The following is a 72,089-nucleotide window of genomic DNA, read 5'->3' as shown; positions in this document are numbered from 1 at the left end:
AGACGGTTTCTTGTATTCAGCCTTAACCTTAGTGCAGGTCAGGCACTTTCCTACATAGACAATAACGTCGCTTTTGAGTCTTGGCCACCAATAATATTCTTTTAAGTCTTGATACATCTTGTCCGACCCTGGGTGGATCGAGTATCTTGACTTGTGCGCTTCATCAATGATGACTTATCGTAGGCCACCATAGAGCGGAACCCAAATGCGCTTTTTAAAGTATAAGGCTCCCTCTTCATTTGGCTCCATGTACTTCAATGCACCCCAGAGGTATTCAGCTTTGCGATTTTCCACCTTAAGGGCTTCTTGTTGTGCGTCACGAATACGTGAAGTGAGGTTCGTTCGGACAGTCATTTCCAATGCTCGAACCCTTAGGGTCTTAACCCTTTCTTTTCGGCTCAACGCGTCCGCTACAACGTTTGCCTTTCCTGGGTGGTACTTAATCTCACAGTTGTAGTCATTTAACAGCTCGACCCATCGCCGCTGGCGCATGTTCAGTTCCTTTTGATCAAGTATGTGTTGCAGGCTTTTGTGATCTGTGAAGATTGTACATCGAGTACCATATAGATAGTGTCGCCAGATCTCTAAGGCAAATACCACTGCGCCCAGTTCCAGGTCGTGAGTGGTATAGTTTCTTTCGTGCACCTTTAATTGCCTTGAAGCGTAAGCGATGACCTTTTGGCGTTGCATGAGTACGCAACCCAGTCCTTGTCGCGAGGCGTCGCAGTATACCACGAAGTCTTCCGTGCCTTCGGGTAGTGAAAATATTGGTGCATCGCATAGCTTGATCTTGAGTAGCTGAAAAGCTTCTTCTTGCTTAATACCCCAGTCATACTTCTTGTCTTTCTGCGTAAGGGCGGTTAGTGGCTGAGCTATTTTTGAGAAATTCTCGATGAATCGCCTATAGTAGCCCGCTAAGCCCAAAAATTGCCGAACTTCAGTCGGGGTTTTGGGAGCTTCCCAAATCTTTATGGCTTCAATCTTGGACGGGTCTACATGAATTCCCTTCTCATTCACCACGTGACCAAGAAATTGTACTTCGCGAATCCAGAATTCGCACTTTGAGAACTTTGCATACAGTTTCTCTGTCTTCAGTAGTTCTAGGATGGTTCTGAGGTGTTGTTCGTGCTCTTCTTTCGTCCGTGAGTAGATTAGGATATCGTCGATAAATACAATCACGAATTTATCGAGATATGGTTTGCATACGCGGTTCATCAGATCCATAAAGACCGCTGGTGCATTCGTCAGCCCGAATGGCATCACAAGAAACTCGTAATGTCCATAACGTGTTCTGAATGCCGTCTTTGGTACGCTTTCTTCTTGGATCCTTAACTGATGATATCCAGATCGAAGGTCGATCTTGGAATAGTAGCTTGATCCTTGCAACTGATCAAATAAGTCATCAATCCTCGGTAGTGGGTACCGATTTTTGATAGTGACCTTGTTCAGTTCTCTGTAATCGATACATATTCGCAGAGTTCCATCCTTTTTCTTTACGAACAATAATGGAGCTCCCCAGGGCGAGAAGCTTGGCCTTATGAATCCTTTATCCAACAACTCCTGGAGTTGTGTAAATAATTCTTGCATTTCGGATGGTGCAAGTCGATAGGGCGCCTTGGCTACAGGAGCGGCTCCTGGAACCAAGTTGATACGGAATTCGACTTGTCGTTGCGGAGGTAGTCCTGGCAGATCTTCGGGAAAGACATCAGGGAATTCTTTCACTACAGGAATATCTTCAAGTTTCGGCTCCTTAGTCTTCTTATCTATCACGTGTGCTAGGAAGGCAACACATCCTTTCCTTAAGCATTTATGTGCCTTCATGCAACTGATGATTCGAAGAGGTGCGTCTCGTTTTTCTCCATGTACGATGAGAGTTTCATCATTCGCCAAAGGGATGCGAATGATTTTCTCATGACAAATAACTTCAGCTCGGTTTGTGGACAACCAGTCCATGCCGACTACTACATCGAAGCTACCTAATTGGATAGGTAAGAGGTCGATGCTAAATTTTCGTTCACCAAGTTCTAGTGTGCAGCCTCTAACAACTTCGCCCGATTCAACAAGTTTACCATTGGCTAGTTCTATGGAATAAGGAATTTCTAATCTACTAGATTCTATTCCAAGCGTACGTTTAAATTCCACGGACATGTCCAGTGTCGAATAATATGGATGCGAAGTGATTGTTAACGAGAAACGTACCGGTGACCACGTTAGGGTCCTCGCGTGCGTCCCTTGCTCTAATTACAAATGCTCGGGCCTGAGCATTGTTTCCTTCTGGGCAATCCTTCATGAAATGATCTTTGCTTCCACATCTGAAGCATCCTTGGTTTCGCCCATTTCCGTTGCCAACACCATTTCCATTTCCACCATTGTTTCTATTATCAGCCCCATTACGATTTCCATTCCCGTTCCTCTTACTCCAACAGTCTTCAGTGCGGTGACCCAACTTTCCACACTTGTCACACTTTGAGATGCGACAAACTCCCTCGTGATGGCGTTTGCACCGATGGCATTTGGGCAAGGTGCCCAGGTATCCCTTAGCTGGAGCGTTATTCATGGCTGCAAGCGATTTCGCCTCCTGAGGCGGGTTGGGGCCACACTTCTTGTTGGAACCCTTGTTGTTATGAGTTGCTTGATTCAAGTTTGCATGTTTCCTTTTCTTGCCACCGGACGACTCAGCATGCATCTCGGTGTTTTCTATCGGGTTCAGTGATAGCTTCTCCATGCGAACACAGTCTTCAGTAAGGCTGACAGCCAGAGTTACAGCCTCAGTGATTGTCTGGGGTTTGGCTGAAGTCACCATGCCTCGAAATTCTGGGGCCAATCCCCAAATGTAGCGTTCAACGCGCTTGAATTCCGGAGTTACCATGTAGGGAATCACCCTAGACAAATCATGGAACCTTTGAGTATACCCTGTGATGTCAGCACCTACCATAGTCAAGTGCCAGAACTCCGTCTCCAACCTTTGGAGTTCGGCACGAGAGCAATACTTCTCTCGCATTTTCTCTTTCAGTTCATCCCAAGTCATGCCATACGCGGCATCATCGCCTAGGGTTTGGACTTGTAGGTTCCACCAAGTCAAAGCTTCATCGACAAATAACCCAGTAGCAAAGGTGACTTGTTGATCCGCGGTACACTTGCTCATGCGGATAGTGGCCTCAGTCTTCTCCGTCCAACGCACAAATGCTACCGCTCCTCCAGTGCCATCGTAGTTCATTGGTTTGCAGTAGAGGAACTGCTTGAAGGTGCAGCCTGTAATTAACCCAACCAATTCACATATGAGCAATTGGAGAAATAATGAAGCAAGGACCGTTCATAAATTTCTCCATGCCTAGCAAATTGTCTTAAGGTTACCTTGGGCTGCGTTTCCTCCTGACGAATCTCCATGTCCGTTACGCCTAGCATTGCTTGGCCCTCCACTATCTTGGGTACGGTTCGCCTCGTACTGGGCGATAGCAGCAGAGATCCTCTCTTCCAGTAGAGCGTCCAGCTCTTCAGCAGATCTTGGTAGTGGGGGAGGAGGAGGTTGATCACCACCTCGAGCATTCACAGCTCTCCTGGGTGCCATGTTCTGATAGAACATAACACAACAGGGTTAAATATTTATTTGATGTCGTCGTACTAAACAGTAGTAGCATATATATTCACAGGTATATACCACATAATTAACATCATACAATTATTACTCTAGCAGAGTACTTAGTAGGCTTGCACTGAGGGAATCTACACGTGACAAGACCTGCTATGGTTTCTGTGCACTGAATTCCATAATTATGTATGCATCCATAATTACGTAACTCCTTGCACAGTCCGCACAGTTCGTTTCATCCTCGTATTTCTTCCTTCAGTTAAGTCATTGTTTTCAGGCAAAGTCATGTATACTAGGGGTATTCTACATCTAGTACATGTATATGCTAATTATCACACATATTTGCAAGTAATCCTTAATCATAGACAATTGCTACCCCAGTGCACCCTAGGTCACGTAGCGTCTTTTCTAGACTCATGCAAATAGTTTTAGGCAGTGGATGTCGCGCGATGTTTTATGCAATGAAAACTTTTTGAAAAATTGTTTTCGTGATAGGATCCTAGAGATTGTAGACTAGACTCGAGAAGGAATCCTGGTTCACTACAATCGCAGCTCTGATACCAATCTGTCACACCCCTTTCTGCGGCGGAAGCACGAGGTGTGATCATGAAAGGTTCTCATTGCATACGAAAGGTAAACATACTATATGCTCAAAATAACTTGAAACATTACATTACAAAACATAAGTCAAGTGTTTACAACAGGTGATAGCATAATGTCTTAAGAGTTACAACTTTATTTAGCGAAAATAAAACATAGCGACATCCATGAGCATAAGTAAGACCGCGCGCACATCCACCTTTAATTACCTGAAATACATGAGAGTTTTGGAAAAACATCAACATAATGTTGATGTGAATTCATGCAGTTTTTGTATTGAACGTTTGTATACTTTGTATGAAAAACATGGTATGTATTTTGTTTCAAAACGCGTATTCATGAATGAGTCAAGTATCTCTATATGTATCAAGTGTTAATGGGTTGCAAAGCCATTAACATGTGACACGACATAGGAAGTCACCAAACCATAGGCATTTTTCTATAGTCGATTCACAACTGAGACACAAAAACACTACTTGGTTCTAGTTGTCACCAAGAGTGGGGCTGCCCTGAAACCCATTAGATCTAACCTTTTGTTCTGCGGTCTTAGTATGTACACGATTAATGGTGCTTATGGTACCCTATCCGTGACACGATTTCTCGTATCAATTCTTGGCACTAGTTTTCGCCAAGAGTACTTCTCGTTTCAGTACACAACATATCAATTTGTAAATATTGAAGTATTTGTAACATGTATTTCACCCCCGAGTTATAAAGCTAAAAACAGTTAAAAGAAAAGGGGGAGCATGAACTCACAACTTTGCGTTCCTGTGCGTCGTAAACTTCACCGGGTTTGCTTAATTAACGTCGCGACCTATATGTGTTTTCTTAACGTTAGTCACTAGACTTGCGTCGCACAAGTACAATCACTCTCATTTGTATTCGTATTGTTGTGTTAAAAATATTTTATATTTTTAACTAAGCATCTTACTTATATTATTTCCTCACATATTAATTTAAGTATCTCGTGTTTTGCACTTTGCACCCGAATTATGTTTCTTGTATGTTGTATGTGTGTTCTTATGTTTATACTCCTCATGAGTATTTAGTGTATTTTTAAGTTTTAATATGCTAGCACGTATAACACATACTATATACACTTAGCACAAAAGTTGGTGATAAAATAATATATATTTTTCTCTCAAAAATATACATACTTATATCCATTTTTATTCTTGAAGAAATCCTCATTTCTTATTACCAAAAATTAGGGAAACCTTGGTAATACTCTTAAATACCTTTTTAGGGAATAAGTTTCTCAAAAACTTATATTTTTCTAATTGTCAAAATCTATAAAAATGTTGACAGAGTTTCCCCTAAATATGGAGGTTTCCCATGTTTTCAAAACATGTGTTTATTTTCTTTTAAATCATCAACAATAATCACTAATTTCTCCATTTCATGAACTTGAACATTTACAAAAATGTGTAGTAACTTACTAGCACATTTAGTAAGTTTTGTTATCTTTAAAAATAAGTTTAATTTCTTAAAAACTTTATTTTTAAGGAATATGAAGTTTCACAACTTCTAGTCGGTTTTTACGAAAATTATTTATTTGTTAAAACTTTTGTTACACAAGTGTCCACACACTTGTTTGTTCATAAAAACACCTCTAGTTCATGAAAGATCCGGTTTTAAAACATGGTTTCGTCTTACAGTTGGTTTTCCGAAAATACCACTTGTTGATCTTTAGATCTATTAGTTTAGAACTCCATTTTATAAGAAAAATTCCTTTTACGCAAGTTCATGTTATTATGTAGTAGTGTTCATCATCTTGCCCTTTTTATACTTTAACATACACTAGTCCATGCTCTATGAACATAACCTAGCCGGGTTAGATGACGATCCGAACTACTACTAGCATTAAACAACACAAAATAATCATCACAAAACAAGTTTAACAAGTTTTACACCATTACTTTCCTTTTATCTATTAAGTTCATCATTTTACAAGACTTTTAGTTGGTGATCTTTAGTGTTTATGATTTTTAGCCATTAAATCAACTATTAACCATCATAAACGAGAACAAGAAGATGTTTAGAAGCAATTACTACTAGCACAAGGCTAGGGGAGTTCAAGAGGACAAAAGAGGTGGATAAAAGCAAATGAAGAAGGTCCTTCAAGATCCGCTTGCACCGAGCTTCGTTAGTGGCCTTCTTACTCCTCAATATCACCTTGGAATGGATGGATGATGTTGGAAAATGAGGGTGGCGGTGGTGCTTGGTTGGGCCGAGAACAAGGGAGGGAGAGAGGGAAGTGAAGATGGAGTGATGGAATGATGGTATTTATAGACCTTCCATATAGCATATTCCTAGCATATTCCTGGCATATTCCTGGCATATTCCTGGCATATTCCTGACATATTCCTGGCATATTCCTGGCATATTCCTGGTATATTCTTGGTATATTCCTGGCATATTCCTGGCATATTCCTGGCATATTCCTGGCATATTCCTGGTATATTCCTGGCATATTCCTGGCATATTCCTTGCATATTACTGGCATATTCTTGGCATATTCTTGGGTTTGCTGCGTTGTCTGCGTTTTGCAGTGTAAGCACTGTGTCGCGTAGGAACACACGGTACGCGCTTAAACTTGAAAAATAACGTTTTAAGCGTTTTAATTTATTTTTCAACACGAACCTGATTAAAATAAAATTTTAATCATAACAGAATATTTGTGGGATTAAATATTATCCGGGCGGCCACCAACGTTCGTTTCGCAGTTTTGTCGTAATTAGTTCTTTAGTTCAAATAAACATGTTTTCGCCATACCGAATCCTTCGAAACTTATTTCTAAGTTATGTAAGGGATATTTAGGGTATATTTGGCTTACGTCACAGTTCTGGAGTGTACGTCGCGTTAAACTGATTGCGTTTAAGCACTAGTTTGCGTATAACCTTCCAGAAAGTGATTTAAAGCTTGAAATCGGTATCGAATCAAATTGTTCGGTTGTTTGGTTAGATACTGATTCGTTAAAGTGCTTAATAAGCATTTAAAGTGTCGTTAGTGTTATTTTTAGTGACACAAAGAATTCCCGTCACTTAGAGAAATATTCTGGATGATAAAACGACATCTCTGCACAATATTTATGTTGTTAAAAGCTGAATTGTGCTGAATTTTATAAAGTTCTGCACTTAAAGTGTGTTTCGGGTGCCTTTTAGTGCGTGTTTTAGCTTTCGTAACGACCATAAATTAAACCCTTATATGTACTCTTGGGTTTTAATGTACCTTTGTCGTAGGACCTACACCTAGGCCTCAATTCTAATGTCTGACTGCTTTCTGCAGTTCCGTTGACACAGTGTGTCTTACCGGTGAGTTTACTAATATTTCTGACGCAGCGCTCTCGTTTTTGCATAAAGCAATATTTTGTAGTATACAACGTGCATGAATTCACTTGCTTAGCATCTAATTAGTCAATGCTGACATTTGAGCACATAATTGTAGTCATTAAATAATAATTAAAGTGTACGGAAGTTACCGGTTTTGTGCCAGTTGTCACAAAAATGGGATTCATGACTTGAGTTTAAAGAAAACGTTTAATAACAGTTAGTCATGAACCTTGTAAATTGTTTTGTTTTGTAAACCTTGTGAAAAACGATAAGATCAGATGATATGTATAGATAAAATGTAAGGTTAAATGAATAACCTAGTAAAATGAGTTTGTATAAGATAAGTTGTTTGTAAAAAAATAATGTCTTGTGAAGAATATGTTATTTGTGTAAAACGTAATATGTCTAAACTGAAATGATTTAAATAATGCTACGATAGGTAATATTATACGAACATTTATATATAGGAAGTACCAGCGGCGTATCCACCATGTTTGTATCATATTACATACGCCACGTTACTCAAACCATTTACCCAAACCAACCACCATGTAAATTGTTCATGTATAAATCAATTGTCAAGTGTTATTGTGTAAACCATATCAAAATGTTCATGTCTAATGTAAACCACCAAATGTGTATATCAATGTCAAATTGTTATGTTCAATGTAAATCATATAATGTGTATCCAAAATATCATGTATGGCATGTGAAATATATCAACTAGGCCATAGGTAAAAATGCACAAAAAAAGGGTATTGAATTAAACATAGTTTAAGTCAAAGTTATGTTTTGTGGAAAAATTGCATGCTATACTGATACTAACATTTATGCGGTATTGTGAAAATGCATACATTCAAGCCTTTGTAACTGTGGTGATAGACCTTTAAACAAATTAAAGGTCTATATGTGTTATGTTATTCCTTCCAATCCAAACAAACCCGAGATTTCAGGAATGGGAGTTGTCAAGTCCTATGGTACCATTACCTACTAACGGGCAGCATGATCGGTGTTAATGAATGTACATTGTATAATTTGAACAAACCAAATGTCATACCAAAATGTGAGCATGTGATGAATAAATGTACTAAGTACGCACACAATGGGCATACATAGCATAAAAGTCATGTAAATCAATGTACTAAGTATGCTAAGTAAACATACATAGCGAAACAATGTAATGTAAATCATGTACTAATAGTGTACTAATGAGCATAGCAAGTATCAGATGTGAAAACAGAAAAGCACGAAAGTAACAAGTAGGCACATGTGTTTCTCCCCAAAACAGTATGGAAAACAGTAAAAGAGGGGACTATGTACTCACTTGAGATTGCTTAGAAGTCCTTGTGTAATAATCACACAATGCTAGAGATCACGGAATATCAAACGGCACCTAATAGGTAGCTATATTAATATACCGGACCAAAATCGAAAGATTGGATAGAATGAGGGTTCGTAAACCAAACGAGTATAGAGACTCGTGTAATATGGTTTAACAAGGCCTACATTCTAAAATGAAACCTAACCTAAGTGCTTACGACCCATTACGACCCGTTTAGGTAGCTTATGCTACCTTAACGCGTCGTTCGCGTAAAACGCGTTTGGAACGCCTAACATCGTGACCATAAGGTATAACCTCGGAAGGTTATTCCCTATACAGCTATGGTCACCTAATGTGTTTGGTTGGATCCTAATGATCGACCAAATGGGTTGGGTTCGAAAGCATAAGCGATTGTTTAGATCGCTTACCTTACGACCCTATATAAGCACTAAACTAAAAGTGACGAGCTAAGCATGTTAGAACATGCTTAACTAAGTTTAGAAAACAGGTTTGGCATCAAAACAAACGGTTTTGATACCTATGAGTAGTTTGGTTACAAAATACACAAGAATGCGCATTTTGGCCGAAACTACGACTCGTCACTGAGCCTAGATAACGTGGTGATCAGTAGGTGTAGCCAATAGGGACTATAACCATCGTGATCACGCTCACGTTATGAAGTTCAAACGAACTTCGTGATGACCATAGGCTGGTCAACGCAGAAAGTCAAACATAGTTTGACTTTAGCACTCGAAAAGCGATAAAAGAACGAAATAACACTTACGAAGGGTCCCCGAAAGCTAATCTCGATCCAGGAGCTCAGCTATGAAGCAAAGGCCTCAACTTAGAGCTTTAGATCAGATTTTGTGGGTTTTAACACAAATGGGGGGGGTATTTATAGGAAAAGCAAGACCGTTAGGATCGTTTCTTGAATATCATGCCTTGATCTCATTCGTACACTTGTCAAGATGTTGTGGTATCAAAATATGACCCTAACCCCAGAGATTGTGAAGAGGCATTGCCCCTTGGGTGCTTGAAAGGCCAAATTTTGCAAGAAAAATGAGTTTCTGCATCTGCAGGGCTGACGCGGCCCGCGTGAAGATTTAGACAGGGCTTACGCGCCCCGCCTGGGAGTTCAGATCAGAAAGTAAGTTTCAGAAATGACAGTTTAGGTCCCTGTTGTGGTTTAAGGCTATTTCCGACACGTTTAAGGCCCGTTAAGCCATCTTTAAGGCCCTAAAATGATGCCTAAACATTGAGGACATGAAACATGCTCAAAAATATGTCGGATGTTGGTTCGTTTGGCCGTACGATCGCGATGTTCGCTTAATTACGACGGAATGCGCATAAGCGCGAAAAACGTTCCAAATTGCACGACGAATGGATTTTTCTCATGCCAAACACTAAGGCATAATATAAGGATGCTTACATAAATTTTTGGATGTCCGGATGTATTCAGAACGTAAGTTATGCGCGGAAGTGCAAACTTGTGCACTTTTTGACACTTTTAGTCCCTGAATGATCCAAAAGTTTGTTTTAGCATACCTAACCCCTCAAAGCCTATTTCTAAGCTATGTAAAGGATATTCATGGTATGTTTAACTTATGGACATGTTCCGGAATGTCTGTTACAGTTCAAATTGGCATACTTTCGCAGTTTGTCAAGTTTAGTCCCTTTAAGCGAATTAACTTGTTTTTGTCATACCAAAGCCTTCAAAACTTATTTCTAAGTTATGTAAAGGTTATTTAAGGTATATTAAGTATATGTTGATGTTCCGGAGTATTTTTCGCATTAAACCGAGTACGTTTACGCACCAGTTTGCGTATAATTCTCCAGAAAGCGATGTAGAGTTTAAAATTGAACAAAAGTCAAAACATGAAAAATGTAAAACACAACCAAACAAACATTGGGATCAAATAACATTGTTTTATTAATAACTGAACTGTTCACAATGATTTCAAGCACAAATGTTATAGACGTCACTTAACCATCTCTGACATATTATCGGGTCGACCTCCCCGTTGTAGATTGGCGGTTTACACGCCATAAACTCCTTATACGAACATCCCTTACGTTCTCCAGATTTCTCTCTCATAAGGTTGACATTATCTTCCAACTTTTTAACTCGTTCTTCGACTAACGATAACACCGTGTTTTGAATTTTGTCTATGAAACCAGATAGACTACCCTCAATTGCCTTTCCCACTTCTTCGACAATTATTTCTTTTATTTGTTCGGTGCTTGTCGGCACTGGATCATCTTCATTCCTTTCCGTCATCTCGAAACAGAAATGTTTACTTCAGTTATTAAACATTTCATAGCTTTATTTACTTCGGTTTAGCCAAGTTCGTAACTTGCTTTGAGCGTTCTCATTTAGTGCACCTTCCGGGTTTGAGTGTGTTAACACGCTCTTCCCATGCACATTAATTCACATCTCTTTTTCTTACATAAGATAAGATCTACTAAAATAATTAATTAATTCTTACCGGACGATCGATCAAGCTTGAACCGAACACTTGTTGACAACCTTGAGCTCTGATTACCAACTTGTAACAACCGTCTAATTTCTAATCAAATTTAATGAAAAAATTCGCATGATTTTATATAAAATGGTACTTTATTTCAAAAAAAGTACAAAATTTAAGTTTTAAGATGATCACATACTAGTTGACTACTAAACTAGTTCCAACATTCAAAACATGATTCATAAATTGTTTACATTATAGACATTCTCTAAAACAAAGTTAATCTAATGCGGAAGCTTCAAAAGTGCGTGTTCGGTTCTTCAAAACATGCTTGATCGCCATCCGGAAAGTTCCCATCATCACCTAAAGTCAAAACCACTTAAAATGTTAGTTTTGACATTGATATAGTGCATATAAACAAGTTCCAGCATCGAATCATTAAAAATAAAATAAAAATTCAGAATTGGTCCTATCGCGTGTCGCACCAGACACCATTTATTCTGTCGCGTGTCGCGACGGATCTAGGTGATCCTGTCACGTGGCGCGGGGGATACCATTTTCCAGCAGGTGCAGGTTTTTGACCTGCATTTCCTGCCAGCTCTGAAATTTCCAAGTTTCAACTTCAAATGCTCATAACTTTTGATCCGAAGGTCCGTTTTAGGTGATTCTTTTCCTACACGTCTGTAATTTAATTACCGACGTGCCTATTACAATTATTATACCGAAAATTTGGTTTACGAACAAAACGACTAAAATTACTATATCATTATTCAACCCACTATGTTTACACAAATTTTACTACCATTACAATAGTAAGGCTTAAGGCGCTTTTACCTAACATCCGGGGCTTAATATCACCGGCATTTCATTACCAATCATATGGCTTCATGCTCTCGTGATTGTTGACGCCAAAAGCTAACTATCAAACACTAACACTACTAATCTACACAATTATTCGACCCGTTTGGCTCAATTATGGAATCCTCCATTTACATTGACTACCAAACGCCTCATAATCCAATCTTAACCTATTAATTCAAGTAGTGAACTTTGTCACTTCAATCAACGAAATTTATATTCTAAGACGCAACTATACACGTTTAAATATCAATTTTCATAATGTAACGAAACGAGTTATATACCTTCAAAGCAAATTCTTCAAACGTGCGTCGCCACCGGCTTGTCCACTAGACGCTCCGGCTTCCTTCCCTATAGAGTTCATCCATAGCATGATTAGAACTCTTTTCTAATCATATATCGCATAGTTTGCCGAAACATTACAAATATGCGTTTTAACTTGAAATTTCAGTTTTAAGCCTTCTTTGAGGCATTTTCACAAACACTTTAAGGGCAGAAATTTACATGGTTCATTATCAAATTCATAACTTGTCATATAGCCCAAATTTACATCAATCAAACTATCTTACATAAATGTTAACCTCAAAAACTCTGAAATCACTTCACAAATATCAGATTACACTAGAACAACCACCAAAATCCTAGTGTTTATCAATTTCCACAAAACCCACTAATCACCTTCAATGGTGTTCATGGATTTTACTAGAATTAAGCATGATTTCAACATATACTTGTCTAGGGTTTACTCCTTGACACTATATTGTGCCTATATCATCTATATAACAAACATGCAATCATAATTTCGAATTCTCTAAGTTCACTCAGAAATTCAACTAGAGATTTCTCATGAAATTTACATACCTCGTGACTCCTTTTTCAGTGGAGATCACTATTTCGTGCTTGGATTTTGATTTAGAATTGATTTGGACCTTCAATTTGAGAGATTAGACAAGAACTAGGGTTGGGGGATTTCTCCTAGTCGCCCTGTGCTTCAATCGACCAGACACACACTTTTTTTTGGGTAAAGGATTACCCCGGTGATTCTATATATTCACAACCAATAAAAACAAGTAGCGTGGAAGACCCACACTAGTTCAGTCATGGGGCATACCCCATGACTGTAAACCAAAACACAACCAAAAAACAAAACAACCATAACAAAGACGACCACTAGACAAAACATCTAGACCAACAAAACAAACGAAACTACTCAACCACCATCATCAATGATCGACTCTCGATGAATATCCCAAGCATCCAGCAATTTCCTCACTTTGTTAGTGTCTCTAAACTTCATCCCCATCAGCTTGTAACAAACCGCGTTAATGATATTGTTAACAATAACTTCAGGAGGCCTCAATTAATTTTTAAATAACCTATTATTTCTTTCCCGCCAAATATCATAGGAAGCTGCCGCCACCAACAGTCTACTAACAACATTGGTAGCAGACTTCGATCGAACCCGGGCACACAACCAATCCATAATATTATTCCACGAGGCATCAATCGTATCCATACCAGCTTTAATCCGGATCGAACACCAAATCTGGCAAGAAAACTTGCATTCAAAAAACAAATGGTTATGAGAATCCACATCCTCATAACATAATAAACAGCACATCATATTCATGTTCTTCCTCCGAGCAAAGTCCCAACGTAAAATTTTGTTATGAGTCAACAATTTCCTCCGAACAATAAGCCACATAAGGAACGCATGTCACGGAATACATTGAGAAAACCACACAACTCCAAACCAATCAACCTCTGACTCCCTGTCTCGAATAGAATGCCACACACTAGCCGAAGAGAAGTCAACAATATCCGAACCATCCTTCCATCTCAGTCTGTCATCCACATCAGGCACAATCGTGACCTGCATAATCTGATTGAGAACTGGATACAAATCTAACCACTCCACCGGCCATTGACACGAACCATCCACCACCATATCATCCACTGTAGCCGACAAAGAAAAACCCGCTGTGGTAATAACTCTAGGCGTTAAAAACGAGCATAACGGACCCAGGTCACACCAAGAGTCATACCAAACTGAAGTATTCTGACCATTACCTATCCTGGACCAAACATGATCACGAATCATCGGTCTAATCTGAAGAATTTTTCTCCAACTCCAACAACAATTGGAAACCACCCGACAATTCTATAAAGTATGGCCTTTTAGGCGATAGGACTGAATCCAAGCAACCCACAAAGACTCCCGTCTCGTTAATATACTCCAAGCATGAAACGCCATCAGAGACTTATTAACATCCCCAATACGTCTAATACCCAACCCGCCCTCACATTTAGGAACACAAACAGCTTTCCATGATACTTTAGCCTTCCCTTTCTGATGTCACACCCCGATATTTACACGTTTCACCGGTGGGCCCGGTGGGGGATTATTGTGACGTAGTTGGCAACATTACAGTCAACCAACACAATATTTAAATGCACAGCGGAAGCAAAAGATAGATATATTTCAACCGAATATAATTGTAATATCAAGTATCACAAACAGTTGAAAAATAATCCACAGGGAATCAAAATAAATAGGAAACATTGTTCAACAGTTTGACATCCAAGCTTGCGAGGCTTATTAAGGACGCTAGGAGAAAGCCAGCCTAGTTCGCGTAGTACCTACACTTAACCTTTTTGGGAAAATACGTCAGTTTACACTGGTAAATACATTCAACCGACTCATTTTGAAAAGTTTAATAAAATTAATTTGAAGGCACGTGGCATAAACTTTTATAACTTGGGATAATTATTTGAATATAATACTTGTAAACGAATTACATGTTTCTTATGCGTTCATGTGACAACCCGAAACCTAGAACCTTTCGTTGTAACTTGCTTGTACGTTATGTGACTAGTTAAAATGATAACGTGAACCCTTTTATGTGATAAGTGCTTTGTTGTGAGTGCATTTGTATATATATGTGTACGTGTTTTATGTGAACCGAGAACCCGACACGAAACAACGGACCCGACTCGAGACCAAGAGGTCTCGAGTGAATAGTGACCGAATAGGCCTTTGGGCCGAGAACCTTGTGGCCGGTTGGGCCATTGGGCCGTGAACCCCCACTCGAAACCCATAAGGGTGCAACACTTGGAACTTGGCTATAAATACACCACCCCTAGTTACTTGTTACCACTTTGTTGAACATTAGAACACACACACACTTCTATCTTCTCTCCCACTAGAACTCTAGCACACAAACACATCTCCAAGACTCTCGGATCCACTCGGTTGACACAAGAAACTCTCGGATTTGGACTTTGGATCGGCACACACACACACACATCACCAACCGGTTAGTATTTTTATGGTTAATTTTTGTTGTGTTTGTGCTTGAATGGATGTATGCATGAGATGATGTCTATAGTTAGAGATTACATGATGTTCTTGATGTTTATGATGATTCTAATATGCACCATGTTGATAACCGGTTAACATATATTATATGGCAAGATGTGATATGTTGTGTCTAAATGAAGTTTGAACCACTTATGTTGATGAACATGAAATCGGGTTACATATGTCATGAAATCGGACTTGTATGAAAACCGGGTTATGTGTTATGCTTAGTGTTTTGATGCTTGTTCATAGTGTTGATTGAATAAGTGGTTAAAATGTTATGAACTTGATGAAGATGGGTTTGAATATTTGAAGAACACTTTGAATGATAGTTGAAGATTGAAAACCCTTGTGATTTTGATCCACATTTGACTAATAGCCTGATTAGGAAATATGTTAGTGAAATTCTATTGGTCATTTCCGGATTTGGGCCTGATTATATTGTACTATTTGGCTGATTACACCTGCATCAACACGTGAACGTGAAAATGACAGCTTACCGACTCGCAATCACCCGTTGCGACTCGCAACCACAGCGTGATGACTCGAGACCACGCGGTTGCGACTCGCAACCATATCAGGACAAGCCGAAACCACAGGTTACGAGTCCGGTTGCGACTCGAGACCTTAGCATGATGAACCGAGACTACGGTTGCGACACCGGTTGCGACTCGCAACCATCCATGATCAACACACAGCATGACTCGAGACCATGCTTGCGAGTCCGGTTGCGACTCGAGACCACACTTTGGGCCTTAGTTAGTGGGCCGGACTTATGAACTTCTGTGCTACTGTTGATGAGTTATTTGGGCCTGTTATCACGAGCCCAACTGTTTGGACTTTGAACTTGTGATTGACTGTTACCTGTGAACTGTGAACTGTTACTGATTATACGTGATTTCCATGCGTGTTGAACATTTGTACACTACTTGGTTCGAATCTGATTATACGTGATATCCGTGTTAGGACGTTATTGACTACTTGCGACTTGATTGACTTTCTGTGATTAACTGCCGAGCAAACCGAGGTGAGTTCACACCCTTTACAAAGCATGGGATTCCCTGGGTTGGGAACGGGGTTAAGGAACGTGGTTCCTCGTCTACCTTGGGTAGGACGTCAGTGGTTCAGGAATGTGATTCCTCGTCCGGATGGACGGATAAACGTACTAGACTAAAACTCTATCACGAAGTCCCTCCTTTTTGTATCGACTAATCGCCGGGCCAATGGCGAGCGGGTCATTAGTTAGATAGCGCTATTTAGGTTTGACAAGCCTCACACCGTGCCGCAGAGGACGGGCGTGAACTAATGGATCTGGGGCACGTCAATGATGATAGACATTGATGTTTTCAGGGCACATAAACATGACTACAGTCAGCAATCGATACGGTAACGAGTCTAGTATACACATGGGGTAGCCCCCACGGCTGGAGAGCCAGATGATGTACATGGGGTAGCCCCCACGGCCGAAATGCCTGATAACTACATGGGGTAGCCCCCACGGCCGGAGTGCCGGAGTAACTGGGAATGAACTGGTCACGTCTTTTTAAACTATGGGGTAACCCCCACGGCAGGATGCCAGATAAAGTAAACTGTTTTCGAAACAACTAAAACGAACGCCCACCCGTGAACTCACTCAACTAGTTGTTGACTCGTTACTACATGCTTTGCAGGACCATAGGTACTCAGTGGGAGCTTGCATGGAGGAGGATCGTTGTGGGACAGGGATTGCTACAAGACTATGTTAAACTTGAAACTTTTGGAACTTATGTTACAACTTTAAACTTATGCTTCCGCTTACAACTTAAACTTATTTGTTTTGGAACACCAATCGTATTGGTTAAACTTTTATAATTACTTATATGCTTGTTCAGTATGATTGGTGGCTGGATCCTGGTCAGTCACGCCTCCAAGCGGTAGTACTCCGCAGGTGGGATTTTGGGGGGGTGTGACAGATTGGTATCAGAGCCATTGGTTATAGTGAACTTGGTTTTAATAAAGGAGAAACGTTTTTGTTAAAACCAGACTATAACCGGTTTAGTGCTCAACGGTCCACAACGACACTTCGCTCCTCATGCAAGGCTCGACGTTCTAGGTAATATAATGTATGTATATTGCCTACTTGTTAGTTACGTAGTACATTGCTCATGGTATGCTTGATTAGTATAACTACTGTTGTTTGAACACGTGCGTGCTTACTCTGTCCTACTATCGTGCTTTCGCGAACCTCTCTCACACGTATTACTCTTGTTATGAAGAACCATGTCTGGACGCGTTAACATGACACAAGCCCAGTTGACGGCTTTGATCAACGAACGAGTTGCCGCAGCGCTCGCAGCTGCACACGCAGGAGGTATATCCTGCAGTCCGAAATTGTCCTAGGATCATTTGGATCCTACTCTCGTGAACCAACCTTTGTGTTAAACTCTGTCTTTTCTTTCACCTACCTTAGGTCAGTATGCTCAGGCACCGGTGTGCACTTTTAAGACCTTTATGGACTGTCGACCCACTACTTTTAGCGGAACTGAAGGAGCAGTAGGTCTCCTACACTGGTTTGAGAAACTGGAGTCTGTGTTCGAAATGTGTGAATGCCCTGAAGCGCGCAGGGTGAAGTATGCTACTGGTACTCTCGAGGGTTTGGCTCTCACGTGGTGGAATGCTCAAGTGCAGATGTTAGGGTTGGTTGCTGCCAATGCCACCCCATGGGAAACTTTCAAGGAAATGATCAGGGAAGAATACTGCAGTCGTGACGACATTCACAAACTGGAAGATGAGTTCTACAATCTCAAGATGTCGGGGTCGGAGATTGAGGCATACACTAAGAGATCGCATGAGCTTGCCTTGTTGTGTCCTACTATGGTGGATCCTCCCTACAAGCGAATTGAACTCTATCTCAAGGGCTTGGTGCCAGAGATCCAAAGTCATGTGACTTCAGCGAACTTGACTACTATCCAGCAGGTTGTACAGTTGGCTCACCGTCTCACTGACCAAGCGGTGGAGCAGAACAAGTTACCGAAGCGCATAGGTGCTGCAACTACTTCTGGTGCTTCTAGTGGGGATAAACGGAAATGGGATGGAACTTCAAGCAGGGGTTCAACTTCGGTGCAAACTCAGTCTCAGCAGAGAAAGACAGATGATCACAAGAGCCCCAGTCAGCAGTCGTCTGGTGGTCAAAGTCATGGTGGATACAAAGGAAATCACCCCAAGTGCAATCGTTGTAGCCTACACCACAGTGGGCCATGCACCAGGGGCAACTGTCATCGATGCAACAAGCCTGGTCATGTTGCAAAGGATTGCAGAAGCGCATACCCCGTCAATCAGAATCGTCAGCAACCTCAGCAGAACCAGCGACAGCAGCAGGGTAACAACAAAGGATGCTTTCAGTGTGGAGCTGAGGGCCACTTCAAGAAAGATTGTCCCCAACTGAACCAGAACAACAACAACAATGGTGCTAGGGGACGAGTGTTCGTGATTGGTCAAGGTGAAGCAAGGAATGATCCCAACGTGGTGACGGGTAAGTTCCTTCTCGACGACTTTTATGTTACAGTCTTATTTGATTCGGGTGCCGATACTAGCTATGTGTCACTAGAAGTTAGTAAGATGCTTAAGCGTACTCCTACACCCCTGAGCGACAAGCACACTGTAGAGCTAGCTAATGGTAAGAGTTTGGAAGCCTCACACGTAGTCAAGGGTTGCCAGCTTATTCTCGCTAACCAGACCTTCTCTATCGATCTTATTCCTATTGTCTTGGGTAGTTTCGACGTTGTCATTGGGATGGATTGGTTATCCCAACACCGAGCAGAGATTCTTTGCAACGAGAAGATCGTTCGTATTCCTGGTTTAGGTAGTGAACCTCTCATGATTCGTGGCGACAAGAGAAGTGCTGTTGAGAACATCATCTCTCTTCTTAAGGCTCAGAAATGCTTACGAAAGGGCCACACTGCGATTTTGGCTCTAGTTACTGATACCACAGAGAAGGAGAAGAAGCTAGAGGATTTTCCGGTTGTACGCGACTATCCTGAGGTATTCCCTGAGGAATTACCTGGTCTTCCGCCCCATCGCCAAGTCGAGTTTCAGATTGATCTAGCTCCTGGAGCCGCGCCTGTAGCCCGTGCACCTTATCGTTTAGCGCCATCAGAGTTGGAAGAACTCTCCACACAACTACAAGAACTCTTGGATAAGGGTTTTATTCGTCCTAGCTCATCGCCTTGGGGAGCTCCAGTGTTATTTGTGAAGAAGAAGGATGGTACCTTCAGAATGTGTATCGACTATCGAGAACTCAACAAGGTGACTGTGAAGAATCGTTATCCTCTACCGCGTATTGACGACTTGTTCGACCAGTTGCAGGGGTCGAGCTACTATTCAAAGATCGATCTGAGGTCGGGATATCACCAGCTGAGAGTCCGAGAAGAGGATGTCTCTAAGACGGCCTTTAGGACTCGATATGGGCACTATGAGTTTCTGGTCATGCCGTTTGGGCTGACGAACGCACCGGCAGTTTTTATGGATTTGATGAATCGAGTGTGCAAACCGTATCTGGACAAGTTTGTTATAGTCTTCATCGACGACATCCTGATCTATTCTAAGAGCAAAGAAGAGCACGAACAACATCTACGACTTATTTTGGAACTCCTTCGGAAGGAACAGCTTTACGCAAAATTCTCGAAATGCGACTTCTGGCTTCGTGAAGTCCATTTCCTAGGGCATGTGGTGAACAAGGATGGGATTCACGTTGATCCATCCAAAGTGGAATCTATTAAGAACTGGCCTGCGCCTCGCACACCAAAGGAAATTCGCCAATTTTTGGGATTGGCAGGTTATTACAGGAGATTCATTAAGGATTTTTCTAAGATCGCGCAGCCCCTCACGTTGTTAACACAGAAAGGCGTTGTTTATCATTGGGGAAATGCACAAGAGTTAGCTTTTCAGCATCTAAAGGATAGACTTTGTAGTGCACCTATCCTTTCACTGCCAGAGGGCACAGAAGATTTTGTGGTTTACTGTGATGCATCAATTCAAGGTCTTGGTTGTGTATTGATGCAACGAGATAAAGTCATAGCTTACGCCTCACGACAACTTAAAGTTCACGAGAAGAACTACACTACGCATGATTTAGAGCTGGGAGCGGTTGTTTTCGCACTTAAGTTATGGCGGCATTACCTTTACGGAACAAAGTGCGCCATCTACACCGACCACAGAAGTTTAGAACACATATTCAAACAGAAGGAACTGAATATGCGGCAGCGACGATGGGTCGAGCTGCTGAATGATTACGAGTGCTCTATCAGGTATCACCCGGGCAAGGCCAATGTAGTGGCGGACGCCCTGAGTCGAAAGGACACTACGCCTAAGCGTGTAAGAGCTTTACAACTCACGATACATTCTAGTCTACCTTCGCAAATACGAGCTGCTCAGATAGAAGCACTGAAACCAGAAAACGTTAGAGCAGAAGCTCTACGCGGGTCAAGGCAACGCTTAGAACGGAAGGAAGACGGTGCTTATTATGTAACAGGACGCATTTGGGTCCCACTCTATGGCGATTTACGAGAACTTGTGATGGATGAAGCGCACAAATCTCGCTACTCGGTACACCCTGGTTCGGACAAGATGTACCACGATATTAAAACTACGTATTGGTGGCCTAGCATGAAGGCCCACATAGCAACCTACGTCAGCAAGTGTTTGACTTGTGCGCGAGTCAAGACAGAATATCAGAAACCTTCAGGCCTACTTCAGCAACCAGAGATACCACAATGGAAATGGGAGCAAATTTCCATGGATTTCGTTACTGGCTTACCTAGATCACAGCGCGGGAACGATACTATCTGGGTGATCGTGGATCGACTCACAAAATCCGCACACTTCTTGGCAATCAAAGAAACAGATAAATTCTCCACTCTAGCGGAAATATACCTCAAGGAAGTTGTTTCGAGGCACGGGGTGCCCACTTCTATTATCTCTGATCGAGATGCACGTTTTACTTCGGAACTGTGGCAGGCAATGCACAAGTCTTTTGGCTCACGTTTAGATATGAGCACAGCGTATCACCCACAGACGGACGGGCAGTCCGAGCGAACTATTCAGACATTAGAAGACATGCTTCGCGCTTGTGTAATCGACTTTGGCAACAGCTGGGAAAGGCATCTGCCACTCGTGGAATTCTCGTATAATAACAGCTACCACACCAGCATTAAAGCTGCTCCGTTTGAGGCATTGTACGGACGTAAATGCCGGTCACCCCTCTGTTGGGCAGAGGTGGGGGATAGTCAAATCACTGGTCCAGAACATGTGGTAGACACTACTGAGCGGATTGCTCAAATACGACAACGCATGGCGGCGGCTCGTGACCGTCAGAAGGCCTACGCCGATAAGGGCAGGAAACCACTTGAGCTCCAGGTTGGGGAGCGGGTATTACTCAAAGTCTCACCCTGGAAGGGTGTGGTTCGTTTTGGTAAACGCGGCAAACTCAACCCACGGTACGTTGGACCTTTTGAAATTCTTGAGAAAATAGGCAAGGTGGCCTACAGACTGAAATTACCAGCAGAACTCGGTGCAGTTCACAACGTTTTCCATGTGTCGAATCTGAAGAAGTGTCTGTCAGATGAGACGCACGTAGTTCCTCTGAAGGAACTTACGATCGACGAACAGTTGAAATTCGTCGAAGAACCTGTCGAGATCACGGACCGGGATGTTAAGGTCCTCAAGAGCACTAGAATACCTCTTGTACGAGTTCGTTGGAACTCACGTCGCGGCCCAGAGTTTACCTGGGAGCGCGAAGATCGGATGAAACAAAAGTATCCCCAACTGTTTGAGAACAGTACAAACGCTACTGAGGCTGAAGCTACGGAATTTCGGGACGAAATTCCAGATCAACGGGGGGTGGATGTGACACCCCAGGAAAACCGGGAAAACCTTACAACTTGACTAGCTTCCTCAGTGAGTGCCGTCAAATTTCGGGACGAAATTTCTTTCAACTTGGGGATGATGTGACAACCCGAAACCTAGAACCTTTCGTTGTAACTTGCTTGTACGTTATGTGACTAGTTAAAATGATAACGTGAACCCTTTTATGTGATAAGTGCTTTGTTGTGAGTGCATTTGTATATATATGTGTACGTGTTTTATGTGAACCGAGAACCCGACACGAAACAACGGACCCGACTCGAGACCAAGAGGTCTCGAGTGAATAGTGACCGAATAGGCCTTTGGGCCGAGAACCTTGTGGCCGGTTGGGCCATTGGGCCGTGAACCCCCACTCGAAACCCATAAGGGTGCAACACTTGGAACTTGGCTATAAATACACCACCCCTAGTTACTTGTTACCACTTTGTTGAACATTAGAACACACACACACTTCTATCTTCTCTCCCACTAGAACTCTAGCACACAAACACATCTCCAAGACTCTCGGATCCACTCGGTTGACACAAGAAACTCTCGGATTTGGACTTTGGATCGGCACACACACACACACATCACCAACCGGTTAGTATTTTTATGGTTAATTTTTGTTGTGTTTGTGCTTGAATGGATGTATGCATGAGATGATGTCTATAGTTAGAGATTACATGATGTTCTTGATGTTTATGATGATTCTAATATGCACCATGTTGATAACCGGTTAACATATATTATATGGCAAGATGTGATATGTTGTGTCTAAATGAAGTTTGAACCACTTATGTTGATGAACATGAAATCGGGTTACATATGTCATGAAATCGGACTTGTATGAAAACCGGGTTATGTGTTATGCTTAGTGTTTTGATGCTTGTTCATAGTGTTGATTGAATAAGTGGTTAAAATGTTATGAACTTGATGAAGATGGGTTTGAATATTTGAAGAACACTTTGAATGATAGTTGAAGATTGAAAACCCTTGTGATTTTGATCCACATTTGACTAATAGCCTGATTAGGAAATATGTTAGTGAAATTCTATTGGTCATTTCCGGATTTGGGCCTGATTATATTGTACTATTTGGCTGATTACACCTGCATCAACACGTGAACGTGAAAATGACAGCTTACCGACTCGCAATCACCCGTTGCGACTCGCAACCACAGCGTGATGACTCGAGACCACGCGGTTGCGACTCGCAACCATATCAGGACAAGCCGAAACCACAGGTTACGAGTCCGGTTGCGACTCGAGACCTTAGCATGATGAACCGAGACTACGGTTGCGACACCGGTTGCGACTCGCAACCATCCATGATCAACACACAGCATGACTCGAGACCATGCTTGCGAGTCCGGTTGCGACTCGAGACCACACTTTGGGCCTTAGTTAGTGGGCCGGACTTATGAACTTCTGTGCTACTGTTGATGAGTTATTTGGGCCTGTTATCACGAGCCCAACTGTTTGGACTTTGAACTTGTGATTGACTGTTACCTGTGAACTGTGAACTGTTACTGATTATACGTGATTTCCATGCGTGTTGAACATTTGTACACTACTTGGTTCGAATCTGATTATACGTGATATCCGTGTTAGGACGTTATTGACTACTTGCGACTTGATTGACTTTCTGTGATTAACTGCCGAGCAAACCGAGGTGAGTTCACACCCTTTACAAAGCATGGGATTCCCTGGGTTGGGAACGGGGTTAAGGAACGTGGTTCCTCGTCTACCTTGGGTAGGACGTCAGTGGTTCAGGAATGTGATTCCTCGTCCGGATGGACGGATAAACGTACTAGACTAAAACTCTATCACGAAGTCCCTCCTTTTTGTATCGACTAATCGCCGGGCCAATGGCGAGCGGGTCATTAGTTAGATAGCGCTATTTAGGTCTGACAAGCCTCACACCGTGCCGCAGAGGACGGGCGTGAACTAATGGATCTGGGGCACGTCAATGATGATAGACATTGATGTTTTCAGGGCACATAAACATGACTACAGTCAGCAATCGATACGGTAACGAGTCTAGTATACACATGGGGTAGCCCCCACGGCTGGAGAGCCAGATGATGTACATGGGGTAGCCCCCACGGCCGAAATGCCTGATAACTACATGGGGTAGCCCCCACGGCCGGAGTGCCGGAGTAACTGGGAATGAACTGGTCACGTCTTTTTAAACTATGGGGTAACCCCCACGGCAGGATGCCAGATAAAGTAAACTGTTTTCGAAACAACTAAAACGAACGCCCACCCGTGAACTCACTCAACTAGTTGTTGACTCGTTACTACATGCTTTGCAGGACCATAGGTACTCAGTGGGAGCTTGCATGGAGGAGGATCGTTGTGGGACAGGGATTGCTACAAGACTATGTTAAACTTGAAACTTTTGGAACTTATGTTACAACTTTAAACTTATGCTTCCGCTTACAACTTAAACTTATTTGTTTTGGAACACCAATCGTATTGGTTAAACTTTTATAATTACTTATATGCTTGTTCAGTATGATTGGTGGCTGGATCCTGGTCAGTCACGCCTCCAAGCGGTAGTACTCCGCAGGTGGGATTTTGGGGGGGTGTGACAGTTCAGTAGCCCGATCCGTAGACCGGGTTAAAGATCAATAGACACACCACATTATTTACTCATTTATGCGCTGACAGGTGTACGCCTACATCCCGTGCTCAGGTCGTGGCCATCTCGTAAGATGATGCCAAGGATATCCAGGACATGGTCCTTAACCCCCCAAAGGCTTTAAGCAAACAGAACGTTTCAAAACAGAGCATATCAATGATTTAATCTCTAATTGATTAAAGATTCAATGTCGTACCAAGCGGTATTTTATATACCGTACCCCAAGCCCGTATAAGGGAAACTAAGTTAAAAGTATTTACCTTTTCAAGTATTAATCACAAATAGCAAGTGTGTGTAGATTTTACCGGGTCTCCTATTCTGGAACGAAGGTGTATAATAACCTATTAGAATCCTAACGGGTCTTTAATTAAGCCTAAACTTAGACCGGTTAGTTTTAATGAAAGATACGGTTCGAACGCACGATTAAGCGAAGACCGGAATAGAATGTGATTTAGACCAGACAAGTTTGAAGACTTGTATAATATGGGTAATCCAACCACATTCTAGATTTTGAGGTAAAAACGACAAGGTTTGACCCGTTTCGGCAAATTTATGCAAACTAGTTACATAAACCGAACCGGGCGCGTAATTAGCATAACGGGTAACCGTAAGAGTCCTATACAGGTTTCCTAAGTCCATATGCTTTAAAGAGGTTGTGATATCAGTAGGATATCTCCCATTATGCCCAAAACAAGTTTAATCTCAATATAAGCCCCGTAGGGGTATTTTGGTCATTTTAAGGATTATAAAAGAGTTTATTTATAATTCTGATGTTCGGGTCTGAGGTAATCAGTAAACCACTTACTTTAACAAATTACATCAGTAGGTAATAAGTATTTTTATGACAAAATGGTTTTAAACCTATACTAGGCGTTTACTACGCGTAAAAAGCCATTTTAAGCGATTTCCGGGTTAAACAGGAAATCTGAGTTTTCCGATCAGGTTTCATGGTTCAAAATACTTTATTTATTATATAAAATCAGTAGCAATTGGATTGGTGTTACAAAACCATGTAGAACTCATTTTATGCCCGAAAAGGTATAATCGGTAATTACCGAACCAATGCCATAACCTTAGGTTATGAGCAGGTTAAAAATATTTAAAAATCTCAAAATATTATATTACATCAGTGTGTAAAAGGTTTGGTGTCGAAATTGGGTTTTAGATAGGCTTTATGCTAAGTGCGCCGTTTAATTAACTAAAGTTTCTTAATTGCGCTATTTAGCATAACTCCTATTCTGAACCTCGAACCGTTATGAAACTTTAGGGACATGTTTATAAATCAGTAACAAAGATTTTTGTCCTTTCACATTTCCAAAATTCTCGTTCTATGGTTAAAAGGGCATTATGGTCAATGTTTAAGCATTTAACGGAAACTTGTAAACGAAGGGGACAATCAATGAACCAGTCACAGAGGGTTATATTATCATGTAACCTGGTCCTAAGGAAGTCCTAAGGCATTTCTAGACTCTACTAAAACGGGTCAGAACTGAAGTCAAAGCAAAAGTCAAAGTTTTGCGACTTTCGGTTCCGAACCGGGTCAAAACAGAAAATTGTCGGATCAAACAAGTTTAGACTAGTTGTTATACTTATTACCAAGTTATATAAGTGATAAAATAGGTTACATGCCTTCTACATTGTTAATTATGTGTTGATTCATACATTAGCATTCTATTGACTTTTTCTAAGCAACTTTGACCCGACATTTGATCTAGTTAGAGTGGGAATCAGAGGGTGCCCTTTTAAGGGTTTAATGCCCACATGATTACCAACTTATAACTACCTTTGATTCAATTAATCACTGGACCATTAAAGATTAATCGTTAAGTCAACCGTTAATTACGACGGTTTGACTTTTAAGCTAAAACTAAGTAGAAACTTAACTAAGATAGGTTAAGCATACTTACTGAAGTCCTATGCACGATTAGGAAAGCTTTGGAAAGGCACTTGTGCTCCAGAAAGCTCCACAATTGCAGATGGAATGAATGATCACAAGTTGTAACATGAAGGCCTTTTTATAGTGTTTAAATCACCTTAGATCTTTGCCAAACAAGTCTACTACTGATCATGGATCATCCACAAGTGTCCCTAAGGTCTAAAAAGCAAGTAGGGGTCGCCCATACTGGTGAAAAGATTGATCTAAGTCGGTTACAAGGCTGAACAGTGCCGCTGTCTCACTTTTCTGTATCTGGGCGTCTCACGCGGCCCGCGTAAGACCTTAACAAGGCTTACACGGCCCGCCTGAATCATTCTGACAGATTTCAAATCTTTCAATAATTGCAGGTTGGCTCTTCGGAAGGGTATTTCTTGCATTATGAGCCCTTCTTATTTACGTACAAGGACCTCAAGACTTTTACCCATCTTGTTAAGTCCTCGGTTACTTTGTTTTTACCCGAAAAGTCATAACTTTCAACGTTGACGCTTTAACCCCTTATGTACGAATTTGATCACAACTTTCTCATTTTATAGCGAAACTTTATGAAATTTTTATCGTGCATTCTAGTGACCACAATTCACCATTACAAAGCTTCGGGTTTGCTAAAAGGTCACTCAGAGGTATAACTTAAACATGTTGACACATTTAACCCATGTAGTTTGTAATCTCTCACTTTCTTTCATATTTAGTTCCGTATGATCCATGATTTATTCGTTTGAAGGTATGAGCATCATGTAGGGTTACTATAAAGTATATTTATCCCTTGTTCACATTTTGAACCCTTGAATTCACATACTTTCGATGTTTGTCAACTTTAGTCCCTCTAGAGTATTCTTTCGCAAAAAAAAAGAGAGAGAGTATTCTTTCGCACGTTCAAGCTTATGACACGTGTCAATACATTATAGGACGTAAATTTTTGAGGTGTTACATCCTCACCCCCTTAAAAGAAATCTCGACCTCGAGATTTACTGAAACAAATAAGGGTACTTTTCTTTCATCGTGGACTCTACTTCCCACGTGTACCCGGGACCTCTACGAGCATCCCATTTAACCTTTACAATCGGTATATACTTCCTTCGAAGCTTCTTAACCTGTCGATCCTCGATCGACATAGGTTTCTCAACAAACTTCAAGATCTCATCAATGTGTACATCTGTATGTGGTATGACTAGTGATTCATCAGCGAAACACTTCTTCAGATTGCAGATGTAGAAAACATTGTGAATACCACTGAGCTCTTCAGGTAAGTTTAACTAATAGGCAACTTATCTGATACGTTCGATGATCTCGAATGGTCCTATATCTCGGGCTTAACTTGTCTTTCTTACCAAATCACATCACTCCCTTCCAGGGTGATACTTTAAGCAGTACCTTGTCACCTACCTCAAAGTTAAAAGGTTTACGCTTCAAATCTGCGTAGCTTTTCTGCCTATCCCTGGCAGCTTTCAGACGTTCCCAAATCTGGACAATCTTGTCCGTCGTTTCAAAGACTATTTCCGGTCCTAACAGTTGGACATCTCCAACTTTCGCCCAACAAACGGGCGTTCTACACTTCCTACCTTACAAGGCCTCAAAAGGCGCAGCCTTAATGCTGGTATGGTAGTTATTGTTGTATGAGAACTCGATTAATGGCAGGTGGTTATCCCAACTACCACCTGAATCAATCACACATGCTCGAAGCATGTCTTCCAAAGTTTGGATAGTACGCTCACTCTGGCCGTCTGTCTGAGGATGGTAAGCCGTGCTGAAATTTAAGCGCGTGCCCAAAGATTGTTGGAAACTTTTCCAAAAATGTGACGTGTATCTAGTATCTCTGTCAGAGATAATAGACAGTGGCACGCCATGTAGAGATACAATCTTATCTACGTACAATTGGGCTAACATGTCGGAGCTATAAGTCTCCTTAATGGGTAGGAAATGTGCTGACTTAGTCAGTCTGTCTACGATCACCCATATAGTATCATTTCCTTTCCTTGTCTTCGGCAACTTGGTGATGAAATCCATTGTCACCATTTCCCACTTCCACTTGGGAAGTTCAAGCTGTTGCAGCAAACCTGACGACTTCTGATGTTCAGCTTTGACTTGGCACATGTCAAACATTTAGCTACATAGGTAGCTATAGACTTCTTCAAGCCTATCCACCAAAAGTTTGCCTTCAAATCCTGGTACATCTTGTCAGCTCCAGGATGAACGGAGTATTTGGAACTGTGGGCTTTCTGGAGGATAATATCTCGAAGTCTTCCATAGACTGGAACCCATATTCGTCCATTTAACCTTAGAATTCCGTCCTTGCCATAGGATAATTGTTCTTCAGTTACTCCTAGCTTTTCATTAGGATAGTTAGCTTCCAGCACAGCTTCCTTCTGTGCAGCTAACAACCTTTCGTTCAAACTGTTCTTTATCTCGATGCTCTTGGCATTGATTCTAATAGGCTTCAACCTTTCCTTTCGAATCAAGGCATCGGCGACTACGTTTGCCTTGCCAGGATGGTATCTTATCTCACAATCATAGTCATTCAAAGTCTCCATCCATCGTCGCTGCCTCATTTTTAAATCCTTTTGGTTGAACAGATGCTGGAGGCTTTTGTGATCAGAATAGATCACACATTTGATGCCATATAAATAGTGCCTCCATAGCTTCAGTGTGAATACAACAGCACCCAACTCCAAGTCATGGGTGGTGTAATTCTTTTCATATACCTTAACTGACGTGAAGCATAGGCAATAACTTTGCCTTTCTGCATAAGCACACATCCCATCCCGGTGTGTGATGCATCACAATATACCACAAATTCTTCTATTCCATCATGTAATGTTAACACAGGCGCATTGCTTAGTTTCTGCTTAAGAACATCAAAGGCTTCTTGTTGCTTAGGACCCCAGTTAAACTTAACATTCTTTCTAGTCAAAGAAGTTAGGGGTGCAGCAATCCTTGAAAAATTTTCAATAAAACGCCTGTAATATCCTGCCAATCCCAAGAAGCTGCGAATTTCTGTGGGTGTCTTAGGCTCTTGCCAATTCATAACAGATTCCATCTTAGCGGGATCTACTTGGATGCCACGCTCACTAACCATATGTCCAAGGAATTGGACTTCTCGAAGCCAGAATTCACACTTCGAAAACTTGGCATAAAGCTTCTCCTGTTGAAGTAGTGAAAGAATACATCGGAGATGCTTCTCATGATCAGCTTGATTCTTTGAATAAATCAGAATGTCGTCAATGAAGACGATAACAAATTTGTCCAAGTATGGTTTGCAGACACGGTTCATGAGATCCATGAATGTCGCTGGTGCATTAGTGAGCCCGAAAGGCATCACTAGGAACTCGTAGTGACCATAATGGGTCCTAAATGCAGTCTTGTGAATGTCTTCATCTCTAACCTTCAGTTGGTGATAACCTGACCTTAAGTCAATCTTAGAGAAGTAACTTACCCCTTGAAGTTGATCGAACAGATCGTCGATCCTGGGCAATGGATATCTATTCTTGATAGTGACCTTGTTAAGCTCACGGTAATCGATGCACAGACGCATCGATCCATCCTTCTTCTTAACAAATAAGATTGGTGCACCCCAAGGAGACGAACTAGGTCTAATGAAACCTTTGGCTAGCAATTCATCCAGTTGTGTTCTCAATTCCTTCATCTCTGTTGGTGCTAATCTGTAAAGTGCTCTAGCAACAGGTGCTGCTCTTGGGATAATGTCAATTCTGAATTCAACTTGTCTATCTGGTGGTAAACCAGGTAATTCTTCTGGGAAAACTTTAGGGTATTCAGAAATGACAGGGATATGCTCAATCTTGGGTTTCGGCTCATCAATAGTCACTTGTGCCATGTAGATGACACAACCCTTCTTCAAACACTAAGAGGCCTTGAGCATAGATACTTGCTCCGGCAGTCCATACCGGGTATATCCCTGAATGGTAAGTGACTCACCAGACGGAGTCTTGAGCACTACTTGCTTCTTATTACAGACAATCTGGGCCTGGTTATGAGATAACCAGTCCATGCCTAAAACTATGTCGAAACCGGCTAACTTCAAAGGAAGTAGGGACAACAGAAAAGGGTGGTATCTGAATGTGGTAGGAATGGAGAAAAAACGGCGCCCCCTTCCTTTCTTGACCTAATTTCGTGATTTCTTGGTGGTTGTGGTGATTGTTTGTGTGATTAGGGTATCTTGATTCTCTATTCATGCTCGCAAATCAGTAATATCATCAATTGATCCGTTTTTACACATTAGGGCTACGATTTTCTTCATCCTTTTTGCGTTTTTCTTTGGCTGCCTTCTTTAAGTGGGGTTTTTGTTCGTTCTTGGTTTGGGTTTTCTAGAGAGAGTGATTACATTCGTTGTTTTCTGATTGAATTAGAGTTTCTTGGTAGCATTAGGGTTTCAAGATTGACGGTGAATAACCTAGGTTCAAGTAAGGTGCTTGACGGCTGATTAGGGTTTCAATTTTAAGGTTTGAAGGCTGGTTAACCTGTTTTCACGAATTAGGGTTTCAAAATCAGGTTTCAATCAAAGAGAGTTTGCAATCAGGTTATTCTAATTCTTTCTGTTGGCTGGTAATGGATGATCAAAGTGCAGATGTTCCAGACAATTCAGGCGTATTTGCAAAGAAGATCAAGAGTATTGATGGTAAACCATTTGAGCCAAGGCAATCGCTACGTATGGCGGCTAGGGGAGTGCACAAGAAGGTAACCTTTATGCTACCATTAAATGATGTAGAACACGAATCTGGTCGGTCTGATTCTCCTAACCAGCAGTTCACTAAGGTTGTTGACAAACGAAAAGTTGGTTTTGTTCTACCGGTTAATGACATTAGCCTTATTCCCCATGTTCATACTCAACACCAATCGTATGCTAATGTGGTTTCAAATGAAGAAGCTGAACAGGGTGGTACTATGGATTTTGGTGCGTCAAAAGTTGATAATTCAGCTATGAATGCTACTGAATCGGCTGATCAAACTCCCAAGATTAATTTTCGGACACTTAAGTCTGATGTCTCATTGGAGGGAGTGGATGTTGTCTTACCAATCGCCTCTGTGCATCAGGTTAACAACAAGTTAGCTAACACTCTTTGTGGGTGTTTCCTGGGGGATAGAATTGCATATCCGGTTGTTGAATACTTTGTGAGAACAAATTGGAAGAAATATGGTCCGCAGAAGACTATGATGAATTTGAATGGGTTTTTCTTTTTCAAGTTTGAAGATAGGAGGGGTATGAATAATGTTCTTGAAGGGGGGCCATGGCTGATTCGTAATAAACCATTGTTTCTCAACACTTGGTCCCTACAAACACCCTGAAAAAAGAAGATATTAAAAAGGTTGCGGTTTGGGTTAAATTGCATGAGGTTCCGTTAGTAGCGTATAAGATGATGGGTTAAGCATGCTGGCTTCTAAAATTGGTTCTCCTATGCGGTTGGATTCGTATACAAGTGATATGTGTAATGAGGCTTGGGGAAGGAGCAGCTATGCTAGGGCGCTCATTGAAATATCGGCTGATCATGACTTTAAAGAGGCTCTAACCATGGCTATTCCCGAGTTGGATGAAGATAAGTATGTTACTGAGACTATTCGAGTGGAATATGAATGGATACCTCCAAGATGTGCCCACTGTCATGTGTTTGGACATGACTCTGAGGGATGTCCTAAATGCATTGGTTCGACGTCGAAACCTCCTACAAACAAGCCGAAAGTAGATGAGGATGGTTACACTGAAGTTAGGTCGAAAAAGAGTGCAAAGAAGAGTGGTTTTCAAGTTAATAACCTGAAACCCAAGTTTGAATATCATCCTGTGGATAGAAAGAAAAAGTCAAGGAGTTCTCCATATGTAAATGAGCAGGGTACTAATTCGTCTAAGGTTCAGACTCACAACCCGTTTAGTGCTCTTGAAGTTGGTGAGGGGAATGGGGGTTCCTTACAGGGAAACAGAAAAGGGGGTCGTGGTTCAACTGAGGAGTCTGATGAGGATGAGGTAGAGATGGTTTATGATGAAAGTAATGATTTTCTGACATCGGGCACGCATCCCAGGCCTGATCGGGTAGGGGCAAGCACCTCTCATACAAGGTTCTCCAATGGATAGAGTTCTGTCGGAACGGGCTAGGGGGTTGCTTCTTGGGGGCAACTTCATTTTTGATGATGGTGGATGAAGATTTATTTTCTTAGTTTTTAGTCTTGTCTACTAGTTTGTCTTTTTCATGATTGTAGTAGACTAGGTTGATAGGGTATATTGGTTGTTTTGACATTTTGATTACATATATGGGGCCTGTCCTGTATATGAACTAGTGAGGAACTCATCCTCACTACTTGTACTTATTTGGCGGTTGTCTATAATAGAATCATCGGGGTAACCCTTTACCAAAAAAAACGGAAAAGGGTGGTCCTTAATGGATATGAAACATCCATCTAATATGGTTGAGGCGGTTTCTAAGGTGCCATCTGCTAATTCCACCTCATACTTCACACTTAAGGTTTTAACAGGTAAATTCAGCAATTTGCAAAACTTATTGTCTACAAAAGATTTATCAGCTCCTGAATCAAATAGCACTCTCGCATAATCATCATTTATAAGGAAGGTACCTGTGATCACGTTATCGTCCTGCACATCTTCCTTTGCATCCATTCTGAAGACCCTAGCATTGGTCTTCTTTCCTTCATCAGCATTCTTTGCATACTTAGGGCAATTTGTCTTAATGTGCCCCTTTTCGTTGCAACTATAGCATGTTGCGTCTTTCAGTTTCTTGCACTCCAGGGTCTTATGTTCCGTGGATGTGCAAATCCCACAAGGCCTTGACTGAGATTGGGATTTTGTGTCAAGTCTGCACTTCCCAAAGTGGTATTTCTGACAATTCTTACACTTGGGCTTATCTCCAGATTGATGCCCATCCTTCTTTGAACCAAATCCCTTCTTGTGGTCATTGTTTCCTCGGTGCTTTATATTTGACCGACGTGAATTATCATCATCATGCTTTCTTTTCTCGGTATCCGTCTTCCTCAGCGATCTCTGCCTGACCGCATCCAGCGTGAGGGATAAGGATATATCAGCTACAGACCTGAAAGTAGCTGGTCGAGAGGCTTTTACACTTGCATTTATCTCTGGGGCTAAACCCCCGATGAAACGAGCTATTCTTTTGGGTTCCGGGGTCACCAGATAAGGAACCAACCTTGACATGGTATTAAAGCTCGTAAGGTACGCTTGGCAATCCAGATTCTTCATAACTAATGACAGAAAATCCGACTCAATTTTCTCTACCTCATGCTGAGGACAGTAGTTCTCTCGAATGAGGGCAACAAATTGTTCCCATGACATACTGTACAGTGGAATCTTCCCGTAGCTTGAATCAATGATCTCCACCAGGCTAAGGCCTCACCTTTGAACGATTGAGACACAAACTTCACCACATCCTTCTCAGCGCACACGCTGATATCAACCACGGTGTCCATCTCGTCCAACCAAGTCATGCAGTCTATTGCTCCTTTCTCCCCAGTAAAATCCCGGGGCTTGCATGAAACAATGTATTTGTAGGAGCAACCCTTATCACGGGGTCCTTGTTTCAGCATGATACCTTGAGATGGGACACTATGATGGTTTGAAGAGTGACGATCGTCATTATCTTTCTTTGGTTCTTCCTTCTTGGAGGGAGGCTTGCTATGTGCCTCAGAATGAGTTTTGGGCTTAGCATGCGGTGTGGATAGGGTCCTACTCCGAGTACCGCTCGATTCGCTATACTGCCTGTCCAAGGCTTTTGCGACAGCATTGTCAATTAACGCTTGCAGTTCCGCACCCGCTATATTTATCCGAGCATCATTCTGGTTCTCCATTGGGTGACTATTTATTTCATCCGAATCAGCCATTGTGTCTTGAACTGTCACATAAGATAATGACAAATTTTATTTGGGAGTTTATTATGGAATTGCCCTTATTGGGTAATTCATTAACCATGGTAAACATAGACCATATTTGGTTAATTTGTTACTCACATTTATCTAGGATTTTTATTTATAATATCTTAATTACACAACAGTAAAAGTATTATTAGCACAATAGGCCATGTCACAGGGACATTTTAAATCATAAGCCATGATTTCAGAGGATCAAGGCATGAAGGTTTGAACATAGTTCTTTGCCCTTTTCTGATAGGGAGTCATAGACTACTACTGTCTTTTGTCTTATACGACAATGAGTATGGCCCGTAGGCACTATACTACTAACATATGATCATCTTAATTGATGATTTAAACCCATGATTTATAGATCATTAAGTTAGGTTTTGGAGTCTTTTGAAGAATCCTTATATAAAATGACGTGTGTGATTTTTAACGAATCACATCTGCCAGGAGTGTTAACATGTCTACAGATGTTAACAAAGATTTGAATCTTTTAACCAGGTCTTACCATCTTGGCCAGGTCTTATAATGACACGAAGGCTAGGTTATACCGTTAAGATCCTTAATTAATATATGGTAGGCAGATTATTTTAAAAAGGAATGATTTTTGATTTATTTATTTCATATATAACGTACATAGTGACGAAAATGAATTTCATAAACTTAGCATTCCATTAAACATTAAAAGGATTACACATTTCCCTAAACGGGACTTTCAAATAGACGAATTACCCACACAGAGGTTAAACTAGAAAACAAGTCCACGAAGGGACCAATACTAGGATAGATGTCCGCACAGGGACTGAAGACAAGTCCACGCAGGGACTAAAAGACAAGTCCACGCAGGGACTAAATACACATATAAATGTCCACGCAGGGACTTGATTGAAATAGGGAATACAATAATACATATAGAGATTAATGATCTCGCTTCTTCTTTCCTTTTAACAGGTTTGCCAGACCCTTGAGGAACCCACGGTTGTTCTTACGTTCTTCTTCAAAATCTCGTTCTACCCTGTTTAAACGGTGGATGATTTCTTCCTGCTCCGGTGGAGAAAAACGTGGCGGCTGCGACAGGTGCTGAGCCGGAGGTCTAGCAGGTACTGGATACCCATGAGTTGAGTATCCCATTCCCCAAGGAGTTCCATAAGGTCCTTCGGGATGAAGGGCGTTGTAGTTTGCCGCCGCTTCTAGGTATGGATCGGTATCAATATAGTTGTAGTGAGTATGAGCTAGCAGCTCAAACGAGTTGTATGCTGTGGAACCGGCGTATGTAGGTATCGGGTTATCATAACCAAATGGTGGCGGAGGTGGTGCAACTGGTGCAGAATTCACCTCTTCAGTTGGGTTCGAAGGTCCACCCATTTGTGGGTCTTCATGCAGTGGCGGATAATGACTGCCACTGGAGTGTCGAGGGGTGCTAAAGTGAAAATCCCCTCTTCGTGCGGATATCCGCGCACATGTTCTCCTACGCCTTGGTGGTTCTGGAGGTGCTTGATGAACTGGCGGTGGAGGAGGCGGTGGCGTGACTGCCACGAAACGCGAATCCTCGGAGGGATCCTGCTGCTGCTGTTGTTGCTGCTCATGAGGCGATAAATGGTGAGAGGGTGTAAAGTACCACTCATACTGGTTGAACCTTGCTCGGTAACTGTCTGGACCCTGATAGGGTGTTCCATGGAAGGATGATCCATCAGAGATCTCGATGGGATGGTTGGGAGTACCTCTTGCAGGCTCGACGGGATCCGTGTCCTCGTCCATGTCCATTGCATTGTCTTCTGAGAAATGGTTCTCCGGTCCCAATAGGTTAAAACCCACTAGTTCTTGGATAAAGTTTGCCGGGTTAAACCGGCCCTGAAAGACAGGAGTAGGGTCGCCGAAGGAACGGTGCGAAACGAAACACTGGAGAGGTATGAATGAAGGTTGAGGGTTATCGGGCTCGTTTTCCGAGTGCAGCCCAAAAGAGTGACGGTAAGAAGGTGTTGAACTGTGCGAGATAGACCGCCTAGCGGGCTCAAAAAGGTTCCTCCTGTTTCTCTGAGGTTCGGCACTCATTGTAGTGGAAGGAGTTCGCAGGTGAGAAGGCCCGGCCTCGTGATCGTTGTGGGTAGAGATTGGCCCTTTGCCTCTTCCTCCTCTTCTGATTCTTGGTGGCATATTTCCTGATTAAGCAATCGAAATATATAACAAACTATAAAGGACAAACTAGAACAACAATTTGAATTCGTCCTAAGTTCTTGTCTAGACTCGAGTATGTGCAATTTGTGTCATTGAGATTAAACACATAAGGCTAGTCTTTAATTCACTCAACGTTGGCTCTGATACCAACCTGTCACACCCCGATATTTACACGTTTCACTGGCGGGCCCGGTGGGGGATTATTGTGACGTAGTTGGTAACATTACAGTCAAACAACACAATATTTAAATGCACAGCGGAAGCAAAAGATAGATATATTTCAACCGAATATAATTGTAATATCAAGTATCACAAACAGTTGAAAAATAATCCACAAGGAATCAAAATAAATAGGAAACATTGTTCAACAGTTTGACATCCAAGCTTACGAGACTTATTGAGGACGCTAGGAGAAAGCCAGCCTAGTGCGCGTAGTACCTGCACTTAACCTTTTGGGGAAAATACGTCAGTGTTTACACTGGTAAATACATTCAACCGACTCATTTTGAAAAGTTTAATAAAATTGATTTGAAGGCACGTGGCACAAACTTTTATAACTTGGGATAATTATTTGAATATAATACTTGTAAACGAATTACATGTTTCTTATGCGTTCAGTAGCCTGATCCGTAGACCGGGTTAAAGATCAATAGACACACCACATTATTTACTCATTTATGTACTGACGGGTGTACGCCTACACCCCGTGCTCAGGTCGTGGCCATCTCGTAAGATGATGCCAAGGATATCCGGGACATGGTCATTAACCCCCCAAAGGCTTTAAGCAAACAAAACATTTCAAAACAGAGCAAATCAATGATTTAATCTCTAATTGATTAAAGATTCAATGTCGTACCAGGCGGTATTTTATATACCGTACCCCAAGCCCGTATAAGGGAAACTAAGTTAAAAGTATTTACCTTTGCAATTATTAATCACAAATAGGAATTGCGTATAGCTTTTACCGGGTCTCCTATTCTAGAACGAAGGTTTATAATAACCTATTAGAATCCTAACGGGTCTTTAATTAAGCCTAAACTTAGACCGGTTAGTTTTAACGAAAGATACGGTTCGAACGCAAGATTAAGCGAAGACCGGAATATAATGTGATTTAGACCCGACAAGTTTGAAGACTTTTATAATATGTGTAATCGAACCACATTCTGGATATTGAGGTTAAAACGACAAGGTTTGACCCGTTTCGGCTAATTTATGCAAACTAGTTACATAAACCGAACCGGACGCGTAATTAGCGTAACGGGTAACCGTAAGAGTCCTATACATGTTTCCTAAGTCCATATGCCTTAAAGAGGTTGTGATATCAGTAGGATATCTCCCATTATGCCCAAAACGAATTTAATCTCAATATAAGCCCCGTAGGGGTATTTTGGTCATTTTAAGGATTATAAAAGAGTTTATTTATAATTTTGATGTTCGGGTCTGAGGTAATCAGTAAAACCACTTACTTTAACAAATTACATCAGTATGTAATAAGTCTTTTTATGACAAAATGGTTTTAAACCTATACTAGGCGTTTACTACGCGTAAAAAGCCATTTTAAGCGATTTCCGGGTTAAAAAGGAAATCTGAGTTTTCCGATCAGGTTTCATAGTTCAAAATACTTTATTTATTATATAAAATCAGTAGCAATTGGATTGGTGTTAAAATACCATGTAGAACTCATTTTATACCCGAAAAGGTATAATCGGTAATTACCGAACCAATGCCATAACCTTAGGTTATGAGCAGGTTAAAAATAATTAAAAATCTTTAAAAATCTCAAAATATTATATTACATTTGTTTGTAAAAGGTTTGGTGTCGAAATTGGGTTTTAGATAGGCTTTATGCTAAGTGCGCCGTTTAATTAACTAAAGTTTCTTAATTGTGCTATTTAGCATAACTCCTATTCTGGACCTCGAACCGTTATGAAACTTTAGGGACATGTTTATAAATCAGTAACGAAGATTTTTGTCCTTTCACTTTTCCAAAATTTTCGTTCTATGGTTAAAAGGGCATTATGGTCAACGTTTAAGCATTTAACGGAAACTTGTAAACGAAGGGGACAATCAATAAACCAGTCACAGAGGGTTATACTATCATGTAACCTGGTCCTAAGGAAGTCCTAAGGCATTTCTAGACTCTACTAAAACGGGTCAGAACTGAAGTCAAAGCAAAAGTCAAAGTTTTGCGACTTTCGGTTCCGAACCGGGTCAAAACAGAAAATTGTCGGATCAAACAAGTTTAGACCAGTTGTTATACTTATTACCAAGTTATATAAGTGATAAATTGGGTTACATGCCTTCTACATTGTAAGTTATGTGTTAATTCATACATTAGCATTCTGTTGACTTTTTCTAAACAACTTTGACCCGACATTTGATCTAGTTAGAGTGGGAATCAGAGGGTGCACTTTTGAGGGTTTAATGCCCACATGATTACCAACTTATAACTACCTTTGATTCGATTAATCACTGGACCATTAAAGATTAATCGTTAAGTCAACCGTTAATTACGATGGTTTGACTTTTAAGCTAAAACTAAGTAGAAACTTAACTAAGATAGGTTAAGCATACTTACTGAAGTCCTATGCACGATTAGGAATGCTTTGGAAAGGCACTTGTGCTCCAGAAAGCTCCACAATTGCAGATGGAATGAATGATCACAAGTTGTAACATGAAGGCCTTTTTATAGTGTTTAAATCACCTTAGATCTTTGCCAAACAAGTCTACTACTGATCATGGATCATCCAAAAGTGTCCCTAAGGTCTAAAAAGCAAGTAGGGGTCGCCCATACTGGTGAAAAGATTGATCTAAGTCGGTTACAAGGCCGAACAGTTCCGCTGTCTCACTTTTCTGTATCTGGGCGTCTCACGTGGCCCGCGTAAGACCTTAACAAGGCTTACGCAGCCCGCCTGAATCATTCTGAGAGATTTCAAATCTTTCAATAATTGTATGTTGGCTCTTGGCTCTTCGGAAGGGTATTTCTTGCATTATGAGCCCTTCTTATTTACGTACAAGGGCCTCGAGACTTTTACCCAGCTTGTTAAGTCCTCGGTTACTTTGTTATTACCCGAAAAGTCATAACTTTCAACGTTGACGCTTTAACCCCTCATGTACGAATTTGATCACAACTTTCTCATTTTATAACGAAACTTTATGAAATTTTTATCGTGCATTCTAGTGAGCATAATTCACCGTTACAAAGCTTTGGGTTTGCTAAAAGGTCACTCAGAGGTATAACTTAAACATGTTGACACATTTAACCCTGTAGTTTGTAATCTCTCACTTTCTTTCATATTTAGTTCCGTCTGATCCATGATTTATTCGTTTGAAGGTATGAGCATCATGTAGGGTTACTGTAAAGTATAATTATCCCTTGTTGACATTTTGGACCCTTGAGTTCACATACTTTCCATGTTTGTCAACTTTAGTCCCTCTAGAGTATTCTTTCGCACGTTCAAGCTTATGACACGTGTCAATACATTATAGGACGTAAATTTTCGAGGTGTTACATCTGAAAAGAGCCTTGGGACCACAAAAAAATCCGCATTTTGGCCTCCAAATCATACACGATTCTAGATGGCAAAATAAAAACCGAAGACCAGTAGATAAACAAAGAAGACAAAACCGAGATGATAAGCTGCAACCTTCCTTCAAACGACAGAAGTTTATTCTTCCAATTGCTAATACGATTCTCCACTCTCTCAACCAGAATACAGCAATCCTTAAACAAAAGTCTCGACGAGATAAGAGGAACCCCAAATATCGAACAGGCAGATTTCCTTCCGCAAACGGCATAACATCCAAAATAGCTCTTTTGACATGACTAGGAACATTACAAAAATAACCAGTACTCTTTTGGGTGCTAGGCTTCAATCCTGACATCTGAGAAAACCGAGCAAGCGATGACATAATGCACTTAGCCGAGCCAACATCACCTCTCACAAAAAGGAATAAATCATCAGCAAAACAAAGATTTATAATTTGCTATTTTTCACATTTGTTATGAAACCTTAACAAAGTATCAATAACTAGAGTAAAAAGGTATGGAGATAATGGATCTCCTTGCCTTAAACCCCTTTTCCCTTTGAAATAACCATGGATGTTCCCATTAACACAAATCGAATAGGAGGTAGAGGAGACACACAGCATGATCCACTCCACCATAACCATATGAAAACCAAACCCAATAAGAACATCCCTGAGAAAAGACCACTCCACCGTATCATACGCTTTCTGGATATCAACCTTGCGAGTACAGGATCTGATCGTTAACGATCACTAGATCTGCGGTGGATTCGATTTAACGTGCGGAATCCGTTAAATAGAACCGTAATCATGCGCGAATACGTAATTAAACAACGTTTATTACGAAATGACAACAACCGGACAGAGTTTCGACTCAATCTACACACTAGACACTCGTAATGAGTTCTTCACTGAGGTGTTGTCTACTCCTGATTCCGCTTATCATATTGTTTGAATGAGTTCACCGATTTATATAGTTTGTCAATTCTTGCATTACAAGCGAAATCAACTTCCAGGTGTTAAAAGCGAAATCAAGATCCAAGTGAGCATGCATTTCAAGCGAAATCCAACATTCCATGATATTTTTTATGATGTCATCATTATGTAATGATGACATCACTTTGGATCTTGCACAGTTTCTTCACATCGTGTCGTACCGTATACTGTCCTGACATTGCCTAACGACACCTAGTGAAACCTAGCGAAAACTCTGCCCGGTATTTTACAGACTCAAGACACTAGACTTTACATGTACAGTTAGATTTCTATCTATGGCCACACACTTAGTGCACCAACAATGTCCCCCTTGGACATAGCTAGAAATCTGTGATGTTTAGTCTTGAACTGCCTTGGATAACATCTTCAAGTGAAACCACAGTCTCCCCCTTGAATGATGCCCCGAAATTCTTAGATTTGACGTTCAATCTTGCTCCCCCTTTCATTTAGCTTCCTGCACATTCTCTACCAAGAAATTAAAATCGAAATCTTTATGTTTTGGGTAGAAATTAATTGAAACACACTTTTCACTACAAACACACTCTCCCAACCCTGTTGTTCATCATGTTTAGCACTTAGAATTTTTGAAAATCAGCTCTTCAACATCAGTTGTCGAAAATAAGATGAAGTAAAATCTTTTTGATTTTTCAAAATTTCATGCTAAAAGACATTCTTTTTGGATTTTTGTTTTTAATGAAAAGCAGTAAAGAAATACTTACAGACAATATTTTTTGTGAGTTTGTGAAAGAGGATCATATCAGTTTATGAGACACATCACTAGCACCGTTAAGCTTTAAACATTTTAATTTCTAAACAATTCACGTTGATTGACGATATAATTGTCCTCTTAAGCTCAATCTAAAAACTTTCAAAATGTTTACCGATACGTTAAGGTATATTAATTATGCACTAAGTTCTTATGGACCCCACGATCTCAGCATATCTCCTCATCATGCAATACACTGACTCAAGTAATGGCTTTAAACTTTCATCAACTGTGATATGTGCGAAAACAAAGCAGAATGTTTAAACATTAACAATCAGGTCGATACTTCCGTATACGCAGAGAAAGTCCAATGTTTAAACAAAATAAGAAAATAAAACAAGTTGAAATTGTTTAGGCTTTAACCACCAGGTCGATACTTCCGTATACGCAGAGGAGGTCCAAAGCTTAAACGAAACACCAAAGAAAATAAAGCAGAACGTTTAGGCAATAACATCCAGGTCGATACTCACGTATACGCAGAGGATGTCCAATGCTTAAACAAAATAAAGAAATCAAACAAGTTTAAATCTTTGCAAAATGAAATGCACAATCACAGCGATTTTTCAGCAAAGTAGTGAAAGTTCACAAACTTAACCAGTTTTATGTCTTTCGACAATCAGCGATTACTGAGTAGGCACACAATCAAGAAGGACAAAACTAAGTACTATGCTTTCAATCATGTTTCCCACTTGAACTAGGCTTTTTTCATTTAAGTTTGTATCGTTATCGCAAATCTACTAGTCTAGTTGAGCCTATCGTCACATCTTTAGTGAGACCGTTTATCACATTTTACATTTCATTTCTTTAGCGTGTTGTGATAGTTCACTGATGTACTATCATTTCCCATTGTTTCAACAAAACTCGTTTTAATATTTCAATGTTTTTGGCCTTTTAGATTTTATCATGTTTTTGTATTTTTCAAATTTTCTAATTTTTTAAAATTTTTACTCCCCCTAAAATCAAAATATTTTTCAATTTTGATTTTCTGAGAAAATTTGAAAACAAACTGTACAAGAACGTGACAACATGATATCGAATTGCTTCAATTCGCCATCCACTTGGCTTAAACAATCAGAACTCCCCCTGACAACAAACTATTTTCCCATTATGATTTCAAAACACTTAAGTTTGTTTTAATCAAAATGGTTTTTTCCGAAAAAATAAGTTTTGTATGTCATTTCATAAGCTCGGGGTTTTATCATCACATTGTTTTCAACCATTTGTAGGTTTATCACAAAAACAGTTTTCAATAATCATACCACTTGTAAGATAGTCAAATCAAGTACAACTTAATGTCCTTGATTAACCACTTGTATGTCGAAATATCACAGTTACCAACCTGTGAATTTCTCAAGAAAGATGCCGATTCCTACTCCCTAATTACCAACCTGGGAGTTCCGGCAAGTCAGGATTTTTAAGTATGGAATATAGGCACCCAAGCCTGACCAGCCTTGGGTGTGACCTTTTCAATTTCACTCGGGGTTTGATCATTCCTTTTTGCTTCATAAAATTCTTTTACCCCTTTTACCTTTCCCTCAACCATTTTTCTAAAAATATTTTTCACGTTGTTATTAAAAGCCCTTTCGATATCGAATTCTTTCTTTTCAGGATAGAATTGATTCGAAATTTTCACTTTACGAACTTTTTGTTTAAAATTTTCAGTTCGCAATGGTGGAAAATTTATGTCATCCATTGGCGGAACTGAATTTTCACTTTTGAGCTCAACTTGTGGCTCCTCTGATTTTGACGAATCAGAATCATCGCCAGAACGTGGCTCATCTGACTTTGACAAGTCAGATTCATCGCCAGGAACTTTTCTTTTCTTCACACTCCATTCTGTCCTCAGATTTGCATCTGGTGAATTTGTTTTGCTTGATTTGTCATTCTTTGGAGAGCAAGACGATTTATCAGAACTCTTCTCTGATTTTCTTGTTGTATCCGAGGACAAAATCTTCTCCAGATACTCTCTCGCTTTCTTCCTCTTCTTCCTCAGTCTATCTTTCTGCCCTTGTGAAAACTTCACTTTCTGTTTTTGAACTTTTTGTTCTTTGGGCTTTACTTCGACTTTGACTGATTTCTTTGCCATTTTCTGAGATTCAGCCCTCGATCTTTCATTTGATCTCATTGGGCAATCTCTGGCAATATGTCCTTTGATTTGGCAGTTATAGCATCTCCTCATCTCAAACCACTGATTCTGGCAGTTAACAGCAATGTGTCCTTGAACACCACAAGTGTAGCACACTTTGTTATCGTACCATTTACCACTTTCACACCAAACGCTCAGATCATAACATTGTCTGGCTTTGTGGTAATCATCACTCCTCCTGAAAGCTGGATTTATCTTTGAAGCACTGTGGTCAAACCTGCACCACATATTACCAACTTTTTGTGAGTTTTAATTTTTCAATTTTTATGGTTTTTTATCTTGATTGGATGATTGAACTGATGAGCTTTTATTCTTGTTTTGAGAATTTTTTTAATTTTTAATTTTTTGTTTCTGTTCTACAATCTTCTTAAAAGGCTTTTGCTTTGAGCATTCACCTATTTCAGTAGATTGCAAAACAGTATTTTTAAATTTTTCTTTTAATTCTAAAAATATTTTTCTTTTCTCATTTTTCTCATTTTCATCATCAGTTTTATCATCACAATCCTCAATTTTGACTTTGTCAAAAATTGTGACATTGTCACTTATTGGAACAGAATTGATCGGTTCTGGACAAACATATGATGCAGAAGTCACAAAACCTTTCAACTTCTTTTCAAACTCTGCAATTTTATTTCTAGCCATTTCAGCTTCTTTTTCAATTCTAACGATTTTCTGAAGATGAGAATTGATTGCAATTTGTTTTTCAAGATTATTTTTACCAAAAATATCTCTCTCATCTTCTAAAATCTTGATTTGACTTTGAAAATCTTTTTCCATTTTTGATTTTTCATTTTCAAAAACTCTTATCTGGTCTTGAAATTCTGTTTCTTTTTCTTTTAAATTTTTTATTTCCAATGTCAAACTGCCCAAACTACTCAACAGTTTGACATTTCCAGATTTCAATTTCTCATAATTTTCTCTCATTTCAAGAATCTGTTTATCATCAGATCTTTTCTCATCCTTCAAATGACTGATTTTCAATGTTAAACTCTCCACATCCTTCAAGAGTTTGACATTGTCCGCTTCGAATTTTTCGCATTTTGAGCACTTCTCAGTCATCTTTACAGCTTCAGCTTTCTTCTCAACCTTGATAGCTGAAATTTCTTTAACCTTCTCCTCTACCTCTTGAACAATTTCCTTAGATTTGTCTTTTACTTCATCAGTTGCTACTTCATGATTCTTCTCTCCTGAATCAGACTTCAATTTTCTAATCTTTTGAAATTCAAATTCTTGAGCTTGAATCTTCTCGACGAACGCACTAAGGTTCAAATTAACATAATCTGAACTGTTCTTCAACACCAGCAAATAAGTACCCCACACATCCTTTGGTAAAGCATTCGCCAACTTGTCAACCCACGTCTCATCCCTCATCTCTAAATATAACTTGACATACCTTTCGATCAACTCTTCAGTTGATTCTCCCTTGATACCCGTAAAACTAGCAAACTTGTCTTGTGCAATATAAAACTCAGAACCCATTCTTTGGTAATGAAAAATACACAACAACAGATTTTCCAACAATACAAAAATTCACACAATCAACTGACTATCCGATTGAATAGCAAAAATCAGGCGACAGTGGATCGAGTGGGGATTCGCTCGGGCGACTATTCGATGCTTGACAAACTACCTTGTATCACCTGAAAACAAAACAAATAGAACTGATTAGGATCGTGTGGCAACTCGTTTGGATTGCCTCTCGATTTGTTGCATTTTAAGCTTGAACAAAACACAAGATCCTTGAAATGAAATTGTGACCAGAACGGGTAGGGTTTTACCTTTTGATTTCAACAAATGAACTTGTCACAATCAACAAATGAACAATGTAATCACGTGAACATATGGTTGGGCCGATAACATCAAATGTCTAAAGAATATGATTGGGATGGAATTATCAATTCAAAACAATTTTGACCGACAACATTTTTTAAAGTAAGAAACTCATTGGGCCGACAACATCAATACTTTTATCAACTCAATTTTCATTGGGCTGCAAGTAAAACTAATGCTTATTTAACCGATTATTAATATTCTTTTTAATCATGCACATTAAATTCTATTGGACCAACCGATACACTCACATGCAAACAGATAAGTCACAAGTCCTGCTTACACAATTCAACACACATGTACACTCAAACCGCTTTCTTTTGACAAGCAATCTTTCACTTTGATTGGGCCGTCATTAACACCTTTTTAATAATTGGGCCGGATACTATTGAGACAATTAAACCTATGAATTGAACTAATCAATTTTGATTGGGCCTTCACTTCCACTAAGCCGACAACTATTATGATTCAATTTTTTAATTCGAGTAAAGTGAACCACATACATATGCAATCTTTGATTTTATTATATGATTGGACCGATTGACTGCTTTCTCTTTTATATATATATATGTGTATATATATATATATATATATATATATATACTTAAACCCTACTATGAAATGTCAAATCTTTCACACAAACGGTCACTTTCAATTCCTTTTAGCGACAACTAAATGTCACATATAAAAATCCCCACAAAAACCTAACAATGAACCATGTTTAATATAGATCCTGAACACATCTGTTTTGATTCAGATCTGCACTTCAGTTCTTTTATCAGTTTTTATTCAAGTTCGAAAATGTCCAAGATTTATCAATTATCAAAACAAGTTTGGATTACACTAAAGCATATTCATGATGAGCAGTTCATTACAAAAACAGTTTGAAACACCTTGACATTCAACACAGCATGTGAAAACTTGTTAAAATCACACCAAAACTTTATCACAAATCAACTGAAATCGTCCGATATTCACTGAAAAAACAACCGGTTTAAATAGTTTTCATCGAATGCAATCATAACTCAGTCCGAAATCGATCGAATTAACACAAACAACAAGCCGAAACTGATCGAAAAACAACTGAAACTTTCTGAAACTATCAAACAACAATTGTCACTTAGTCCGAAAATCACTATATCAACTCGAAATTCAACCGATTCAGTCCGAAGTATACAAATGATACACCGAAACTCATCGAAATTATCTAAAATTCAATCACAACAGTCTGATTCAAAACCTCTTTTTTGTTTCAAAATTCAGATCTGGATTTATATAAGCAACACACCGAAATTCATTGAATCAGTCATTATGATCAACATACCTAAACACTAAGTCAATTTTATCCAAGAAAACAGTTTGTTATCTTTTTAAAAACAACTACACTGAACAATCATTACTCAGAAACAAACTGTGATCACAAGTTTGTATAATCTTCAAAATGATCCGAAATAATCTGTAATCACAACTAAATCATCCGGATCTGTCTGAAATCAATCAAAAATCACTGAATCACATTGAAGTTCTATCAAAAACTTTGAAATTTTCACCGAAACAGTTTGAAGTTTACCGAAAATCAATTTGCTCGGTTCGAAACTCGTCCTATTCGAGTCACGATTACACGCAGAGCATCCGTAGCTCTGATACCACTTGTGAGTACAGGATCGGATCGTAAACGATCACTAGATCTACGGTGGATTCGATTTAACGTGCGGAATCCGTTAAATCGATCCGTAATCGTGCGCGAATACGTAATTAAACAACGTTTATTATGAAACGACAACAACCGGACAGAGTTTCGACTCAATCTACACATTAGACACTCGTAATCTAATCAACGTGACGTAATCGGAGTGTTTAGATGAAGATCTGATGAAGAACTTGAAGAACTGTTGGTTTGAACGAATGAGTTCTTCACTTATGTGTATTCTCTGATGTGTTGTCTACTCCTGATTCCGCTTATCATACCGTTTGAATGAGTTCACCGATTTATATAGTTTGTCAATTCTTGCATTACAAGCGAAATCAAATTCCAGGTGTTAAAGGCGAAATCAAGATCCAAGTGAGCATGCATTTCAAGCGAAATCCAACATTCCATGATATTTTGTAGGATGTCATCATTATGTAATGATGACATCACTTTGGATCTTGCTCAGTTTCTTCACATCGTGTCGTACCGTATACTGTCCTGACATTGCCTAACGACACCTAGTGAAACCTAGCGAAAACTCTGTCCGGTATTTTACAGACTCAAGACACTAGACTTTACATGTACAGTTAGATTTCTATCTATGGCCACACACTTAGTGCACCAACAAACCTTGAAAGCACATCTAGGAGGACCCGACGACCTGTGATAATTATGCATCAGCTCCTGCGTAAGTAAAATATTATCTGAAATTCTCCTGCCCGGGACAAATGCCGATTGGTTAATACTCACAATACTACTAAGAGCACCTTTAGCCGATCCGCCACAATCTTACTAATACATTTGTAGAGGACATTACAACATGAAATAGGCCGATAATCCCCAATAGCTGCAGGAGTAGGCACTTTAGGGATTAAAACAATAAGAGTATGATTCAGCTCCTGAAGAAGCCGCCCCGTGTTGAAAAAATCTTGAATAGCATTTGAAACATCCAATCCAATAATAGGCTAAGCGCTTTTGAAAAATGCAGCCGTGTAACCATCAGGGCCCGGCGCTTTATCATTACCCATAGCAAAAAATACCGATTTAACCTCATCCAACGAAACAGGCTGAACCATATTACCTGCTACTTCAGCGTTCAGCTTTCTAACAAAACGATCCGACGTAGGCTTCTCTGAAACATGACCAGGACACCCAAGGAACTTCTCATAATGCTCGACAAAAGCATTCGGAACATAATCACCAACATGAGAGATTCCATTCGAATCGGTGATCACATCAATACGGCATCTATGATTCCTACTCTTCAGTGGCTTATGAAAAAACGTTGTATTAGCGTCCCCAGCCCTCAACCAGTCGACTTTGGACTTTTGTTTTAAAAACCTTTCCTCGTCCAAACAAGCTTCCTGATAGTCACGAAGAATCTTCGCTTCCTCACTCCTCAAAACTTCACCCAAAGGCTCACGATCGATACTCTGTTGAATAGCTTCCAACTTGTCACGAAGAGTGATAACTTTTTAATGAAGGTTTCCTTGCTGAAACAAAAGAGCACACAAAGGAGACTTTAACAACCTCAGCTTTTTAACCACTCGGAATTGGTGAACACCATTAATATGAGCCTCCCAAGAAGACTTAACAATATCAATGAAACCAGGCTTGTGGATCCAAAAATTAGCAAACTTAATGTCACACCCCCAAAATCCACCTGCGGATAACACCCGCTTCGAGGGCGTGACTGACCAGGATCCAGCCACCAATTATACTGAATAATTAAATTGATAACAAAAAGTAATACTTACTAACCATAAGATTAGCAAATATCAAGTTCAGAGTTTAAGGTTTCAAGTTCAAACAGTAATAAGTAGCGGAAGCATAAGTAAGGTAGTTTAAACAAAGTTCATAGTTCAAAATAAGGTAACACCCAACGCAAGGGTGGACAGACACTACTCGTTCCCAAGCAGCAAGCTCCTTCGTCACTGGTTACCTGCAAAGCATGCAGCAAGGGGTCAACAATAATGCTGAGTGAGTCCACTAGTTGTCCAGTTTTAATTACCAAAAACTTGTTTCACCAGTTAATTTATCCGTTTATACATGCCATGGGGAGCTACCCCAAAAGTTAGCGACTAAACTGTTTTTCCAATACCGAACACTAGGTAACCGTTTGCGTTTCCGCAGGATGCCCCGATGTCAATGTTCTATCATCATTGACGGATGCCTGAGTACATTAGTTCACGACCGATCCCATACCATGGCACGGTGTGAGGTTGGTAAAACCTAAATAGCGCTATCAACTAATAACCCGTTCGCCTGGCCCCGGCGACTAATCGGTATTATGTAGTAGGGACTTGAGTGATAGAGTTGCGTTTAGTGCCGTTGGTTGCATTCCGTATAAACAGTAATTAACTAAAAGTTTCCCCAATACAAGGGAAGGAAAAGTAAGTTTGTTCCCAGTAACTAGGGAAGGAATGTAAATGGTATCCCCTTTACAAGGGGATGGGGTTGTTTTAGTCTCGTGTCCCAAACCACCGGGACGCATGCTTATAAGTTGTGAACTCACCTTGGGTTGCTCGGTAGATATTTTTACCCGGTCAGGTATGTTGGTCACCACGTCCTAACATGGTTACCAAATATGGGTCAAGTCGGGTACAAGTAAACACATAGCGAACACGTACGGCAACACATATAGCAAATACGTAACATGCGTAACAACAAACAGTTGGGTTATCAGCCCTAAACATACAATCAGCAGCAACAACACGTAGCCCAGTCAACAGAAAGCTCAACAGTCAAAGCCCAATCAACAAAGTAGCCCAGTCGAGACAAGGGTGGTTGCGACTCGCAACCGAGGTTACGACTCGCAACCGAGGTCTCGGTTCATCACGTTTTGGTTACGAGTCGCAACCAGAGGTTACGACTCGCAACTAGCGGTTCCGACTTAGCAGCAGTGGTTACGACTCGCAACCGGATTCGACTCGTGTTGATTGCGACTCGCAACTGGGAGGTCTCGACAAAGCTTGGTGTGGTCTCGAGTAGCAACCAAAGGTTGCGACTCGCAACCGTGATTACGTGCACAACAAACCTTCTAGAACCTGCAATGTACTGACCAATAGAATTGTATTTTCGTGTGAGTTTGTACTATCCAATAATAATCCTTAAACATGTTTTCTTGTCTGTTTTGTGCACAATTCGGATCAAACTTAGCATATTTGAATGTTCATAAAATCTTCATACATGTTCTTCATTTATACAAACTTCTGAAACATGTATCTTACAATAACCAATCAATCATAACAAGCCGGATAACACACAATTCATGAACATTCAACCCTAAATCATGCATAAATCTTCTAACCAAACCCTTATCATTACCCGGATAACCAACCCTTTCAACATCACAACCATTCTTGCATTTAAAGCACACAAACAAGATTCATCATATAAACCTAAACATTTATGCCTAAAACCTCCAAACCAATCCTTACTACAACCGAATAGCAAACCACAAAACCGGATCATTTTTATTAAGACACAAAATCATCTCAAGCAACCACTTTTATCATCAAACAAGCATTTTAGTAACAAGACAAACAAGCAAAACAACTATGAAGATATTCATGCTAACCGGTTGGAAGTAGGAGCACAAGGGATTGATGAACCAAGCTCCAAATGATAATCTCGAGCTAGAATCCGAGAGCCTTGATGCTACCGTTGGATCCGAGAGAGATGAGAGGGTGAGAAAGTGATCTTGTTTTGCTAGGGTTTTAGGGTTTAGTGAGGAAGAAGGAGTGAGTGAGGGAGAGTGTTGTAAAAATGGTTAAGGGAGGGGAGGGTTGGTTTATATAATTGTCACGAGTGGGCTTAGGGGTTTCCGGGTTGGGTTCTCGGTCGCAAGGCCCTAACCGGCCCAAACCGGCCCACGTTCATTGTTCACTCGAGACCACTCCGGGTCTCGAGTCGGGTTGAGGTTTTGGCTCATATATAACTCACACATATATATATATATCTATACGTACACATATGCACCCAACACGTAATAACAAGCAATTCATAATTTTTCACTTAATAGTTTACGTACACACATGTTACATCGAAAGGTTGTCCGGGAAAATCCGAGGTGTCACATTATCCCCAAGTTTTAAGAACTTTCGTCCCGAAAGTTAAGGCAGCCACTGTCAAGCTAGCGTAAGTGAAAGCGTTTCAACGGGGTGTCACATCATCCCCCTGTTAGTTTGGAATTTCGTCCCGAAATTCAGCTGTAGCTTCAGTGCTGGGGTTTTCGTTTGGGAACAACTGGGGATACTTGTGCTTCATCTGGTCTTCCCGCTCCCAGGTATACTCTGGGCCACGTCGCGAGTTCCAACGGACTCGTACAAGAGGTATTTGGCTACGTTTGAGGATTTTGATCTCTCGATCAGTGATTTCAATCGGTTCCTCAGTAAAGTGTAGCTGTTCGTCAATGGTTAGTTCCTTGAAAGGAATTACGAGCGTTTCATCTGACAGACACTTCTTCAGATTGGATACGTGGAAAACGTTGTGTACCGCACTCAGTTCTTCAGGCAGGTTCAATCTATAAGCAACCTTACCGATTTTCTCGGTAATTTCGAATGGTCCAATGTATCGCGGATTAAGCTTGCCCCGTTTACCAAAGCGAACCACACCCTTCCAGGGTGAGACTTTAAGTAGAACCCGGTCACCGACCTGGAATTCCAAGGGTTTCCTACGCTTATCAGCGTAGCTCTTCTGACGGTCACGAGCTGCCGCCATGCGTTGCCTGATCTGGGCAATCTTTTCCGTTGTATCTACCACCATCTCTGGGCCCGTGATTTGACTATCACCGATTTCTGCCCAGCAGAGAGGTGACCGGCATTTACGACCGTACAATGCCTCAAAAGGTGCTGCCTGAATACTAGTGTGGTAGCTGTTGTTGCAGGAGAACTCTACTAGCGGTAGATGCTTCTCCCAGTTCTTGCTAAAATCGATCACACACGCTCTAAGCATGTCTTCTAGAGTCTGGATGGTGCGTTCGGACTGTCCATCCGTTTGCGGGTGATAAGCAGTGCTCATGTCCAATCGTGAGCCAAAGGATTTGTGCATAGCTTGCCACAATTCCGAAGTAAAACGAGCGTCTCGGTCGGAAATAATTGAGGTTGGCACCCCGTGCCTCGAAACTACTTCCTTTAAGTAAATCTCCGCCAAGGTAGAAAACTTGTCTGTTTCCTTAATAGCCAGAAAGTGTGCGGACTTGGTCAATCGATCTACTATTACCCAAATAGTATCATTTCCGTGTTGAGACCTAGGTAGCCCTGTAACAAAATCCATGGAAATATGTTCCCATTTCCATTTCGGGATTTCTGGTTGTTGGAGTAGACCTGCTGGCTTCTGGTATTCTGTCTTGACTCTTGCGCAAGTCAAACATTTGCTGACGTATGCTGCTATGTGGGCCTTCATACCAGGCCACCAATACGTAGTCTTCAAGTCGTGGTACATCTTGTCCGAACCAGGATGTACTGAGTAGCGGGACTTGTGGGCTTCATCCATCACGAGTTCACGTAAATCTCCATAGAGTGGAACCCAAATGCGCCCTGTTACATAGTAAGCGCCATCTTCTTTCTGTTCTAGTCGCTGTCTCGATCCTCGCAGAGACTCAGCCCTGATGTTTTCCGGTTTTAATGCTTCAACTTGAGCATTTCGGATCTGGGTAGGGAGGTTAGACTGGATGGTGAGTTGCAATGCTCGCACGCGCTTTGGTATAGTGTCCTTTCGGCTGAGGGCGTCTGCCACGATATTGGCCTTGCCCGGATGATACTTGATGGTGCATTCGTAGTCATTCAAGAGTTCGACCCATCGACGCTGTCGCATGTTCAATTCCTTTTGCCTAAAGATATGCTCGAGACTCCTGTGATCGGTGTAAATAGTGCACTTGGTACCGTACAGGTAATGTCTCCATATCTTAAGAGCAAAAACCACTGCTCCCAGTTCCAAGTCATGCGTTGTGTAGTTCCTTTCGTGTGTCTTGAGTTGTCGTGAGGCGTAGGCAATAACTTTCTCGCGTTGCATTAACACGCAACCGAGCCCATGAATAGACGCATCGCAGTAAACCACAAAGTCGTCAGTGCCATCAGGCAAGGAGAGAATAGGAGCGCTACAGAGGTTATCCTTAAGCCTCTGAAAAGCAGATTCCTGTGCTTCATTCCACTTGTAGGCGACGCCTTTCTGAGTGAGTATGGTGAGGGGTTGTGCAATCTTTGAGAATCCCTGAATGAATCTGCGGTAGTACCCTGCCAAACCCAAGAATTGGCGAACTTCAGTGGGAGTCTTAGGCGTAGGCCAGTTCTTTATTGATTCGATCTTAGCTGGGTCGACATGAATTCCGTTCTTATTAACTACATGGCCGAGGAAATGGACTTCTCGAAGCCAGAAGTCACATTTAGAGAATTTGGCGTACAGCTGCTCGTTGCGAAGGAGTTCCAGAATAAGGCGTAGGTGTTGTTCATGCTCTTCTTGACTTTTCGAATAAATCAGGATGTCGTCGATAAACACAATCACGAATTTGTCGAGGTATGGCTTACATACGCGGTTCATAAGATCCATGAACACTGCCGGCGCGTTGGTCATTCCGAAAGGCATAACGAGAAATTCATAGTGACCATAACGGGTCCTAAATGCAGTCTTGGAAATATCTTCGTCACGTACTCTCAACTGATGATAGCCTGACCGTAGGTCAATCTTAGAATAGTAACTCGATCCTTGCAGTTGATCAAACAAATCGTCGATGCGCAGAAGAGGGTAACGATTCTTGATGGTAACCTTGTTCAACTCACGATAGTCGATGCACATTCGGAATGTGCCATCCTTCTTCTTGACAAAGAGTACTGGGGCTCCCCAGGGTGATGAACTGGGACGGATAAATCCTTTATCCAATAGTTCCTGTAGTTGCGTAGAGAGTTCCTTCAGTTCTGCAGGGGCTAGACGGTACGGTGCACGAGCTATGGGTGCTGCTCCGGGAGCTAGCTCGATTTGGAATTCGACCTGACGGTGGGGAGGGAGTCCAGGTAGTTCCTCAGGGAATACCTCGGGATAATCACGTACTACAGGAAAATCTTCAATCCTCTTTTCCTTTTCGTGGGTGTTGGTGACAAGTGCTAGGATTGCAGTGTGCCCTTTCTGCAAACACTTCTGGGCTTTTAAAAGCGAGATAATGCCTGTGACTTCTCCACCTTTGTTGCCTTTGACGATGAGGGGTTGGCCAGAACGGCGAGGTATACGAACTGCTTTCTCTTGACAGAGGATCTCGGCGCGATGTTTGGATAACCAATCCATACCAATGACGACGTCGAAGCTTCCAAGTTCGACAGGGAAAAGATCGATACTAAACGTGTGGCCAGACAAATCTAGTGTGCAGTCGTGGATCATGTGCGTAGCCTCGATGTTCTTACCATTAGCTACCTCGACGATGTGCTTAGAACTTAATAATGCAGGCGAGTGCTTAAGTTTCTTACTAATGCGAAGGGATACATAACTGGCATCGGCACCGGAATCAAATAACACAGAAACATAACGATCATCAAGTAGGAACTTACCCGCCACGACGTTGGGGTCGTTCCTCGCTTCTCCAGCTCCAATCACAAAAGCTCTTCCCCTTGCACCATTTCCAGCATTGTTGTTTTGCTCATTGTTCCCAGCTCCCTGATTGTTGTTGCGATTCTGATTCAGCTCAGGGCAATCCTTTCGCATGTGCCCTGTTGCCCCACATTTAAAACATGCCCGGTTGTTTCCCTGCTGCTGTTGCTGTTGGGGTTGTTGCTGATTCTGCCTTGCTGGGAACTGACTCCTACAATCCTTCGCTTCGTGCCCCATCTTGTGGCATCGCTGACACTGACCCTTGTTACATGCCCCATTGTGGTGCCTGTTACACTTGTTGCACTTAGGGTAGCTTCCCCGGTAGCCACCCTGTTGTTGCGTGCCCTTGTTGTTGTCAGTTTTCCTTTGCTAAGCTGGGGCTTGAGTAGAGTTAGCATCCTTGCCCTGGTTTCCATCCCACTTTCGTTTACCATCACTAGAAGTTCCTTCCGCAGCACTGATCCTTTTGGGCAACCTGCCCTCTTCCACAGCCTGGTTGGTGAGTTTGTGGGCAAGACGAACCACGGGCTGTATGGCAGTGAGGTTGGCCGAGGTTACATGGCTCCTGATTTCCGGGACTAAACCCTTGATGTACAATTCGATCCTTCGGTACATAGGTCGGGACATGTTTGGACAAAGAGCAGCATAGTCGTTGGACAGCTTGGTGTAGGTCTCAATCTCTGACCCAACCATCTTGAGTTCATAGTACTCGTCCTCGAGTTTGTGGATGTCATCCCTGTGACAGTACTCTTCCTTGATCATATCCTTGAAATCTTCCCATGCAGTAGCGTTAGCAGTCTCCAAACCAAGCATTTGAATTTGCGCCTTCCACCATGAAAGTGCGCTTCCCTCAAGAGTACCAGTAGCAAACTTCACCCAATTAGCAGGGGGACACTCGCAGACAGCAAAAACAGCTTCGACCTTCTCGATCCAGTGCAGGAGACCTATGGCACCCTCAGTTCCACTGAATGGAAGAGGTTTGCAATCCATGAAGGTCTTGAAGGTACAGACACGTGGTTGCACAGGCGCAGGCTGACCTGTTGCGAGGAGTGATGCGAAATAGGTTTAGAGGCGAAAAGACGATGCGGCGGTAGGATCTAAACATCCTAAAACAACGAGCTTACCTATAGGGTGAGCTGCGAAAGCTGCAGCCACTGTGTTGAGCAGGTTAGTGAACTGAGCCTGAGTCATGTTGACGTTTCCTCGTCCGCGTCCACTCATTGTCTTCATAACCAGAAAACATAGTATGAGTGTGGTGTCGTCACATAGCGAGAATAAGATAGAAGAGGGGAGGCGTATCTATCTAATCCGGCAAACTAGTACGTATAATAAAGCAGAAAGCATAAGACAAATAAGCAAGTAAATATGGGTCCGAGCTATGAGGTCAGATAAGTCGAGCCTTGCACTTGGAGTGTAGTGTCGTCACGAGTCACGGGTTATAGTCTGGTTTTTCTCAAAAAGATTTTCCCCTTTTTAAAACCAAGTTCACTATAACCAATGGCTCTAATACCAATCTGTCACACCCCCAAAATCCACCTGCGGATAACACCCGCTTCGAGGGCGTGACTGACCAGGATCCAGCCACCAATTATACTGAATAATTAAATTGATAACAAAAAGTAATACTTACTAACCATAAGATTAGCAAATATCAAGTTCAGAGTTTAAGGTTTCAATTTCAAACAGTAATAAGTAGCGGAAGCATAAGTAAGGTAGTATAAACAAAGTTCATAGTTCAAAATAAGGTAACACCCAACGCAAGGGTGGACAGACACTACTCGTTCCCAAGCAGCAAGCTCCTTCGTCACTGGTTACCTGCAAAGCATGCAGCAAGGGGTCAACAATAATGCTGAGTGAGTCCACTAGTTGTCCAGTTTTAATTACCAAAAACTTGTTTCACCAGTTAATTTATCCGTTTATACATGCCATGGGGAGCTACCCCAAAAGTTAGCGACTAAACTGTTTTTCCAATACCGAACACTAGGTAACCGTTTGCGTTTCCGCAGGATGCCCCGATGTCAATGTTCTATCATCATTGACGGATGCCTGAGTACATTAGTTCACGACCGATCCCATACCATGGCACGGTGTGAGGTTGGTAAAACCTAAATAGCGCTATCAACTAATAACCCGTTCGCCTGGCCCCGGCGACTAATCGGTATTATGTAGTAGGGACTTGAGTGATAGAGTTGCGTTTAGTGCCGTTGGTTGCATTCCGTATAAACAGTAATTAACTAAAAGTTTCCCCAATACAAGGGAAGGAAAAGTAAGTTTGTTCCCAGTAACTAGGGAAGGAATGTAAATGGTATCCCCTTTACAAGGGGATGGGGTTGTTTTAGTCTCGTGTCCCAAACCACCGGGACGCATGCTTATAAGTTGTGAACTCACCTTGGGTTGCTCGGTAGATATTTTTACCCGGTCAGGTATGTTGGTCACCACGTCCTAACATGGTTACCAAATATGGGTCAAGTCGGGTACAAGTAAACACATAGCGAACACGTACGACAACACATATAGCAAACACGTAACATGCGTAACAACAAACAGTTGTGTTATCAGCCCTAAACATACAATCAGCAGCAACAACACGTAGCCCAGTCAACAGAAAGCTCAACAGTCAAAGCCCAATCAACAAAGTAGCCCAGTCGAGACAAGGGTGGTTGCGACTCGCAACCGAGGTTACGACTCGCAACCGAGGTCTCGGTTCATCACGTTTTGGTTACGAGTCGCAACCAGAGGTTACGACTCGCAACTAGCGGTTCCGACTTAGCAGCAGTGGTTACGACTCGCAACCGGATTCGACTCGTGTTGATTGCGACTCGCAACTGGGAGGTCTCGACAAAGCTTGGTGTGGTCTCGAGTAGCAACCAAAGGTTGCGACTCGCAACCGTGATTACGTGCACAACAAACCTTCTAGAACCTGCAATGTACTGACCAATAGAATTGTATTTTCGTGTGAGTTTGTACTATCTAATAATAATCCTTAAACATGTTTTCTTGTCTGTTTTGTGCACAATTCGGATCAAACTTAGCATATTTGAATGTTCATAAAATCTTCATACATGTTCTTCATTTATACAAACTTCCGAAACATGTATCTTACAATAACCAATCAATCATAACAAGCCGGATAACACACAATTCATGAACATTCAACCCTAAATCATGCATAAATCTTCTAACCAAACCCTTATCATTACCCGGATAACCAACCCTTTCAACATCACAACCATTCTTGCATTTAAAGCACACAAACAAGATTCATCATATAAACCCAAACATTTATGCCTAAAACCTCCTAACCAATCCTTACTACAACCGAATAGCAAACCACAAAACCGGATCATTTTTATTAAGACACAAAATCATCTCAAGCAACCACTTTTATCATCAAACAAGCATTTTAGTAACAAGACAAACAAGCAAAACAACTATGAAGATATTCATGCTAACCGGTTGGAAGTAGGAGCACAAGGGATTGATGAACCAAGCTCCAAATGATAATCTCGAGCTAGAATCCGAGAGCCTTGATGCTACCGTTGGATCCGAGAGAGATGAGAGGGTGAGAAAGTGATCTTGTTTTGCTAGGGTTTTAGGGTTTAGTGAGGAAGAAGGAGTGAGTGAGGGAGAGTGTTGTAAAAATGGTTAGGGGTTTCCGGGTTGGGTTCTCGGTCGCAAGGCCCTAACCGGCCCAAACCGGCCCACGTTCATTGTTCACTCGAGACCACTCCGGGTCTCGAGTCGGGTTGAGGTTTTGGTTCATATATAACTCACACACATATATATATATATATATATATATATATATATATATATATATATATATATATATATATATATATATATATATATATATATATCTATACGTACACATATGCACCCAACACGTAATAACAAGCAATTCATAATTTTTCACTTAATAGTTTACGTACACACATGTTACATCGAAAGGTTTGTGACAACCCGTACTCTAGACTTATCTTGTGTAACGTTATATGCTCACGTGAACTATGTTACTTGAACGAATACATGATATGTTGTGTGATTTCGTGATTATATTGATTGATTGAATGTTACATGTTACGTGATTTGATGTGATTGCATATGTTACTACTTGAACCGATTAGTGAACATTTACAAGAACCCACTCGGTCCATATGGTTGGACTCGAGACCATGAGGTAGCCCAAGTGGGGAGTTTCGGCCCACTCTCATTCCATACGTATATGCATACACCCACACCTTAGGGTTTTAGTTTTCACAATAGTTGCAATCAAGAACACGCACAAGCTCTCTCTCTCTACTCGGAGATCAAAGGCGGCCGAACACCCTCACTGCTTTCAAGTCGGATTCCTCTTCTTTTCTTCTCGGTTAGTACCACGTTCATGATTATGTGCCTGTGTGATATTGTTGTTATTCGGATTGTATGATAGCATAGGGTTATGTTCCGTGATTGGATTGTATGCTATTAATCGACTTATGTAATCGATAATTGAGATTTCATAGGTAATCGGCTACATGTATAGTTAATAACCGGTCCGTGTAGATGTTTATAACCGGCTATGATGGTTCTGTTCGCACATGTGATTTAGGTGGCATGTTAGTAGGATAATACGGTTCATAATTTAATGATGATCATAGACTGAGTTATGGATAGAATTGCTAGGATGATGTTCTTGATGATGAAGATTTGAATGTAATAGGAAACTGTTGAATATTGTTGATTTGATTTGTTTCTGTAACTGCTAAAGTTGTTTGCATAAATTACGGGATAGTTGTTGACTGATAATTATGGAAATCGTTACATGTTTGTGATGACACACCGTTGCGAGTCGAGACCTGGCCATTGCGACTCGAGAACACCTAACCGACAACCAGCACAACCCGAGACCACGGTTGCGAGTCCGGTTGCGACTCGTAACTGGACCATGATGAACCGAGACCTTGTTACGACTCGTAACCCCGTTGCGACTCGAGACCACCTAGTCTCGAAGGATATGCATCTGTCGAGATCTCCCTTGTTGCGACTCGAGATCTCTAGTCTCGAGTCGAGACCATGCACGTGCACATGATTGGACTTACACACTGACACGAGCCCAACTAATTGGGCCGGATAATTGGACTGTTTTCATATCTGCTATTGGACTGCTTAGATTAACTGGGCCGAGACCTTTATGTTGGACTCTTATAGTTTGGGCCGGGTATAGTTTGGGCTTAGACATTGGATCACACACGAATGTTAATGCTATGTTCTTATCTGCTTACGTGCATACGTGTTTGCCATGACTATACGTGATACAATATACGTGCTATATGCGAACCTGACTTATGTGATAACCATGATAGGACGTGGTTGATCATTTACTTGCTACCTGTACTCTTTGTGTATCTGCCGAGCAACCCAAGGTGAGTTCACACAGCCAAGGCATGGGGTTCCCAGGGTGGGAATGGGATTGAATAAATTATGCGCACATACTTAGTTAACGGAACATAATGATATGAGTCCTCAGGGTGAGGGTGGTGAATGATAAGATACGGCTAGACTAGTATACCAATTGAACTGATCTTCGCATACACGCCAGGGGTTGGCCGCGATATTATGACTGATCTTCGCACACATGCCTTGGAAAGGCCGCGAACTATATACTAAAACTTCGCACACATGCCAGGGTGGCCAGCGATACAAATATACATAGTCTAGAATACTTGAGAACTTTTCCTAATCTTCGCATACATGCCGAAAGGGCCCGCGATACGAACCAATACTATGCATGAACAATGAACGAACTAATACGATGCATGATCAGATGAACGAACGCAATACTTGCTATACCATTCTATTACTGAACTTACTTTCTGTGAACTCGCTCAACTAGTTGTTGACTCTCTGCTGCATGCCTTGCAGGACCTTAGGTACATTATGGAGCTTGCACAGGGAGGAGCAGGTCGTTGTGGGCAAAGGATCGTGAATGATGTTTCAACACTTATGTTAAATCATACATACTATTGTTTGGGTTACTTAAATGCTTCCGCTATACTTAACTACTTTATACGTTCAATATGATTGGTGGTTAGGATCCTGGTCAGTCATGCCTCCAAGCGGTGATACTCCGCGTGTGGATTTTGGGGGTGTGACAGATTGGTATCAGAGCCATTGGTTATAGAGAACTAGGTTTTAATATGGGAAAACGTTTTTATTAAAACCAGACTATAACCAGAACAGTGCTCTCAACGATCCACAACGACGCTTCGCTCCACGTGCAAGACTCGACATCCTAGGTAATAAGGTTTATGTTTATTGCCTGTTTGCTAGAACTGTTTAGAACTTTGCTCGCATTACGCTTAGATACACATGCTTTGATTACATGAGAACACCCACGTGCTTACACTTTTCTGTCATCGCCCTACTCGCGAACCACTCTCATTTACGTTACTTTTACTATGAAGATCATGTCTGGACGAATCAACATGACTCAAGCCCAGCTAGAGGCTCTCGTTCAAGCTCAAGTTGCTGCGGCACTTGCAGCTGCTCAAGCAGGTAGTATACCCTGTAGTCATAACTTACACTAGGATCTTTAGATCCTACGTTCCTAAGCTAGCCCTTGTATTTAAACTATGCCCTATTCATACACAATAGGTCAACCAGCGCAGCAAGTTTGCACCTTTAAGAACTTCATGGACTGTCGTCCAAACTCTTTCAGCGGCACAGAAGGAGCGGTTGGACTCCTCCACTGGTTCGAGAAGCTAGAATCAGTATTCGAGATGTGCGAGTGCCCTGAGGCTCGCAAGGTCAAGTTTGCCACCGGCACCTTGGAGGGAATAGCACTAACTTGGTGGAACGCCCAAGTTCAAATCTTAGGGTTGGCAGCTGCTAACGCCACCCCATGGAACGATTTTAAGGAACTCATCAAGCGTGAGTATTGCACGCGTGAAGACATTCACAAGCTGGAAGACGAGCTGTATAATCTGAAAATGATTGGGTCAGAGATCGAAGCGTATACGAAACGGTCAAACGAGCTGGCAGTTCTGTGCCCTACTATGGTGGACCCTCCATACAAGCGCATTGAGTTGTATCTCAAGGGTTTGGCGCCAGAGATTCAGAGCCACGTGACGTCGGCTAACCTCGAAAACATCCAGGAAATCCAACGCCTCGCTCATCGCATTACTGATCAGGCAGTGGATCAGAATAAACTGCCAAAGCGTGTCAACACTACTGCTACAGTCACTCCAGCTGCTACTACTGCTACACCCAGCGACAACAAACGGAAATGGGATGGGGATTCCGATCAGTCTCAAGCACAGCAGCGCAAAACGAACGACTACCAGAACCCGAGTCAGCAATCATCTGGCAGTCAGGAGCAGGGTGGATACAGGGGAGTACACCCACTATGTAACAAGTGTAACAAGCACCACAGTGGAAGGTGTCGCAAGGAACGTTGCCAGAGATGTTTCAAGATAGGACACGAAGCCAAAGATTGCAGGAGCTCACGACCTGCAAACCAAAACCAGCAACTTCCACCACCAGCTCCACAGAACCCACAGCAGCAGCAGCCATAGCGTGGAAATCGGGGATGTTTCCAGTGTGGGGCAGAAGGTCATTACAAGCGCGATTGCCCACAGTTGAACCAGAATCAGAACAACAACAATAACCAGGGCAATGGGAACAACAACAACAACAATGGCAACGAGGCAAGGGGTCGAGCTTTCATGCTAGGACAAGGAGACGCTGTTTGAACTTATAACTCGTTTTGGGATTTTCTTTATTATGTTTCTGTTACTCAAACAAAGTTTGGTTTGAACATGAATTGTACTGGGTTTTATGGACTATTTTAATTACTATACCTTATGTATGCTTCGATGGATGGTTTGATATTTTTGTACGCACCTGCTGTATTTAAGGACCTCATGAACAGGGTGTGCAAACCCTACCTAGTTAAGTTCGTCATAGTACTCGAGAAGTCCACTTCCCAGGCCACGTAGTGAACAAGGATGGGATCCGTGTCAATCCATCCAAGGTAACCTCGACCAGAAATTGGCCTGCACCACGTAATACAGACGGTTTACCAAGGATTTCTCGAAGATTGCTCAGCCACTTACGCTACTGACACAGTAGGGTGTCACCTATTGCTGGGGAGAGCCCCAGGAGACTGCTTTTCAGCGCGACAAGGTTATCGCTTTCGCCTCTCGTCAACTCAAGATTCATGAACGCAACTACACGACGCACGATCTAGAGCTGGGAGCTGGTGTATTCGCGCTTAAGATATGGCGACACTACCTGTACGGTACCAGGTGCACGATTTACACCGATCACAGGAGTCTCGAGCATATCCTTAAGCAGAAGGATTGAACGTGAATCAACGACAATGGATTGAACTACTTAGCGACTACGAATGCGCCATCAAGTACCATTTAGGCAAGGCCAATGTTGTGGCAGACGCCCTCAGTCGGAAGGACACTCTACCTCAGCGCGTGCGAGCGCTACAGCTTACTATTCAGTCTAGCCTTCCAGCACAAATACGAACTGCTCAGATAGAAGCACTGAAACCCGAAAACGTCAAGGCTGAAGCCTTACGCGACTCACGACAACAAATGGAACAAAAGGAAGACGGCGCCTACTATGCAACGGGGCGTATTTGGGTCCCACTTTATGGCGGTCTACGCGAACTTGTGATGGAAGAAGCTCACAAGTCTCACTATTCAGTACATCCAGGGTCGGATAAAACGTACTACGACATCAGCACTACTTATTGGTGGCCTAGCAGGAAGGCCCACATCGCTACGTACGTTGGAAAATGCTTGACCTGTGCAAGAGTCAAGGTTGAATATCAGAAACCAGCTGGCCTACTACAGCAGCCTAAGATACCTCAGTGGAAATGGGAAGAAATTTCCATGGATTTTGTTACAGGCTTACCTAGATCCCAGCGTGGGAACGATACGATATGGGTGATCGTGGATCGACTCACCAAGTCTGCACACTTCCTACCGATTAAGGAAACGGACAAGTTCTCCACACTTGCAGACGTCTATCCTAAAGAAGTTGTTTCGAGGCACGGGATGCCCACATCCATCATTTCGGATCGCGATGCACGATTCACGTCAGAACTTTGACAAGCAATGCACAAACCATTCGACTCACGATTAAACATGAGCACAGCAGCATACAAGCCGCTCCATTCGAGGCATTGTACGGGCGTAAATGCCGGTCACCTCTCTGTTGGGCAGAGGTGGGGGATAGTCAGAATTACGGGTCCAGAGATTGTAATGGACGCCACGGAAAAAGATTGCACAGATACGACAATGCATGGCGGCAGCACACGACCGTCAGAAAGCTTACGCGGACAAGCGTAGAAAGCCATTGGAATATCAGGTCGGGGACCATTCGGGATCATAGAAGGTACAGGCAGGATAGCCTATAGATTGAACCTACCAGCTGAACTCGGGGCAGTTCACAATGTCTTTCAGGTATCGAACTATCGACGAGCGGTTGCAGTTCGTCGGGAAACCAGTTGAAATCACGGACCGGGATGTGAAGGTCCTCGAACACAAGAGAATCCCTCTTGTCCGAGTTCGTTGGAACTCCAAACATGGCCCAGAGTACACCTGGGAACGCGAAGACAGGATGACAGAAAAGTACCCCCAGTTATTCGAAACCAATGCTACCACTACTGAGGCTGAAGCTACTACTTCGGAATTTCGGGACGAAATTCCAGATCAACGGGGGGAGGATGTGACACCCCAGGAAAACCAGTGAACGATTGAACTTACCTAGCTTCCTCAGTAAGTGCATACCAAATTTCGGGACGAAATTTCCAATTAGTTGGGGATAATGTGACAACCCGTACTCTAGACTTATCTTGTGTAACGTTATATGCTCACGTGAACTATGTTACTTGAACGAATACATGATATGTTGTGTGATTTCGTGATTATATTGATTGATTGAATGTTACATGTTACGTGATTTGATGTGATTGCATATGTTACTACTTGAACCGATTAGTGAACATTTACAAGAACCCACTCGGTCCATATGGTTGGACTCGAGACCATGAGGTAGCCCAAGTGGGGAGTTTCGGCCCACTCTCATTCCATACGTATATGCATACACCCACACCTTAGGGTTTTAGTTTTCACAATAGTTGCAATCAAGAACACGCACAAGCTCTCTCTCTCTCTACTCGGAGATCAAAGGCGGCCGAACACCCTCACTGCTTTCAAGTCGGATTCCTCTTCTTTTCTTCTCGGTTAGTACCACGTTCATGATTATGTGCCTGTGTGATATTGTTGTTATTCGGATTGTATGATAGCATAGGGTTATGTTCCGTGATTGGATTGTATGCTATTAATCGACTTATGTAATCGATAATTGAGATTTCATAGGTAATCGGCTACATGTATAGTTAATAACCGGTCCGTGTAGATGTTTATAACCGGCTATGATGGTTCTGTTCGCACATGTGATTTAGGTGGCATGTTAGTAGGATAATACGGTTCATAATTTAATGATGATCATAGACTGAGTTATGGATAGAATTGCTAGGATGATGTTCTTGATGATGAAGATTTGAATGTAATAGGAAACTGTTGAATATTGTTGATTTGATTTGTTTCTGTAACTGCTAAAGTTGTTTGCATAAATTACGGGATAGTTGTTGACTGATAATTATGGAAATCGTTACATGTTTGTGATGACACACCGTTGCGAGTCGAGACCTGGCCATTGCGACTCGAGAACACCTAACCGACAACCAGCACAACCCGAGACCACGGTTGCGAGTCCGGTTGCGACTCGTAACTGGACCATGATGAACCGAGACCTTGTTACGACTCGTAACCCCGTTGCGACTCGAGACCACCTAGTCTCGAAGGATATGCATCTGTCGAGATCTCCCTTGTTGCGACTCGAGATCTCTAGTCTCGAGTCGAGACCATGCACGTGCACATGATTGGACTTACACACTGACACGAGCCCAACTAATTGGGCCGGATAATTGGACTGTTTTCATATCTGCTATTGGACTGCTTAGATTAACTGGGCCGAGACCTTTATGTTGGACTCTTATAGTTTGGGCCGGGTATAGTTTGGGCTTAGACATTGGATCACACACGAATGTTAATGCTATGTTCTTATCTGCTTACGTGCATACGTGTTTGCCATGACTATACGTGATACAATATACGTGCTATATGCGAACCTGACTTATGTGATAACCATGATAGGACGTGGTTGATCATTTACTTGCTACCTGTACTCTTTGTGTATCTGCCGAGCAACCCAAGGTGAGTTCACACAGCCAAGGCATGGGGTTCCCAGGGTGGGAATGGGATTGAATAAATTATGCGCACATACTTAGTTAACGGAACATAATGATATGAGTCCTCAGGGTGAGGGTGGTGAATGATAAGATACGGCTAGACTAGTATACCAATTGAACTGATCTTCGCATACACGCCAGGGGTTGGCCGCGATATTATGACTGATCTTCGCACACATGCCTTGGAAAGGCCGCGAACTATATACTAAAACTTCGCACACATGCCAGGGTGGCCAGCGATACAAATATACATAGTCTAGAATACTTGAGAACTTTTCCTAATCTTCGCATACATGCCGAAAGGGCCCGCGATACGAACCAATACTATGCATGAACAATGAACGAACTAATACGATGCATGATCAGATGAACGAACGCAATACTTGCTATACCATTCTATTACTGAACTTACTTTCTGTGAACTCGCTCAACTAGTTGTTGACTCTCTGCTGCATGCCTTGCAGGACCTTAGGTACATTATGGAGCTTGCACAGGGAGGAGCAGGTCGTTGTGGGCAAAGGATCGTGAATGATGTTTCAACACTTATGTTAAATCATACATACTATTGTTTGGGTTACTTAAATGCTTCCGCTATACTTAACTACTTTATACGTTCAATATGATTGGTGGTTAGGATCCTGGTCAGTCATGCCTCCAAGCGGTGATACTCCGCGTGTGGATTTTGGGGGTGTGACAAGGTTGTCCGGGAAAATCCGAGGTGTCACATTATCCCCAAGTTTTAAGAACTTTCGTCCCGAAAGTTAAGGCAGCCACTGTCAAGCTAGCGTAAGTGAAAGCGTTTCAACGGGGTGTCACATCATCCCCCCGTTAGTTTGGAATTTCGTCCCGAAATTCAGCTGTAGCTTCAGTGCTGGGGTTTTCGTTTGGGAACAACTGGGGATACTTGTGCTTCATCTGGTCTTCCCGCTCCCAGGTATACTCTGGGCCACGTCGCGAGTTCCAACGGACTCGTACAAGAGGTATTTGGCTACGTTTGAGGATTTTGATCTCTCGATCAGTGATTTCAATCGGTTCCTCAGTAAAGTGTAGCTGTTCGTCAATGGTTAGTTCCTTGAAAGGAATTACGAGCGTTTCATCTGACAGACACTTCTTCAGATTGGATACGTGGAAAACGTTGTGTACCGCACTCAGTTCTTCAGGCAGGTTCAATCTAAGCAACCTTACCGATTTTCTCGGTAATTTCGAATGGTCCAATGTATCGCGGATTAAGCTTGCCCCGTTTACCAAAGCGAACCACACCCTTCCAGGGTGAGACTTTAAGTAGAACCCGGTCACCGACCTGGAATTCCAAGGGTTTCCTACGCTTATCAGCGTAGCTCTTCTGACGGTCACGAGCTGCCGCCATGCGTTGCCTGATCTGGGCAATCTTTTCCGTTGTATCTACCACCATCTCTGGGCCCGTGATTTGACTATCACCGATTTCTGCCCAGCAGAGAGGTGACCGGCATTTACGACCGTACAATGCCTCAAAAGGTGCTGCCTGAATACTAGTGTGGTAGCTGTTGTTGCAGGAGAACTCTACTAGCGGTAGATGCTTCTCCCAGTTCTTGCCAAAATCGATCACACACGCTCTAAGCATGTCTTCTAGAGTCTGGATGGTGCGTTCGGACTGTCCATCCGTTTGCGGGTGATAAGCAGTGCTCATGTCCAATCGTGAGCCAAAGGATTTGTGCATAGCTTGCCACAATTCCGAAGTAAAACGAGCGTCTCGGTCGGAAATAATTGAGGTTGGCACCCCGTGCCTCGAAACTACTTCCTTTAAGTAAATCTCCGCCAAGGTAGAAAACTTGTCTGTTTCCTTAATAGCCAGAAAGTGTGCGGACTTGGTCAATCGATCTACTATTACCCAAATAGTATCATTTCCGCGTTGAGACCTAGGTAGCCCTGTAACAAAATCCATGGAAATCTGTTCCCATTTCCATTTCGGGATTTCTGGTTGTTGGAGTAGACCTGCTGGCTTCTGGTATTCTGTCTTGACTCTTGCGCAAGTCAAACATTTGCTGACGTATGCTGCTGTGTGGGCCTTCATACCAGGCCACCAATACGTAGTCTTCAAGTCGTGGTACATCTTGTCCGAACCAGGATGTACTGAGTAGCGGGACTTGTGGGCTTCATCCATCACGAGTTCACGTAAATCTCCATAGAGTGGAACCCAAATGCGCCCTGTTACATAGTAAGCGCCATCTTCTTTCTGTTCTAGTCGCTGTCTCGATCCTCGCAGAGACTCAGCCCTGATGTTTTCCGGTTTCAATGCTTCAACTTGAGCATTTCGGATCTGGGTAGGGAGGTTAGACTGGATGGTGAGTTGCAATGCTCGCACGCGCTTTGGTATAGTGTCCTTTCGGCTGAGGGCGTCTGCCACGATATTGGCCTTGCCCGGATGATACTTGATGGTGCATTCGTAGTCATTCAAGAGTTCGACCCATCGACGCTGTCGCATGTTCAATTCCTTTTGCCTAAAGATATGCTCGAGACTCCTGTGATCGGTGTAAATAGTGCACTTGGTACCGTACAGGTAATGTCTCCATATCTTAAGAGCAAAAACCACTGCTCCCAGTTCCAAGTCATGCGTTGTGTAGTTCCTTTCGTGTGTCTTGAGTTGTCGTGAGGCGTAGGCAATAACTTTCTCGCGTTGCATTAACACGCAACCGAGCCCATGAATAGACGCATCGCAGTAAACCACAAAGTCGTCAGTGCCATCAGGCAAGGAGAGAATAGGAGCGCTACAGAGGTTATCCTTAAGCCTCTGAAAAGCAGATTCCTGTGCTTCATTCCACTTGTAGGCGACGCCTTTCTGAGTGAGTATGGTGAGGGGTTGTGCAATCTTTGAGAATCCCTGAATGAATCTGCGGTAGTACCCTGCCAAACCCAAGAATTGGCGAACTTCAGTGGGAGTCTTAGGCGTAGGCCAGTTCTTTATTGATTCGATCTTAGCTGGGTCGACATGAATTCCGTTCTTATTAACTACATGGCCGAGGAAATGGACTTCTCGAAGCCAGAAGTCACATTTAGAGAATTTGGCGTACAGCTGCTCGTTGCGAAGGAGTTCTAGAATAAGGCGTAGGTGTTGTTCATGCTCTTCTTGACTTTTCGAATAAATCAGGATGTCGTCGATAAACACAATCACGAATTTGTCGAGGTAAGGCTTACATACGCGGTTCATAAGATCCATGAACACTGCCGGCGCGTTGGTCATTCCGAAAGGCATAACGAGAAATTCATAGTGACCATAACGGGTCCTAAATGCAGTCTTGGAAATATCTTCGTCACGTACTCTCAACTGATGATAGCCTGACCGTAGGTCAATCTTAGAATAGTAACTCGATCCTTGCAGTTGATCAAAAAAATCGTCGATGCGCGGAAGAGGGTAACGATTCTTGATGGTAACCTTGTTCAACTCACGATAGTCGATGCACATTCGGAATGTGCCATCCTTCTTCTTGACAAAGAGTACTGGGGCTCCCCAGGGTGATGAACTGGGACAGATAAATCCTTTATCCAATAGTTCCTGTAGTTGCGTAGAGAGTTCCTTCAGTTCTGCAGGGGCTAGACGGTACGGTGCACGAGCTATGGGTGCTGCTCCGGGAGCTAGCTCGATTTGGAATTCGACCTGACGGTGGGGAGGGAGTCCAGGTAGTTCCTCAGGGAATACCTCGGGATAATCACGTACTACAGGAAAATCTTCAATCCTCTTTTCCTTTTCGTGGGTGTTGGTGACAAGTGCTAGGATTGCGGTGTGCCCTTTCTGCAAACACTTCTGGGCTTTTAAAAGCGAGATAATGCCTGTGACTTCTCCACCTTTGTTGCCTTTGACGATGAGGGGTTGGCCAGAACGGCGAGGTATACGAACTGCTTTCTCTTGACAGAGGATCTCGGCGCGATGTTTGGATAACCAATCCATACCAATGACGACGTCGAAGCTTCCAAGTTCGACAGGGAAAAGATCGATACTAAACGTGTGGCCAGACAAATCTAGTGTGCAGTCATGGATCATGTGCGTGGCCTCGATGTTCTTACCATTAGCTACCTCGACGATGTGCTTAGAACTTAATAATGCAGGCGAGTGCTTAAGTTTCTTACTAATGCGAAGGGATACATAACTGGCATCGGCACCGGAATCAAATAACACAGAAACATAACGATCATCAAGTAGGAACTTACCCGCCACGACGTTGGGGTCGTTCCTCGCTTCTCCAGCTCCAATCACAAAAGCTCTTCCCCTTGCACCATTTCCAGCATTGTTGTTTTGCTCATTGTTCCCAGCTCCCTGATTGTTGTTGCGATTCTGATTCAGCTCAGGGCAATCCTTTCGCATGTGCCCTGTTGCCCCACATTTAAAACATGCCCGGTTGTTTCCCTGCTGCTGTTGCTGTTGGGGTTGTTGCTGATTCTGCCTTGCTGGGAACTGACTCCTACAATCCTTGGCTTCGTGCCCCATCTTGTGGCATCGCTGACACTGACCCTTGTTACATGCCCCATTGTGGTGCCTGTTACACTTGTTGCACTTAGGGTAGCTTCCCCGGTAGCCACCCTGTTGTTGCGTGCCCTTGTTGTTGTCAGTTTTCCTTTGCTGAGCTGGGGCTTGAGTAGAGTTAGCATCCTTGCCCTGGTTTCCATCCCACTTTCGTTTACCATCACTAGAAGTTCCTTCCGCAGCACTGATCCTTTTGGGCAACCTGCCCTCTTCCACAGCCTGGTTGGTGAGTTTGTGGGCAAGACGAACCACGGGCTGTATGGCAGTGAGGTTGGCCGAGGTTACATGGCTCCTGATTTCCGGGACTAAACCCTTGATTTACAATTCGATCCTTCGGTACATAGGTCGGGACATGTTTGGACAAAGAGCAGCATAGTCGTTGGACAGCTTGGTGTAGGTCTCAATCTCTGACCCAACCATCTTGAGTTCATAGTACTCGTCCTCGAGTTTGTGGATGTCATCCCTGTGACAGTACTCTTCCTTGATCATATCCTTGAAATCTTCCCATGCAGTAGCGTTAGCAGTCTCCAAACCAAGCATTTGAATTTGCGCCTTCCACCATGAAAGTGCGCTCCCCTCCAGAGTACCAGTAGCAAACTTCACCCAATTAGCAGGGGGACACTCGCAGACAGCAAAAACAGCTTCGACCTTCTCGATCCAGTGCAGGAGACCTATGGCACCCTCAGTGCCACTGAATGGAAGA

This window comes from Helianthus annuus, chromosome 12, assembly GCF_002127325.2.
Source record: "Helianthus annuus cultivar XRQ/B chromosome 12, HanXRQr2.0-SUNRISE, whole genome shotgun sequence".
Classification (NCBI taxonomy): domain Eukaryota; kingdom Viridiplantae; phylum Streptophyta; class Magnoliopsida; order Asterales; family Asteraceae; genus Helianthus; species Helianthus annuus.
The sequence above is the reverse complement of the archived record's forward strand: the minus strand, read 5'-3'. Positions refer to the sequence as shown.